The sequence below is a fragment of the Schistocerca piceifrons genome, chromosome 1 (genome assembly GCF_021461385.2).
Source record: "Schistocerca piceifrons isolate TAMUIC-IGC-003096 chromosome 1, iqSchPice1.1, whole genome shotgun sequence".
Taxonomy (NCBI): domain Eukaryota; kingdom Metazoa; phylum Arthropoda; class Insecta; order Orthoptera; family Acrididae; genus Schistocerca; species Schistocerca piceifrons.
Genome location: NC_060138.1, coordinates 499,320,039 through 499,392,127, shown reverse-complemented (window position 1 = coordinate 499,392,127; position 72,089 = coordinate 499,320,039).

Below are 72,089 nucleotides of genomic sequence, written 5' to 3'. Positions count from 1 at the left end.
GGAAACAGTGGACATATCGATGTCGAGGAGTGTGGAAATCTCGCGTACAGACGTGTGACAAGTGACACCCAATCAGCTGACCACGTTCGAAGTCCGTGAGTTCAGCGGGGCGCCCCATTCTGCTCTCTCACGAGGTCGCTGATATGGAGTAGCTGGCAGTAGAATGCACCTAATATGAAATCGTATGTTTTGGGGGTGTCCGTATACTTTTGATCACATAGTGTAGGTCTACAGTAACGTGACGATGAAGGCGCAGGTGTTTTCCTTATCACTACTTCTTTCTTGTAAGAGACTGTCTTTGGATACTAGTTGCAATGAAACCAATGAAGCCACAAAAACATTAACATCCGATTCACCTGCACCATTAAACTTTTGTTTGTACTCGCTATGCCCCGAAGAAACCCCATTTTAGTATCAACCTTGCATTTTTTAAATAGTTTCTTTAGAGAATATTTCCATAGTGTTCTATTCAACATGTAAAATTCTTTCTGATGTATGATTTAAGAGCGCTTCTACATTGATTTCCACACGAATCTCTGTTATATGCATATATGACAGGTAACAAGTAAATTTGGCTTTATAATTTTTTCGCAGGCGGGATAGATAAGAGAAGCGTCTCAGGTATCTGAGATATCCCACTTACCTTTCAGAGTAACATGCACCAAAGACTCCTCTAGAAGATTCTGCAGTAGTCTACTTATTCGGTGACTATCACTTTTTCAGATTTTTGGCCACTTTTTTTTAAAATCTAGACAACTGTGTGACGGTACAGTAGTATTTGCATTAGTGCTAAGTTACTTATGCTGGTCTTTGCTATTTCAGAGGATGCTATAACCCTACCTGATGCTTTATTAATAAAAATAATTGATTTTTTATGATCTACAAATCAGACTAAATAATTGTTAGGTTGATAATAGGCGCAGCATGTAAATAATGTTTTCCAACCACAGGATTAAAGTTCAATGTTAAATGTCTAGCCAACACTTTCATGCACGCATGCATCGTTCTTCTTAACTGCTGTTGTTACAAGTTACATGCAAAGATATACAGAGACTACAATTTTAATTAGGGACTGATGACCTCAGCAGTTTGGTCCCATAAGATCTTACTACAAATTTCCAAATTACAATTTTAATATTTCCCACATAAAAACGAATGTTATTGCTTTTGAAGGAAAACACAACCTACGGTCCAAAAAAGTGCTAATTCCGAACGGTATGCATTCGAGAGGACGAAGGTTCAATCCCGCGTTCGGCCATCCTGATTTAAGTTTTCCGAGATTTCCCTAAATCGCTCCAGGCAAATGCCGTGATGGTTCCTTTGAAGGGACACGGCCGACTTCCTTCCCCGTCCTTCCCTAATCCGATGAGACCGATGACCTCGCTTTGTGACCTTCTCCCGCAAACAACCCAACCCAAGCCCTCCAAACGGTACGAGCTAGTATTTCAGACGCAAATAAGCGTATCACGTCCATATGGAGAAACGCTGTAATAGGGACACCTGATGCTATAAATCATTTGGAAAAACGTCTACAGTTATTCGTAGAACAAGAAGACAAAACAGAAATGAATAATGGCAGAATCACTTCTGGGGAAGGTACAATTTACAGTAAACAAGAACTTGATACAATGTGGAAAGCAGCAGACGATAATAAAAAGAAATTAGAAAATAGTAAACCTGACAGCAGTAACTAAAGATGTAATAGAGGATTTATATTTAGGAAATGGGTTTAACTAAGCAAATCAATTTCCAAAGTATTAACCAGACGGTGATGTACACCCAATTTATTTTTTAAGAGTGTTTGCCAGATCTTTACCTAAAAAGTGGGGTGACTTAAAGAAAATAGGTTTCACATTAGGATATTTAATGGGAGGCGCTGCGGAATGGGGAAATGCTGATGCAGAAGAATTTGTGTCTTGGAAAGATTTTGAGGAAAGCTTTAAGAGGAAGTACTGGTCATCAACTACTCAGGAAAAATTAATCTTGAAGTTATTAGACCCTACTCCATACAATAATTCATGGGGAACATATAAAAAGTACATAGAATAGCATCTGAAAAAAATCGAAGAACTTAGATGATCCAATAAATGAAACGCACTTAGTAAAAGTACTCATTAGACGTTTAACATACCACGCTCGACAAGCAATACTGTATAGAGGGTGGAAAACAATGAACGAGTTATTAACGTTTATTGAAAGTTTAGACACACTGAGTACTGAAAGAAATGAAAATTATTCAGTGAATAACCGAAATACGGGGAATAGGAATAACAAATTCTTTCCTAATTCCTTACCACGGACGAAGGTTCAAAAAATGGTTCAAATGGCTCTGAGCACTATGGGACTTAACATCTGTGGTCATCAGTCCCCTAGAACTTAGAACTACTTAAACCTAACTAACCTAAGGACATCACACACATCCATGCCCGAGGCAGGATTCGAGCCTGCGACCGTAGCAGTCGCGCGGTTCGGGACTGCGCGCCTAGAACCGCTAGACCACCGCGGCCGGCCACGGACGTAGGAATCCAGTTATTGTAGGGTAAGCAGTAATGAAACTGTTCACAGCAGGGATAACGGTCTAAATCACAATAAACGTAGAGGGGGAAGAAATCAGACTGATAACATAATCTCGCAGGTGTTTACGCCACAAAACCAACAAATAAATATGCAACGAAATAATGAAGCAGAAGCAAATCAGCGGAATATTGAAGGTTCCAAGCGGTATCCGGTCATAGTGACGAAAAACGAGCTCGGCTCATAAATAACTAAAATGCTCGCTTATAGTAAAATATCACCTATTAACGATTGGTTATTAGCGGAAGAGGAAAATTTATAAAAGGGGCAACGCAAACCAATTGTAATCGGAAGAATAGGAAATAAAGGAGTGGAAATTTAGATTGATTCAGGAAGCGAAGTATCAATAATTTCGGAGAAATGGCTATTAAGTGGAAGAATAAAGGAATTTCCTAAGTTACCTGTTACGGGAGTACATATTGTAGATATTACAGGTACTAAGAGTAATGTAGTGAAACGGGAGACAAGGGTTACTTTTGGCATAGATCAATTGCAGCAATCTGCGGAAGGGTTGCACTTCTGTCACGTTGCGAGACTGTTCAGTCTTCGTTGGTCCCGTACTTGCAGGATCTTTTACCGGCCACAGCGATGTCGGAGGTATAACGTTTTAGCGGATTCCTGACATTCACGGTACACTTGTGAAATGGTCGTACGGGAAAATCCCCGCTTCATCGCTACCTCGGAGATGCTGTGTCCCATGGCTCCAGCACCGAATACAGCACCACTTTCGAACTCAAATCTCGATGACTTGCCATTGTAGCAGCACTAACCGATCTAACAAGTGCGCCGAACACTTGTCTTATATGGGCGTTGCCGACCGCAGCGCCGTATTCTGCCTGTTTACATAACTGTGATCTCTGGGGGAAAAAAAGGTGCAAATAGCTCTAAGCACTATGGGACTTAACATCTGAAGTCATCAGTTCCCTAGACTTATAAGTACACTCATGCTCGTAAATTAAGGATAATGCTGGTACATAGTGAAACAACGCTCTGGTGGGCGGTTTGCGGGTTTAAATCGTCTCGGGGAATGACCATGCGGTGCATTTGACATGCGGTCGTCGCAGGGTGGCGCTGGCAGCAGTACATATACGCAGAGGTATGTTGGTACATGTCAGAGTACGGTGCAGCGAGTAAGTGTGCAGACGTTTTCAGACGTGCTAATGGTGGCTGTGTGTTGAAAATGGCTCAAAGAACACATATTGATGATGTAATGAGGGGTAGAATACTAGGGCGACTGGAAGCTGGTCAAACACAGCAGGTCGTAGCACGGGCCCTCCATCTGCCACAAAGTGTGATCTCAAGATTATGGCAACGATTCCAGCAGACAGGGAACGTGTCCAGGCGCTACAGTACGGGACGGCCACAGTCTACAACACCACAAGAAGACCGATATCTGACCATCAGTGGCCGCAGACGACCACGGAGTAGCGCAGGTAGCCTTGCTCGGGACCTTACCGCAGCCACTGGAGCAGTTGTCTCCAGACACACAGTCTACAGACGACTGAACAGACACGGTTTATTCGCCCGGAGACCTGCAAGGTGCATTCCACTGACCCCTGGTCACAGGAGAGCCCGTAAAGCCTGGTGTCAAGAACACAGTACATGGTCATTGGAACAGTGGTCCCACGTTATGTTCACGGACGATTCCAGGTATAGTCTGAACAGTGATTCTCGCCTGGTTTTCATCTGGCGTGAACCAGGAACCAGATATCAACCCCTTAATGTCCTTGAAAGGGACCTGTATGGAGGTCGTGGTTTGATGCTGAGGGGTGGGATTATGATTGGTGTAGGTACACCCCTGCATGTCTTTGGCAGAGGAACTGTAACAGGTCAGGTGTACCGCGACGTCATTTTGCACCAGCATGTCCGCCTTTTCAGGGGTGCAGTGGGTCCCACCTTCCTCCTGATGGATGATAACGCACGACCCCACCGAGATGCCATCGTGGAGGAGTACCTTGAAGCAGAAGATATCAGGCGAATAGAGTGGTCTGCCTGTTCTCCAGACCTAAACCCCATCGAGCACGTCTGGGATGCTTTCGGTCGACGTATCGCTGCACGTCTTCAAGCCCCTAGAATACTTCAGAAGCTCCGACAGGCACTAGTGCAAGAATTGGAGGCTATATCCCAGCAGCTGCTCGACCACCTAACCCAGAGTATGCCAACCCGTTGTGCGGCCTGTGAACGTGTGCATGGTGATCATATCCCATATTCATATCGGGGTACATGCTTTCTCAACCTATCACTAATACCATGGACTTACCAATCTGTGTCGTATGTGTTCCCTATGTGCGTATGCTATTAGCGCCAGTTTTGTGTAGTGCCACGTTGTGTGGCGCCACATTCTGCAGTTATCCTTAATTTATCAGTATGAGTGTACTTAAACCTAACTAACCTAAGGACACCACATACATCCATGCCCGAGGCAGGGTTCGAACCTGCGACCGTATCAGCAGTGCGGTTCCGGACTGAAGCGCCTAGAAGCACTCGGGCACAGCGGCCGGCGTACATACATATCTCTGTATTTGAATACGCATACCGATAACAGTTTCTTCGACGCTTCAGTATATATATTTGTGTGTGTGTGTGTGTGTGTGTGTGTGTGTGTGCACCAAGGTCGAACTCTTACGGAAATCTGCGAGATACAGTGATTAATGTGGCTACTGAGCACAGGCACGACTTCAGTACTGTGTGGCATAAGGCGAGAATGTGGGTCTGACGGGGGGTGTGCTGGGGTAGTCCATGCTGTTGTGGTGACTTCTGCGTACGAATGGCGTAGTGGTCAGCGCATCTCCCAGTAAGCAGGATTCGTATCCCGTTCCGGCACAAAGTTTCAACTTGTTTCATTGATAAAAATCAATGCCAACTGGCAGTTACTGTGTTTAATTTCTTTGTGCACTGTTTCAGTGGGAAGACACCACATATATATCATATGAAATACTTTGAATGTACATCTTACCTGGCTAGAGGAAGGTCTTCCAACTCAACTCTGCAGAAAATGTTTATCCTGACCACAATGCATAGTCGGCCGGGGTGGACGAGCGGTTCTAGTCGCTACAGTCTGGAACCGCGCGACCGCTACGGTCGCAGTTTCGAATCCTGCCTCGGGCGTAGATGTGTGTGACGTCCTTAGGTTAGTTAGGTTTAAGTAGTTCTAAGTTCTAGGGGACTGATGACCTCTGAAGTTAAATCCCATAGTGCTCAGAGCCATTTGAACCATTCTGAACCACAATGCATAAATAGCTGCGGAGAACGAAACGTTGACAGCACCGGCAACAAACTCATAATGGCGTATCAGAATGACCTTCGCTACTAGTTGTAGCGAACTAGGAAGTATTGCACCAAGCAATGGAGATCTCGCCAACCACACGAAATATGGCCACTTCACTCTACTAGTCGGCGAGGCGTGGTTGTAACCTACAGTGAGACATTCAAACAGTGTTCACCTCTAAACTCAGCACAGTTATTGCGTGCAGAGTCAAAACAGAGGGTGCAAAGATGAGGCTGCCGAGCGCCATCTCATCACCGACGACAGTGACAAATGAGTCCCTAGCGCTACAACCCCCCAGCATGGACGTGTTTACACTCTGCTGCCACTGGACAGTCCTTGAGGGTGTTGCATTTTTTTCAAGCTACCCATTCAGCAGTGATATAAGCAATGCTGTGGATTGATGAATTGGTCCCACATCGACCACCGACCGATTTCTGCGCGTGGTCTCGTCCCTCTGTCTGTTATTTCTTACAATGAAGTCCCATTAAGGACAAAGTTTGCACCCCAGGCCAGCTTGTCAGCCTTTATGACGTATGGAGCTCTCATCGAAAGCATCTAAGGCCATTAATGTTGTAATCGCCGTGTGTTACGTACGACGTATTTCCAGGCGCGACTGGGTACTGCACTTCTTGTAGGTGTGATGAAGGCAGCGCGACTGACACATTCACGGTATTCGATCCTATTGTTCTCGCTGGCACGAGCGGAATGCGCTGTGTATCGTTCAACGGCCTCGCCAGGCTTAAATGAGGTGCAGTAAATTCGACGGCAAGTGTGTTTCCGCGTAGCTGCGGCGTCACGGTACGCGAGGAGCGGCGGCGAACAAGTGGGCCGCGGCTGACGTCACTTAAATCAGTGGAGCAGCGATGGACGCTCCCTTGTCCGCTCACACTGGACGCGTGCGCCACGGCGAGCACGTGGGGACAGGCTGGCCACGTTGCTTGCCCTACCTACAGCTAGTCTCTGCTGCACATAAGCAGACCAAGCTTCTTTATGTGAAGGAGTAGGCGCTCGCCTTTTCCTATCTCTTCTGTACTCATCCGGAATCTCGTTCACTTTGTGTTTTGTAGTTCAATAATTGTTTTATTATTACCTCTGTCATCCTATCGATATGTTCTAACTATTGTTGCACTACACCCCGAAACTACGGTTCATGAGTTTTGGTACAGTACAGTACAGTAAGGTGAAAAACATAAATAAATGTGTGTGAAAGAAATTTGGAGACAAGGACTTCTCTTTGTTTTTTGTCTGTTAGTTTTGCACGTAATTAGAACTTCACATCATTCAGTGTTAGTTCATAGTATATTTTGCATCGTTACAAAATCAGTTTGCATTTTATAAGTAATAAAAATTAGTTGTTCGCTTAACTTTAGCTCTTTCATGTAACCATAGCAGTTATTTTTGATACAAGTACAGTTTTCATGCGCAAAACACAAAAATCTATATAACTATCATTGTTATTTTGTACTCAATAAAACGTTCTTCATCATGATCAAGAACAAGAGTTTCCTGTTATTACTGATAAATGGGAAAGCTGTTTACGTGTAACAGGAACCTATTTTATACAAGCTCGGTGAAGTACTGAGGCGATGTTCGATACATTTGTTTTGCGGATTTTTTTTTTTTATTTCAACTTTTTGTTAATGAAATTTGGTTTTCCAGCTCTGTATGACGAATCTGATTTTTTTTTATTTCTACAGCAAATTCCCGCTGTTAAACGTTACAATACCAAAATTTTCGAATAAAATCTGAATAATTATTGACAGTTTCAATTTTGCTATAAATACCGTTTACTTTTAAGTAATGGACAGGAAGGTTATGTAGAACAAAAACCTTCCGTAGGTTATGCTGCCCTTTATACAGGGCGATTTTTTTCACCTTGTACCAACTCCCGGGATTGATCGATGAGAGGATACGGAACAAAAAATGTTTAATGAACTTATGTCCCGAAATGCATTGTTTCCATGCTGATGATGAGGTCCCATACTCCGATGAGCGTAGGGGACGATTCGGGAGACCCGCACTGCTGTACTAGGCAAGCTCCTTGTGGAGGTGGTTTGCCATTGCCTTCCTCCGACCGTAATGAGGATGATGATGATGAAGACGACACAACAACACCCAGTCATCACGAGGCAGGAAAAATCCCTGACCCGGCCGGGAATCGAACCCGGGACCCAGTGCGCGGGAAGCGAGAACGCTACCACAAGACCATGAGGTGCGGACGTTTCCATGCTAGAGACCATTCATTGAATCATACATTGTTACAGAGACTGCAGTGTAATACGCGCTGTACCATGCAGCTACAGCTATAGTATATGCTGAAACTGGTTTCGATGTACCTCAACGCATACTTGTACGCGCCGTAACATGTTCTGTTTCACACGTTCATATCGGCTAGGCAGCATCCGAACAGTGTCAAAGGCAGCATGAATACGCTGCTCCAGTGTCTCCACGCTGGAATGGGCGCAGCGTACATGATACTTTTGAGATGGTCCCATAATCAGTAAACGCACGGGTTGACATCCGGCGAACGAGTAAGCCATGCAACTGGACCCTTCGTCCGATCCATCTCCAGGGAAGACACTATTGAGATGCGTCCGAGTGTTAACTGCAAAGTGAGCTGGAACACCATCATGTAGCATCCACATTACCCTTCGGATCATCAATGGCACTTCTTCCAGTAGGGGAGGGAAAGTCACATTCTCCGGAAGTAAAAATTACACTTTTAATTCTTTGTCCTGCTATTACAGAATGAGAAAATAATAGGAAGATAACAGAGTGCTTTCCCCTACATACTGCTGCAGAGCAGCTTCAGCCATTTGAACGGGTTCTCGTTCTGGGCTTGCGCGGAACCTTGATGGACGTATTGACATACTGCTCCACATGGTGGGCACAATGTATCGGTGGTGTGTCGCTGCTGTCGACAGTAGTCTGTGTAACACTGCCACACCTGTAGATCACGTTGTGCGAGTCCGCGCGGTATAGGTTCACTTCAAGACCAATACAATATGCTAGCATTGGTGGCCGACCGAACATCAAATTCGAATGGTTCAAATGGTTCTAAGCACTATGGGACTTAACATCTGAGGTCATCAGTCCCCTACACTTAGAACTACTTAAACCTAACAAACGTAAGGACATCACGCACATCCATGCGCGAGGCAGGATTCGAACCTGCGACCGTAGCAGCCGCGTGGTTCCGGACTGAAGCGCCTAGAACCGCTCGACCACAGCGGCCGGCGACCGAACATCATCCAGGGACGGAATACGGGCACAAGCTGCACCTGCTGTGTGATCAGGCACTACTGGGATCCGTGTGCTTCCAGCAGGAGTTAAGGTCACGTGTGACTCCGGCCAGGCTACCGCTGACACCACCACACCGCCAAGCATCGCTACTCTGGTGTCGTGAAAGAGGTGATTGGAGAGTGGAATGGTGCTCTGTTGTCTCCAGTGATGAGAGTATGTTCTTCTGCATGCGAGTGATCGGCGTTCACGTGTATGGTGGAATAGACCTGGTTAGATAACTATTCCAGAGTGCTCTCGCCCACAACACACAGGTCCCATCCCAGGCTTCATGGTGGGGAGGGGGAAGGCGTCATCAGTTATAATTGGCGGTGACATTTGATGCGCAGGTTGTTATCCCCGTGCTACTGTCTTTTCTTCTACAGAAATGTGACGTGTTTTTTTCAGCAGGACAAGTCACATTCACATACGGCTGCTGAGATGCAGCGTGCTCTTTGTGATTTGCAACTGCGCTGGTCACCAAGATCACCTTATCTCTCGCCAACTGAAACATGAGGCACATGATGACGCGGGAACTCACTAATTCCTTAAGGTTTTTTTTTTATTTTGTTTCCCCCGCCGTTAACTGCCTACTCAAACATATACCTGGCTGCATAAAAAGTTCTCAGTTTACTTGACGCGTCAAATTTGGATAAAATCCCAAGCTTTCGATGACTTCCTCCGTCATCTTCGTCAGGGGTGAAACTGACTGTCGTGGACCTGTGAGGCTCCCCCTTTTATAAGCAGTGGACGGCTTCTCATTGGTTGGATGACGTCACGGTGTAAACGGCGCATACGGAGGTGGCGGCCTCTATGTCCATAGATTTTGTTTGCGCGCTTTATCCAGCGATCCTTGCAGCGCCATCCATCGCAACAGGCGGAGAACTGCGAGGAATGTAAGAATTCTCCCTCTGAGCTTTCTTTATCAATATACCTGGCTATTCTGTAGTCACGTTGGATTGACAGCGCAATCTGTTGTCAGGTACACTGACTGACGGGTGCTGTGAAGCTTGCCAAAGTTGCGGAAACCCAAGTTGGCCCGCTTTAACCTCAGTGTACTTACCTTTTAGGATCACTTTGTTGCCTGTCTGTCTGTCTGACTGAAAAAAAACACATTTTTCTTAGGAACAGGTAGACGTGTCAAGTTGAAATTCATATTACATATTAATCGTGACCTATAGTGAGAAGTCTGACAAGTGTCAAGGGCTCATGGTACGTGTAAGGGAAAAAAACCGAAAATTGTTCATTTATAATTACAAAACACGAAAAATAGTTTTTTGGTCATTTGTTACACAATTGTCTGTCTGTCCGACTGTTACGAGCCCTTTTTGTTCATGACATTGACATTTGTGTCACATACTAAGGTCTACGGTCCCCTGGCGGTGTAAAAGTTTTAAGCTTCCCAGTCAGTGCAACCAAAAAATGCGGTCATTCAGTTAACACATTTGATACTCGCAAACTCATCCTTCGAAACATACAGAGTACTTCCCATTGGCCTAGAATAACGACATTCGGCAAGAACAAAGATTTCACAGTGCAAGTAAAGGAAAAAAATCCAAAAATTGGTGATTTCTAATTGTGTCACTTTTTTTGCTATCCGACTGTCTGTCGATGCTTCTGTTAAGACCCCTTTTTCTCAGGTACGGGTAGACGTGCATTTCTGTGCTGAAATAGATAAGCAAAAAATTTGGAGATTCACGTTTCTATCTGCGGTCGTAATGAAGTTTGTGCGGAACCCACGGTACCCAAATCCTAGTCGCACATTTCCGGATTTTTTCCCATCTGTATCGTTTTCATTTGACTCCCACTTATATAGTGCTATTACTTGGGACCAAACGTTTGCCGGCCGCCGGTGGCCGTGCGGTTCTAGGCGCTTCAGTCTAGAACCGCTCGACCGCTACGGTCGCAGGTTCGAATCCTGCCTCGGGCATGGATGTGTGTGATGTCCTTAGGTTAGTTAGGTTTAAGTAGTTCTAAGTTCTAGGGGACTGATGACCTGAGTCCCATAGTGCTCAGAGACATTTTGAACCAAACGTTTCTAGCTGTAGCGGCTTTTTCCACAAATATTTTCTTTATACTTTAGTTTCCCATCGACAGAAGACGAGGTGATTTACCCTTGGGCTGAGTTGGAAGGTTTCGGCCTTGGCATTGTTTAGGATACGATCTTGGCGTCCGCCCAATCTAGCGATATAAGGATCCCACGGAGAGAGCCAAAATTGAGAATTTGAATGCACTCCATCCCGAATAGGAGTCTAGCGTATTGCAATTGGACCGCCTTGCTTTTAGCATCAGTTGGCGCCTCGTGCATACAAAACGTGTTGGATTTTTACTGCTCTCTTAAAGAGTGCGTATCTTATATGTTAATAATATTAATAGTAGACCGCGAGAGATCCTGAGTGTTTGATACGAAATTACAGCTTCTTCTTGCAGCAGGCATGAGAACGCAGAATTTGCGTAAAACGATAAGATCGGTATCCTCACAAGCGGCTTCTAATCAAATTGTACATCTAGGGAGTATCGCCGCAGTTGTGCGATTTCCTGTCGGAAAGTCACATGCATAGTAATCGACGCAAAGTCGTCGAGGGAAACAGAAGTGATATATGGTGTCCCGCAGTGTAGTGTCATAGGACCTCTGTAGTGTCAGTCTACTCGTTTATAAACGATTTAGGAGACAATCTGAAAAGCCCTCTTAGACTGTTGATGATGTTGTCGTGTGCCGTCTAGTAAAGTCATCAAAAGATCAGGACCAACCGAAAAGTGATTTGGACAAGATATCTGCATGATGCGAATGTTGTCCGTTGGTAAAAAATAAAATGTGAGAGTTCGTCCATATGAGTAAAGTAGTAAAAATATTTCGTTAAATTTTGGATTACGCGATATATCACACACATTTAAAGGTTGTCGATTGAACTAAAAACCTAGAGATCACAATAGCCAAAAACTCAAATTGAAACGATCACACAGATAATGTTGTGTAAAGGCGAACCAAAGACTGTTTCATTGGAAGAACATTTAGAAGTTGCAACAGATGTACTAGAGAGACTGGCTACTCTACGTTTGTCTGTCTTCTCCTGGAGTATTGCTGCACAGTATGGTGTCCGTACCAGATGGGATTGACGAAGAACATTGGAAAAATTCAAAGAAGAAGACTTCGTGAATGGGGGTGCCAGTCATTAATACGAAGTCGTTTTTTGTTGCGGCGAGAACTTTTCACGAAATTTCAGTTACCATCTTTTCTTCCGAAAGTGAAAACATTTTGTTGTTTCCTTTGTACATAGGGAGAAATGACCATCATAATAAAATAGAAATTAGAGTCGAGCGGAATGATTTCGATGTTAGTTTTTCCCATGTACTAATCGAGAGTGAAACGACAGAGAAAGCACTTAAATGTGCATTGCAGAGTAGTAGTGTAGATATGTAGACCAGACGTAGATCGCTGATGCCTTTTAGAGGATAATCAGCATCGGATTTTAGTCCTCCTCCTTCCGTCCGTTATTATTAACTACGCACGCTCAAGAGAGTCTAAATAGTTATGCCTAAAGACACACAATTTAGATCTCAGGGAGAAGTGACAATGACAGTGACGAAAATAGAAAGAAGCAAGTGTAATTCAGTTGCTGAATAACCTTCGTTGAACTCCGGGTAATGACTGGCTCTTCATTCCACACTATCGATTCATGTCAAAGGTAATAGACTACGGAATATCTTTCGAAATATGTGACCGACCGGTGGAATATTTGGCTAACACAACCCACTGCGTTATCTTGAATGCCCTCGTAGAGTTTTAAATCCATAGCTTTCCTACCATACGTGAGAAGACTTTCGTCAAAAATAGGACGGATCCTCAGGAAAGATAAAGTGAAAGTGTTTTTTCGCCCTCCACCAAAGACTGCAGCACTCCTGGGTTCCGTTAAAGACGATTTGGTGCTTCGAAAGCCTGGGGTTTATAAGATCCGCTGAGAGTGAGGCCGTTCATACATCGGAAAGACGACACGAACAGTCCACGAGAGATGCACAGAGCACCGCAGGTACACCCGGCTCTTACAACCTAATAAATCTGTGGTGGCAGAGCACTGTATTGACACTGGGCACTGTATGGTCCACTATAATGTCGAAATTTTATCCTCGACTTCATCTTTCTGGAACTCAGTAGTGAGAGAAGCAACTGAAGTTCGATTGGTGACGATTTTAATTAATAGAGGTAGTGGCTTCAGCTTGGACCAGTCATAGAATCCGGAAATTTCTGTAATTAAATCACAAAGACGTGGCGACGGTACAGCTCTCCGTGACACATCGATATCACCGAGTCGATCGACTGCGCAGCCATAGATTTAATTTCCATGCGTATGTTACACTTCTTTGCCGCCTTTCAACGTCTCTGGCGCCTTGTGTATCTTTGGCCGCATCCGCAGTGGTTCGGTCCTCGATTTTAAAAGGACGGAGCAAGTGCTGGAGCGTTAGTCACCTCGGCTCATTCTGAGGATGGCTGGACGGTATTCAGCCAAAATATTAGAAGAAGAAGAAGCTGAATTTATGCGGCTGCACGCCCGAAATTTTGTGGAACACGTACATCTGGATTGCAGGACGGGGAAAAGCTGAACCTGTATGTCAGAGTGGGGAACTAAGCCCTGCTACCCCCTGTTGTGACAGTGCTTTAACGCAGTGACTGCTGAGTGCGCCATAACAGCGCCTGTCGCGCTGAGCCATCGTCGCAGGCTCTTCTGTAATTTTCTCACCAACAAGTACTTAAAATGAATTGTACTTCGTAAGTTCTTTATTGCTAAAGTTCCTAAAACTAGATATATTACAGAGAAGCACATTTTAGGAATTTTTTTCTGTGATATACACTGTGCAACAGAATTAGAGGATCGCTTTTCGAAACCTCCGTAATTCCAGCCCGTTGCAACGCTAGAGCTTGCAATTTGGTTCAAAGGCACGTACAGCCTTCCTCTGTAACTGTTCAAAAGCGTGGCACCCTGCAAAGTTACCTTTGTGTTCGACATCCTCTCAAACAGCAAGCTGTCGACACATGCGAAAAAAAGGCCACAGCTCAGAAGTTTGGCACCAAATTTCACCACAACTCTGCCCAACGGGATCGTGGACGTGCCATAAGGTCGGAAGGTCGTCACGTCCCCCCTCTTGCCCACATTTCACCCCTTCTTTTGTCGCCTCTGCGATGGAAGTTAGTTTTGTTAAGAGTGGCCGAAGAAAACATTTCAGATACACTGTCGCTCAGAATCGGCACGAAAAGGCAGAGGGGGAGGGGGGGATCGGTAGAGAAAGGCCGTCAATGAAACCATCTCTTTCCCTGGGGCGTTGATTCCCACACATTTCGCGGTCGAAAACGACAGTTCGTAATGCGATGAGCAACAGGAAGACATTCTTGACAATCTTTAACACCGTTGACACCGTCGGGCGTTTCAACCCTTCTCTAAGGACCGTGTGGGGTTGCATTCCCGTCAAACGTAATCGAACCCGTTTGGAGCGCAACACGACTGCAATTTTTGCTCCCGTGTGCAGGTTGGAGCTACTAGGGACTGCCCAAAGTCATTCGAAGAAACTTGAATGTGATTAGAAACAGCTAAGGATGCATATGCTTTTCCAGTGCTCCTACTTTTTGTCCTCCTGTGGCATGATGACGATGGAATGCGACACTGACACATGCGCGAATAAAACTGCAAATGGTCACTAAGACACCCTCTCCCAATCCAGCTAAACCCTCAGTGGCTCCCACCCATCTATGTTGAGAATTTTAAAAATGTACCTGTATAGGCAGAACCCGTGACCAAGGCCTAAGCGCTTTCAGGCTGGCGACCCCTTCAACATTCTTTGATTCCTGATGGCCTACTATCAGATGCAAGAGCAGCACTGTAGCGGCAAAAGAGCATCAGCGTAATGGGTTTTATCTGTACAGGTACGTTTTTAAGGTGCTCAAAAAAGGCGGGTGGTTGGCGCCGAGAGTTTTGTCGAACTGAGGGCGGCGGGGGGGGGGGGGGGGGGGGGGGGGAGGGACTTAAATCAACTCTTTGCCCTTTACTCATGCGCACCGAGAGTTTCTCGAACTGGGGGCTGGCTTAAATGGACTCCTTGCCCTTTCCTCACGTATGTGCACGTAGGGAGCGAGAGAACTTGAAAATTTGCACATGGTATTTGAAGGCATAGGTTGCATAAAATCCTTAGGTAGGGGCAGCTGAATCACCTTGAATACGTCGCTAGCAGTTAAGGGTTGATGACTGAGCCATCTCGCTCAGTCTGCCAGTTAGAACTGTTGTCAGACACATTTCCAATTCTCAGTTGCTAATATATTTTCCTCCCAATAACGTTTGGAGATGCAGACCAGTTCGCAGATTTTATCTGTCAAGCTGATTCAGAGTGACATAAAATAGTAGCCTGGAGACGATAGGTCAGTTCAAATCAATTGGCTCTGAGCACTATGGGACCTAACATCTGAGGTCCCCCTAGAACTTAAAACTACTTAAACCTAACTAACCTAAGGACATCACACACATCCATGTCCGAGGCAGGATTCGAACCTGCGACCGTAGCAGTCGCGCGGTTCCGGACTGAAGCGCCTAGAACCGCTCGGCCACATGGGCCAGTCTTTCCATAATCTGTCTTAATTATTTGTGGTGGGAGTCTACTAAGTTGCCTTAAAGGGGCAGCGACTTCTCTATGAAGGGAAATGATTTTCCAGTACTTGCAAAAAGTCCTCACAGGAGTGCTATTAGTGACGGCAGGAAACGGCCGCTGGAACTGCCTGCGTTCTACTCCTGGGGCTGCTTGGCTGCAAGATCTGTTGTTAAAAACATTTACGTAAAGCATCCGTGAGCTACCGGCGTAAAATTTTTACTCTGCACTAAGAATAGATTATTATGATACAACATCGCAGATTGAAAGTTCATGCTGGATCGGGACTCGAATACCGACGTTTATCAGTTTTGAACTTAGGACTGGGTTCGGATGGCACTGTCGCTGTGAGTGCTGCCCACGACACGCTTATTTCAGGCCAGTCTCCACGCCCTTGTCAGACAAACAACAAATTAGCTGTCGAGAAACTTCCTTACAGCGCATCCTTCACTGCGTTGTGAGATGGTCCTTGTGCAGTAGATGGATCACAACTGTCACTGAACTTCAGTCACAATTTTGCTTGTGCCCGTAACTAAGGACAGCAAGCCCGTACTTTCTCACTTACTACGAAATCCGACTATACCTTGGATACGCTTTCGTATTCACAGACCAAGAACGTGCACAGAGAAAGACACTTGGCTCGCATTCAACAGCAACGGGTTTCAAATCTCCGTCCCGCATCCAAATCTAGGTTGTCTGTGGTTCTGCTAAAAAAGACATAACCGATTTCATTCTCCGTCATTGTCCTATCCAAACGTGTGCTTTGTCTCGAACTTCCTCTTCTTTCCTTGACTGTATTCGTATTGAATTTAATGTTATTTCTGTTATCGAGATATTCTTATTCTTACAGTCATAGCGATAGTGTATATGATTATGGTAACAGCCTCATGTCCTGCATATTGTATGGAGAATGCATACTTTGGTGCCGACTTCAGCCAAATGATGCTACGTCACCCCTTTTGCCGTTGTGTTAACCTAACTCCTCCATCATTACTTCTTGCATCAGAAATGTACTATGAAATAAATGCTCAAAGAGGTACGTGCTTGCAAATTACCGAGCTTTTCCCCGGCCTGTTGCCATGAATGTAAAGCCTTTTGACATCCTTATGTGCCTTTTCACACAACGCAATCCAAACGATTACGCAAAGTAATCACTCACCGCCTATCCTTCTCACGCTGGCACATTCTGTAACGTATGCGGACATTTATCACAATTGGACGATTACCGTTTATGGCAGCCAGCCATATTTCACGCCATCTGCCGTAATTGCTATCCGCTATGCTGACGTAGCTTGTTGAGAGTCGCGATTCGTCGGGAAGGCCATCCACGTAAGTACGGTACGCAGATGCCGCCTCGTAGCTGACGCAACCCTCGGGAACAAATACTTCGCTATTTCGCCTCCTCGGTCAAAAGGTCACCGCAAACCTTCCCCGTCTCTAGCCGCAGGTTGCCCATCCTGCAATGATGTCACTGCGCATTGGCCAAAGTACCATTATTCAGACAGTAAAGCACAAGAAACGGTTGGGCTCCTCCGGGAAAGACCACTCGATGTTAAGAGGAAACACAAACGACTATTGAAGTGAATAACTGATTTCCCTCCTCAACATTCCTGGCGCCAAGAGCCGTGAAATTATCTTTCCTCATTGTTTTGCATAAGGGCTTACTAGGAATTAAAAGAAAAAGAATACTACTTTTTCACTGTGGTTATATAACGGGTTCTAGCAAAGTTTTGCAATACAGCTTTATGTATTTAATTTCTTCGGAGTAATTTGCGCCACACTGAATACACCTCTCCATTCTCGGAGACCACTGCCTAAACCAGCTCTCCCAAGTTTGTGTAGTGAGTAAGGTACACTCGTTGTCCCAAGCCCTCAGGAGCTCCTCGTCACTTTAAAACTTCACTCCTTTCAGCTTCATTTTCACATGGGGGAACAGTGCACACTCACAAGGAGCAAGGTCTGGACTGTACGAAGGGCGCTCAGGGAGCTTCAGTCCTGTACTCCGCAAACCCGCAAATATTCGGTGTATACTTCGACGCGTTGAGCTTGAGCGTTGTCGTGATGGAGGAACTAAGTGCCCATTCTTGACTTCGGTCGCAGGCTCTTCAAAGATTTCAAAAATGGTTCAAATGGCTCTGAGCGCTGTGGGACTTAACTGCTGAGGTCATCAGTCCCCTAGAACTTAGAACTACTTAAACCTAACTATCCGAAGGACATCAAACACATCCATGCCCAAGGCAGGATTCGAACCTGCAACCGTAGTGGTCGCGCGGTTTCAAACTGTAGCGCCTAGAGCCGCTCGGCCACTCCAGCCGGCTTCAAAGATTTGAAGAGTTGGGCAAGCACTGCTCAGTGTACCACTTAGCTGTGACTGTATTCTATGTGTCTAAAACTGCACGTTCTACAATTCCATTCGATTTGGAAAAAAACAGCTATTATTTTCTTCTTTACTGATCGGGATTTTCTGACAGCTACGAATGTTTCATGATCTGTAAAAACCCAGACTTTGTTTTGAGTCGTAGTCGGCACGTCATAACAGTACAGCCAAGTCCCAAGTCTCGTCACACGAAGTTATTCACATACTGAGGTTGTCACTTAGAAAACTTCTTTAACATCTCCCGGCACCAAGTCACACGTCGTTTCATCTGCTCTTCCATCAGTCTATGCGGCACTCAGAGACAATAAAGTTTCTTTACTTGAAAATGATCATGCAGAATTGGACGAATTGCTGGTCCATTTAGCACTAAGGTATCCTATTTGTTTATAGGTCACTCGCCTGTCTTCTTCTAGCATTTTCCTCTCAGTGTCAATGTTCTCCTCCGTAACTGATGATCGTGGCCTTCACGTCTTCTCATCGTCCTCTAGAGTGAAATTTTGCTCTTTAGAATTCTCTGTACCACCTGAATATAGTTGTATGACGTGGACACACATCATCGAGTGCAAGAGTCCTTTTTCAAAGTACTGTGTCTGTGTTTAAACCATGCGCGAAGTCGTACCGCAAAACTGCCCAAATCTCGCTTCGTGCCCGCGATGCCATAGCAAGCACTTCAAACTATCCGCCATCCGCAGCTCGTGGTCTAGTGGTTAGCGTTGCTGTCTCTGGGTCCCTTGGTCCCGGCTCCAAATCGTCACAGGACCGAAGAGAAAACAGCCAGAGAGATGTCCACATGGATACAGACTACAGCACCGACTGATAAACTAAATGAGCAGGCAGGCAAATACAATCCATAAAGTTGTCACAGTTAACATAAATAAAGTGAGCACACCTTTAAAAATTCGATCCCTCGCGGACTTCCTATGCCTGAGAAGAATGGACGTTGCACTATTGCAAGAAGTGGCTACGACTAAAATAAACCAGATACCAGGATATGCGGCAATCACAAATACAGACCCAGAATCCCAATGCGGTACGGCAATAATGGTACGGAACGGGATCGACTTTGGCGGGACTAAAATGTTGTCAAGCGGCCGAGGGACAGCGCTAAGCATAGAAGAGACGCTCTTTGTCAACATATACGCACCGTCTGGCACAGACAACAAGCGAGCAAGAAGCACCTTCTATAATGAAGAAGTAGCCGAACTGCTGATACAGAACAATAACAACATCATCATTGGAGAAGATTTTAACTGTGTCACCGCAGCTGAAGACCAAATACCCGTACCAAACATATGCCCAGAACTGCAACAACTCATCTGACGCACACACGGCAAAATGACCACTTTAGGCGGCCAAAATTCAAATATTTTAAATAGTATGTGCATTAATACTTAGAAAGGCTTCTGACCTTAGGGTTGATGTGTATTCAGACTTGACAAGATTCGTAAAGTACCTACCAACCTAAAAGGTGATTTATAGGTAGATAAAAATGAAAAAGTTGAATGAAAATCAAATTAGTATATTTTACTTAAAGTTTGCAGACAGTAATACAGTTAGTATCTCTCATCATAATCACCCATTGTTCCGTCGTCCTCGTCGTCGTCGTCGTCGTCATCATCATCATCATCATCATCATCACAATCATCATCATCATCATCATCATCACTGTTTATTCGTCACCATTATCTTCAAGCATTTTCACAATAGGTTCTTCTAACATTAACAGTACCTCCTTAGGAAAGGGTTTTCTTTTTTTAATGTACCTCCTCCTCTTGGACGCAATGACAGGATTTGAAGCTCTCAGCATCCAGTGGACAATATCCGTATTGGTATGTATCCTTGAAGTTTTCCTTGCCTGGAAAAGTCTTAAACCTTTACATTCTTTCTGACTAGATTCCAAGACATCTTCTGAAAAAAGCCCCACAGGCAAAGGTAGTTCCTTTATTATGTCTGCACCATGCATTAGCAGTTTGTGCACAGATGCACTTATTTTGTACCACTTGTACGTTTCTAAAAAAAATTTTTGCTGTTTCGAGGCAATAATTTTTTAAAATTACTGTAATTAACATTAAATCCGCAAGACAAAACGCTTAGGATGTTTGCAAATCTTTGTATATTTCGGTCTCTAGACCTGTTATAGTCGCAGATTTCGTGGGCTCTGCAAAACATTGTCTTGCAGTATTCCCGTCTTTGGAGTTACCTCCTACTTGCATGGGGCTGGTCTTCCACTAATCGCATTTCACGATAGAATTTAGTAGTTATTTCTTCTTTTTATATTTTCTTTGGCTTCTTTACCTCTTGCTTGCCACTGCTTCAGTTCCAGTTTATATGATATATGTAACAAGTACTCGTAACATCTAAGGTATGAGTGTAAAACAGATATCCCAAACTTAAATGAAGTAGTCATAGAATATTGTTTTTGCAAAAGTAAGTCAAGGTTGTTGAGTTCTTTGGGTGTTGCCTTACACACATTACACGCTTGTGTTGACGAAATGTCTGTGAGCACATTACACATTTTTCCGCCCATCATTATACATACAGTACGATGCTTAAATGTGTAAGATTTATCCCCAACGGTCACCTCAGTAGGCTGCAAACTTGATATTTGTTTGTGGTTGTAGTGCTTAGAGATAGCAAGACCATTCTGAATTGGATTTGGTAAATCTTTCAATATTCCAATTGAATGTTTTCCACTTTTGTAGCAATTTTGAGACAAACACTTTTAAAAATGCCTTAATTTTACATACACTGTCTTTTGACTGTTTATATTCACTAAATGTATCCAATATGTGAGTCGTTAATCGTTCTATACACTTAGACTGTGATTGTTTGTAAAAGTTCTCCTTTTTTAACACTAAAACTAGATCAATTTTCCTCATATTTAATTCCGAGTGGCTTGGTCCACTCCGACTACCTGTAAAGAAAGGAGTCTCGTGTCACAATGTGTTGGTTTGAGTTCCTAGGATTTACAATACCAATAGTCAACAAATGCACAAGTGTAAATATTTAGGACGGGAAGCAGTACTAAGCGGAACTTTTTTGAAAGTCTAAGGAAAAATATTTTTTATAAAATCGTCATTTACTATTAACAAGGGTAAAAAAATGAATTGTAACGTTGTCTATTTAATGAGCACACCTGTGGCTTCCCCCTCCATAATAAATATTGAGATTTTCGCATGAGATGATCAAAAAATTCACGTTATAATATTTACGAGTTTCGAATGCAACTTGCCTGTCAGACCCTCACACGCCTTTATTATCAACATAACTAAGATAATTTTACGGCAGTGAGATGGACCAGTTACCTGAGGTGAAGAACAGAAGGACGTTTAGACCTAATCTATAAGTGTGAAAATCGATTTTTGGCCGCCTAAAGTGGTCATTTTCCCGTGTGTGCGACCACTGAAAATAGAAGATTCGTGGCGCCTTCTCCATCCAACACACAATGAATTTACATACCACCACAAAAATGGTAAAAGCAGACTGGACCGTATATATGTCAACAGAGCAGCAACTAAAAATGTAGCGCACGTCGAAGTCTATCCTGTCATCTTTTCGGACCACTGCAGCTACGAATGCAGCCTTCATCCCCAAAAAGGAGAGAACGTGGTCACAAGAAGCACGTGGAAGCTAAATACGGAACACCTGCAGGACGCGGAACTGCGCAATCAAATAGCGGAAACGTGGCAAGAATGCCTGGCACAGCGCGCACGCTACAACAGCACGACCGAGTGGTGGTTGGCACGAGCGAAGCCGACAATGCGCAGCCTGTTGATAAGATAAAGTGCGGAAAAGTCATTCTGGAGGCGAACCACGGCCGAGTTCTACCAGCAGTGCCTGAAAGACGCATTCGACGCACCAGCAGACGACCAGCAATGCCTGCCGCGAGTAAGGAGAATCAAGGCAAAACTCCTTCAAATAAAGAAACTACAAATAAGAGGCGTCCTCACCAGAAGCAAAACATATGGCGAGGTGGATGAAGAGCCACTCACCATGCACCACCTAAATAGGGAAAGGGAGAGAGCCACAGGAAAGTGCGTAAGTGAGTTTCAGGACAAGCAGGGAAAGACAGTCACGACGAAAACGGAGTTAAACACATCGAGGACTATTTCCGAGACATGTTCCGTCGAGAAGCGACAGACGACGCGGCAACTGCTGAAATTCTCCAGACAGGGCGTTGCTGACAGAAAATGTCGAATTGGACGATATCAATGAAACGATGAAGACCAACGCCAGAGGAAGAGCACCCGGCGCCGACGGCATCCCGCTCGAGTTCTGCCTCGCATATTGGGGCGTGCTAGAAGTGCAGTTCACGGAGATGGTGAACGAGATAATCGATGGGGCGGAAATTCCACCTGGGCTGACCGAAGGGACCATAACCCTCATCCCTAAGAAGGGAGCCGCCCGCCGCATTGAAGAGTTTCGTCCGATTACGCTCCTCAACGCCGACTATAAAATAATAGCGAAATGCATCACAAACCACCTGAAATCGGCGATGAGGAAAGTCATCAGTCCGGGCAAACATGTGCGGTACCAGGTAAAAATATATTTGACGCCACATGCACCTACAGGGATATAATAGCCAGGCCGCCATCACCAGAAGCGCAGGTGCCATAATTTCGGTGGACTTCAACAAGGCCTTCGACAGGATCGATCACAAATATCTCATAGAGACACTAAAGACACTCGTGTTTGGGCAAAAATTCATCACAATCATCCAAAAGGTACTAAGTACTGCGAGATCGACAGTAATGATCAATATTGGAAAACAAAACAGATAAAACTGGACAGATCCGTGAGGCAAGGCTGTCGATTGTCAATGGCTCTATTCGCTATAGCACTGAACCCGCTGCTGCGGAAACTCACAAATGACATCAGAGGATTCTCCGTAGGAGACAAAGCAATAGAATGTATAGCTTACGCTGACGATCTAGGCATTTTTATTGAAGATCAGGAAGATATTGGGAGAGTAGAAACCATCATGAACACATTCCAAAAAGCGTCAGGCGCCCAAAACAACCCCAGAAAAACAGTGCTACTGCCGATAGGGAATCAACGACTCAAACCAGACAGGCATTGGTACAAAATAGCAGAAAGCCATAAAGTTCTCGGAATATTTATACAGTCTTGTCCACTTAGAATGGCCACATACAACTGGAGAGACGTGCTACACACCATAAGAGGACTCTCCAGACAGCACGTAAACCAGAAACTAACAATCCACCAGAAAATAGACCTGATAAACACGACGATCCTGTCGAAAGCATGGTACCTGGCGCAAATCCTAAGCATCCCGGCCGAAATTGCGCGAGCACTTACGAGCGCAGGTACTACCTGTTGTGGCGTCGAAATACAGTATATTCAAAGTGGCGCAAGCAATGTGCTCACTGCCAGCGAAAGAAGGGGGACTAGGTCTAGTTGATATAAAGACCAAATGCGCAGCCCTTCTACTAAAACGAACGCTCGTCATCCAGAACAATAACCCTGACAGCGTCACAGCCAAGATAATTGGAAGATACGAGCCCGCATCAGAAGAAGCACCGGTCAACACGAGGCACATTCCCTTCAGAATGCGACACGTCAGGCTGCACTACGCCAACAAAAGTTACGTTCTGGACACCGTGGCGAACCCCAGCCACAAAACAGCCAAGAGAATATACTGGGCCCTCAGGGGGAAGCCGGTAAAAAAACAAAATTGAACACATACTCCCGCAGTACAATTGGAAACAAATATGGGGAAACGTCTCGGAAAAAGTGTCGGCTAAACATGCGAAGGAGACATGGTACAAAATAGTCAACAGAACGGTACCAACCAACGAAAGACTGGCGGAGATAAAACTCGTCGCAATTGATAAGTGCGACGTATGTGCTATGACCGACACCCTCGAGCACCGATTCACCTGCGGGAATGCCACCAACATGGAAGCGTGCCAGCAGATGGTGGCCAACATCAACAGAACGGCGCCGGGAAGCATCACAGTGGAAGCAATCACCGCCTCAGATTGCAACCCATTTCCACGACCCAAGCGATTGGCGACTCTCTGGATCCTCGTCATGACGGCACACGCCATCGTAGCGCCGAGGCAGACCGACCAGCTGGCCTTCCTGATGGACCTCTGGGAGGAGAACAAGACGGCCCAGCAGCACAGACGCTACCGCGAAAACTTCAAAAACTTCCTGCAGATTCCACTGCAGACAGCGATCGCCAGAGTCCTCCCTAGCCTTGTGCCGTGATAGTGAATAAGTGCAACAGAAAAGATAAAGTGCTTTCTCTTCTCCCCTCAAATAGTGAAGTATAGTAGTATGAAGTGTTTCTTCTTAGTGAAATCAGTGATACAAAGTGCTTCTCACCAAACATCTGTCATGCTCGCAGCCAAAACAGTGTCAAAAGTATGCCCAGTAGTACTAACAGTGATTTTTTTCTTTCTTCCTCATTTTTGTACTATATTGTCTAGGATACAAGCATTACTGAGTGGAAAGTGCCAACTACTCATATTTTTTTTAATGATTTCCTATACTATGTGCCCTAAAAATGTATATTGTTTACTCACACTTTCCTCTCTGCTTCTCTTATATCATATGACATAATTTTTTTCCTTCTTCTTCAATTTGTGTACAATCTGTAGCACATGTAAAAAAAATTTTCTTCCACTTCTGCTCCATCTATTATGCTGATGTTTTTTCTCATACTGTCCCACCAAACAGTGCAAACTAGAGGAAGAGATCAAACCAGAATACACAATGTGAACGTGGCATCACAAGTGCATGACACACAGAAATTTGAACTCAAAATCAATGTGTCGATGCTACGTACAAATTGTTATGCCCGTCCTGCAATGCTTTACCAAAACAAAAAAGACGACAAATGACCATGTAAAAGGGTTCAAGGGCAACAATAAGAGAAAAACGAAAACAATATACAAACGAAAACCTATAAAATGACAGTAATGTTAACCAACTCTAGAAATAGGATAATAGAATGAAATGTTTCTTTATTTAAATGTACCGTTTGTTAATATATTTAAATAAATATATATGGTTACAAAAAAAGGTTCGATTCCCGTCCGGGTCAGAGAGAAATCGGTTGGAAACCTTCCTCATGTCAACACGTTGTAGGTGTCGCCACCGGCGCCAACCTTGTGTGAGTGCTCTGAAAAGCTAATCATTTGCATATCACAGCATCTACTTCCTGCCGGTTGAATTTCGCGTCTGTAGCATGTCATCTTCGTGGTGTAGCAATTTTAATGGCCAGTATTGTAATAAGGAACGAAGAGATGCGCTTGAAGTTCTCTGAGGCTACAGATTCTGCGATAATGAATAGCTAAGTAGGCAGTTCAGTTGAAGAGGAATTGACATCTCTAAAAAGCGCAATCACAGACGCTTGAGAATAAAACGCTGGTACAAGCAAGGTAACTGCTAAAAAAAACATAGGTAACAGAAGAAATACCTCACATGATCGACGAAAGAAGCGAGTGCAAAAACGTTCAGGTAAATTTAGGAATATAGATGTACAAGTCACTTAGGAATGAAATAAATAGGAAGTGCAGGGAAGCTAAGGGAAATTGCTACATGAAAAATATGAAGAAATCGAAAAAGAAATGACTGTCGGCAGGAGTGAGTCAGCATATAGAAAAGTTAAAACAATCGTCGGTGAAATTAAAAGTAAGGACGGAATTAAGAGTACAATGGTAATTCCATTATTAAATGCAGAGGAGAGAGTGGATAGATGGAAAGTGTACAGTGAGGACGTCTATAAGGAGTAGGATTTACCAGACTATCTGATAGAAGAAGAAACAGAAGTCGATATAGAAGAGATAGGGGATGCAGCATCAGGATCAGTATCTAGAAGAGCTTTGGAATAGTGAAAATCAAATAAGGCAGAGGGGATAGATAATATTCCATTGGAATTTCTAAAATCATTGGGGATTGGGCATTGGGGATTGGGGATGTGGCAACAAAACGACTTTCATGTTGGTGTGTAGATATACCAACGGACTTTCGGAAAAACACACAAATTGAGGATCTGTTAGATGACGATCAGTTTGTCTTTAGAAAAGATAAATCAACAGAGAGACACTGTAAACTTTCCAGGCGTAGTAATTTGTAGTATTCATGTCGGGTATCCAGCAGGAACATATCGTCATCTGGACACAATATTTCGGCGATCCACCTGGACGCCATCTTCAAGTGAGTCGCCGGATCTGAGAGGCAGTTCTGACGTTGGAGCTGATAATGGAAGCAAGACTGCAGAAAAATCAAGACACATTCATAGCATGTGTCGATCTGTAAAAAGCGTTCGAAAATATAAAACGATGCAAGATGTTCAAAATCTTTTAAAAAAATAGGGGTAAGCTATAGCGAAAGACGGGTATTTATGTACAAGAACCAAGAAAGAACTATAAGGGTGGAACACCAAGAACGAAGTGCACGGATTAAACAAGGTGTGAGTGAGGGATGTAGTCTTTCGTCCCTGCTGTTCGTTCTGTACGTCGAAGAAGCAATGACGGAAATAAAAGAGAAGTTCAAGAGTGGAATTAAAATTCAAGGTGCAAGGATATCAATGATAAGATTCACTGATGACATTCCTATCCTGATTGAAAGTCAAGAAGTACTGCAGGATGTCCTGATTGGAATGAGCAGTGTAATGAGTACTCTACAAGGATTTAAAGTAAATCGAAGAAAGGCGAAAGTAATGAGAAGTAGCAGAAATGGCGAAAGTAATGAGAAGTAGCAGAAATGTCAACAGCCAGAAACTTAACATCAGGATTGGTATCACGAAGTATATTAAGTTAAAGACTTCTGCTACGTAGGCAGAAAAATAATCCATGACGGACGGAGCAAATACGACATAAAAACAGAAAGGGCGTTTCTGGCCAAGAGAAGTCTACTAGTATCAAACATAGGTTTTAATTTGAGGAAGAAATTTCTGAGATTGCACTTTTGGAGCACAGTATGTATGGCACTGAGGCATGGATTGTGGGGAAACTGTAACAGAAGAGGGTAGAAGCATTTGAGATGTGGTGCTACAGAGGACTGTTGAAAATTAGGTGGCCTGTTAAGGGATGAGGCAGTTCTCCACAGAATCGGCGAGGAAATAAGTGTATGGAAAACATTGAGAAGGACAAGAGGCAGGATGACAGAACATCTGTTAATATATCAGTGTATTGCTTCCTCGGTACTAGAGTAAGTTGTAGAGAGTAAAAACTGTAGAGGAAGACAAGCAATGGGATACATCTAGCAAATAATTGAGGAAGTAGGTTGCAAGTCCTACTGTGTGATGAGAAGGTTGGCACAGGGGAGGAATTTGTGGCTGGACGCATTAATCCAGTCAGAAGACTGATGACTCAAAAAAGAATCGCAATTTTGTTCCCCTGTTCTGACTCTTGAGTCACGTTCTTTGCATCCAAATACGACGCGAGATGGTAGTGGGGCAGAGGGAGTCCAAGCGGAAAAAGTTTGGGAGGGGATTTACACTTCCAGAATATGCCCTACAACTAAGAGAAGCCTCTTGACAACTTTCGTCGGAACTAGATGTTTCTGGGACAGTGCATCACAGGCATAAATATGAAAATCTAAATTACGTCAATGTGTTTATTAAAATTTGTACATCGTAAAGTTGATGGCATGGTCGACATGTGTACCCATGTAGCTGCTAATAACAGGCAATGTGAGCGACAGCAATGTGATGTCTTTAGTGACTGATTAATTAGTCGAACAAACAATAGTTCCCTGAGCATAGTCAGCATCTTTTTGTTACTGTTGTCTTTTTCTCATATAATCTATTATTTCATTTTTACTTACCGACGAAAACTAAAGTCTCCCAGAATTTTACTTATTTCAGTCACCATATAACTCCATACAGTGCCATATTGAGTACCTATAGATCACTAGCCTGCGCGTGAGGTGTGGGCCCTATCAGGAGGAATTCTGTGCGAACTAGCTTGCAGAAATACCATTTTAGAGCAATTTTCGAATTAAAAGCCTATAGCACAGCGTTTGAAATTTCTTATTTAATTGAATAAAATTTAAATACACAGTATTGTATGGTTTAATGAATTAATTAGATGAAGGAATGAAAAGAAAAGAAATCGTTAAGCTATTCAACGTAATTTATGAACATCGCCAAAAAAGAAGAACAAAAATTTGATATTCATGTCCATGCAAAAATTTCAGTTTTAAAAATAACTTACGGTAACTCGAAGCAGTTGGTGGTAATATGACTATCGCGACAAAAAATATGTTTTATAAAAATGTATTTGTATTATTTTAAAAACGAATTTATTTTACTTTTGAATTTCTCGAAAAACCGCTCACGTTGGTGCGCAACATTGCACGTGTCGTTAACTGTTACTGTCAGACGCTATGGATCTTAAGACATCTTGTACGTTTGCTGCAGTATCTCGTTAACAAATAATCTGCAGACGATTTTACCCAGCCTCAAGCGCTCAAGCATGCGCATCTGGTGACCGGAAGTAAAAATTTGTGTGGGTTCTGGCTTGGATGACACTAGCCGTGGAACAAATCGAACTGTCTTCAAGACGCCAAAATTCCGTTAAACATTCTTTTACAAGTCTCAGCGATTTTGCCAAGTAAAGTCTACCCTTTTCACCGGGAACAACTAGGAATTTGACGCGAGGATGGGCGCGATGTGAGAGATCGATTTTAAGAGGCTTTGTGACCCAGAGTTAAAATTACGGCTGTGGACTATAAATTACAAAAAGAAACCATCATGAAATCCCGTAAAGTGATGACGAGTCGTATGTTATTCTACAATAGCAAAAGCTAGGTTACCACAAAAATAAAATTCATACAGCAGAAATGAGGTTCCTTAGGAGGACGAAGGGTTGCCAAAAAGAAACCTTGTTAGAAACGAAGCTATTAGAAAAGAATTAAATATTTCCAACATGAATGAAAAAATTCGTAAGTATCGATAAAATTGGAGATAACATTTCAAGAGACTTGCTGGCAGATTAAAATTGTGTCTCGGACCGAGACTCGAATTCGGGATCTGTGCCTTTCGCGGGCAAGTGTTCTATCGACTGGGTTACCCAGTCACGACATACGACCGGTGTTCACAGCTTCATTTCCGCCAGCACCCCATCTCCTACCTTCCAAACTTCACAGAAGTTCTCCTTCGAAACTTATGGGACTAGCACTCCTGGAAGAAAGAATATTGCGGAGACATGGCTTAGTCACAGCCTAGAGAATATTGCCAGAAACACCTCATGAGAATTCCACGTTTCAGAATTCCGCAGAAGATCCTGAACTACGAGCCGAATGGGAAAAGAAATATTGGAAGACCTCGGGAAAGATGGAAATGATTTTGTTTGTGAGTTTGTAACAGGCAATATCCTAATCCTTGAAAAGAAGATGATCACCTTTTTTTAAATTTTTGTATGCTGCAGGCCTGCCTCACTAATAACATGTCCGCCCCACTGCTCTCTTTAGCACCAAGTTTACGAGCCCCGTCTAGTAAGATTTTTCCATAGACTTCTTATCCATCTGTTGGTTGAAACCGCTCTTCATTTGTTACTACATTACTCCACTGTAGCACGGTATTGTAAATACACTGATGGGAAACAAATCGCAGCACCAAAATATAATTAAAGTAGAGTAATGAAATTTTGAGAATTCATTTGTCTAGATAACATATTCAAGTGATTAACGTTGGAAGATCACAGCTCAATGTAAGCGCGAGATAAGCCACTGCAAATGTGAAATGCTGGTACATTAATAAGTGGTGTAACCACCAGAATGCTGAAAGCAAGGATGCAGACGTGCGTTGTACAGGTGCCGAATGTCAGTTTGTGAGATAAGAGTTCCACGCCTGCTGCACTTGGTCGGTCAATACAGAGACGGTTAATGCTGTTAGCGGATGATGCTGCTGTCGTCGTCCAATGATGCCCCACATACACTCTTTTGTAGACAGATCTGGTGATCGAGCAGGCCAAGGCAACATGTCGACACTCTATAGAGCATTTTGGATTACAACAGCGATATGTGGACTAGCGTTGTCCTGTTGAAAAGCAGCCCATTGAGTGCTGTTAATAAATGGTAGCACAACAGGTGTAATCACCAGACTGACGTTCATTTACAGCCAGAGTGCGTGGGATAACGACGAGAGCGCTTTTGCTGTCATACGAAATAACACCTCAGACCATAACTCCAGGTGCAGGTCCAGTGTGTCTAGCATGAAGACAGCTTGGCTACAGGCCCTCAACTGGCCTCCTTCCAACCAATACATGGCCATCACTGGCACCGAGGCAGAACCAGGTTTCCTAAGAAATCAGAACAGATCTCCACTCTGCCGTCCAATGAGCTCTCGCTTGACACCACTGATGTTGCCAAAGGGAGTGTTTGGGGTCAATGGAATGCACGCTACAGGGCGTCTGGAGCTATCCTTGAAGTTACCGATTTGTACCAGTTCATTGTGTCACTGTGGTGCCAATTAATGTTCAAACTGCTGTAGCAGATGCAGAACGATGTGCCAGAGCCATACGTCGAACACGATGGTCTTCCCTCTCGGTAGTGAAACGTGGCCCTCCGGAGCCCGGTCTTCTTGCAACCGTACATTCCCGTGACCACCCATGGCGTACATCCGTGCCAAGTCTTTTTGCATTATCACAGAAGGAAAATCCAGCTTCTCTGTTACAAGACGTCGCTCAAACTTAATGAGGTGTTGATAAGGGTGTCTTTGTCACCTTGAAGGCATTCTTGACTCACATCAACTCACCACGCCCAATCTTCGTTCGTACAACCGTCCCTCCAATCTCTTATTCGAGTGGCGCGAAACTGGAATAGACGTCATGTTTCAAATGTAGAAAGACGCCTATCAACTTTTGTTGATGTCGCGCAACTCCTTCTTGGTGCTGCGATTTTTTTTTTTTTCCATCAGTGTATTCCACCTGTGTGCTGAGAGTCCGACGTCGATGTATGAAATTTTCACACGTTTCGTCCCTATCTGCGAGATCTATATCTCTGAAGCTATCCTCAGCAGATGGGTATTAAACCTAAGGCAGTTGCACACAATGACGACTGCCTCTCAGTAGTTTTATACATTGAGGACCATCTCTCAATCCAGGAATTTTAACTGAAGTAAACTTTGGCAGTGAGAGCGCGTCACTGCTTTAGTCTGAATGCTTTCCCTTCGTACCGATCGAGGTGCCCAGTGGTTAAGATGTTGACTGCCACGAGGCTATCAGCGGACACGTTAGCAGAGCCTCAGGCATGGCACCATGTGCTCGCTCACTCTACACTGAGGTGACAAAAATCATGGGGTACCTCCTGATATCGTATTGTCCGACGTAGTGCAGTAACTCGAAGTGACATGGACTCAACAAACCGTTGGAAGTCCCCTGCAGAATATTGAGCCATGCTACCTCTATAGCCGTCCATAATTGCGAAGGTGTTGCCGGTGCAGTTTTCTGTGCACGAACTGACCTCTCGATTATGTCCCATAAATGTTCGATGAGATTCATGTCGGGTGATCTAGGTGGCCAAAACATTCGCTCGAATTGTCCAAAATGTTCTTCAAACCAATTGTAGTCTGGTAATATGGCTTATTGTCAGCCATAAAAATTCCATAGTTTTAGTTGAAAACAGTCTTGGTTGCAAGTTTAGTTATTTTATTTATCAACTACGCGTTTCACCTTATTCAGGCATCTTCAGGTTAATCTACATAGAAAACAGAGAACAAATACATCTATTTGAGGATCGCGATCGCGTTGTGCAGTCTTGGATAACCTAAAAGCAAGTAAAAACAGATCAAATACTGAAAGAGCAAATGCGTTAATTTGGTATTTCTTAAGACGATGCCTTAGACAGTGTAGCTAAAGGGCATCGTCGAGTACATCAGGCCAACATCGCCTTCGTTAACCTCAGTAAATACTACAAATCTAAAATAGTAAAAACGGATAAGAGAATTGACCAATGATCGGACACTCAGAAATGCAATCATATTGCCGAAGCCTTATGATAAGACCTTACCTTTCTAGATGGACGTGAGTGACTCCAAGACCTGCATAACGCGTACACGTTCACAGGAGCAGATAATAGAATAAGATGGGGCTTAAGTAGTTAGCATAATGCACCACAGCGTCGTGTGCTAGTACTGACGCCTAATACAGAATCACCTCGTTAGATGGCGCTGCTGGTAAGAATGAGAGATCGTAAACCGGATATATATTGCCACTAAAACTTTATAAATATAATGCACATAAAACATTAATAAGATAGACTTACTAGAAGCAACACCTGTGCATTAATTTATCCAAAAATTATAACGGAGTAAAAATACAAAAGAAGGCGGTAAATTTAAAATATAATACCAGGGTGTATAATACAACACACAGATGCGGTGCCTAAACAGGTATTACGTATCATATATCACTAGAACGGGAACTTTACTAACACAGGACCATAATTTCGGATGAAAGAGTCTGCTTTAGGCGGTGGCGCGGCACGGACCTGCTGTCCCGGCCGCGGGCGCGCGTGGACGAGGAAGTGTTTACACCGCCGGTACTCGCGGGTGTTGTTGTCTGACTCGATCGCCATGGCACACAATTTTCGAAAGACTACGCTCCAATTTACGTTCGACAACAAATTTGCCAGACCCAAAGCTTTAGAAATAGAGCGTTTTTTGAGGGAAGAAGTTCGTTTACCTGCTGCAGACATAATTGGAATACCGCTGTCCATTGTAAGCAGTACAATGTATGTAAAGATGACCGATGAAGCTGCGTGTGAAAGAACTCTCTCCGGTGCTCAAAGAGGATTTAAATTTCGACACTCTGATTGCCATATCAGCGATGTAACAGTAGCTCCTTCAGGATTGGGTGTGAGGGTCATTCGGATCTTTGAATTGCCGTTTGAGGTGCCAGAATCGATGGTTACTGAATCGCTGCGACCATATGGAACGGTACTTAATCATACGCCTGAACGCTGGGCAAGTTTTAGTACCTATCCTGTGCTAAACGGCGTGTGACAGGTGCTGATCGTCCTTACTCAACATACCCCATCTTATTTATACATTGGCGGATGTCGAGCTATTGTGATCTACGATGGCCAGCCACGCACCTGTTCTGGCTGTGGTGGAGAAGGACATATCCGCTCGGAGTGCATACAACGCCGCGTCGTGCAACTGCCACATGGAGAAGAGTCACAGCGAGAAGTTCCCACGCAACTGCCGATGACGTACGTGTCAGTGGCCCGCCGGGAGGTGTTGCCAAGTTCGGAGCGTGACAAGGACGTGTTTATGCAAGAGCAGACCGAGTTACGGGAGCATGGAGGTGACTCGGAGAATGTCCCTACACCCACGTCACGTCAGTTGAGGGAGGAACCTTCCGAAAACTCACATGTAGCACGCGGCGTGGAAGTAGAGGTTGAGACAGTGGCGCCGGCAACGGACCAACGAGTGATCGACGAACACAGTGAGGCAGCAGAGGGCAGTGCACGCAAACAGCGATCGCCGAAGCGTCGCAAAAAGCGTCGCCATAGTTCGGGTGACACGTCCCCCCCCCCCTAGCCTAGGGGACACGGCAGGTACCCTAGTCGAAGAACTGTCTGACACAGAACACCTGCCTTTAGAGGACGCTGACAGGATTCCGTCAAATGGTGACCGGATGTCCTGCCTTTCAGATGGTACCTCTTCTTTGACACCGACTGACCCAGCGCTGCCGACGAAGGAGTCAGGGACACCAATGTCCCGGCAGCCACGTCGAAATACATCAGAAGACGTTTCTCGGATGGATGACTACTGCGACGGGGCGGAACCAGTCGAATACATACAGGAATTGCCACCCCCAAATGATGACCACTCACGTACAGGATGCACACCACGGAACGACAACAAAGGAGAGCAGCCCTTGGAGTTCTCAATGACATGACACGAGCATGACAACGACAACGAACCAAGAATATAAGGTGGGCACAGTGAACATTAACACCGCACGTTCGCTTGCAAAGATGCAACTTCTCCGGGACATGATTTATGCCACGGACATTGATATTATGCTGATGCAGGAAACCTGCAATACTGCTTTTCCCGACGTGTATGGTTACAACACTTACCTAGCGCCGACTCCAGTTGTAGGACGTGGCACAGCGATAATAGTCCGGGAAGGGATTCCGATGTGTGACCTCGATTACCTTCCTTCCGCTCAGGGTTTGGCTATGACCGTGAACGGCATTCGTATCGTCAACATCTATGCACCCTCCGGATCTGACAATCGACAGGCGCGTGCACGATTCTACTCGGAGGAGATTGCCCCCCTATTCCATGGGAGGTATGACCACATCTTGGTAGGGGGGGATTTAACTGTGTACTCACACCGAAGGATCAAGCTCCTAATTTCAGCTCCTGCCACGCATTGAACACGATCTGCCGGGACATGGCCCTTATGGACACGAGGGAAAAGATCCATGGGCAGCGAGAGGGCTACACGTATTTTACTAGCCACTCGGCGAGCAGGTTGGACCGGATTTATGTTTCTGACGGATTAAGAGATCACGTGTTGGATGCTGAACGTTGGCCCACAGCTTTTACGGATCACCTTGCATATTTAAGCACGTTAACCCTCCCACGGCAGCGGATCTGGCGGAGTCGTAGTTCCTGGAAACTTAATTCATCCTTATTGGTGGATCTCGAATGTCGCCAGCGGATCGAAGAAACATGGCAGACTTGCACTCGCCGTCTGCCGCTGCACCGTACGGTTCTTTCGTGGTGGCTGCAATGTGCAAAACCGGCTATACGAAGAGCTCTCATAACGTATGGCAAGGAAAAAGCGAAATGGCTCCGAGATACACTTGATTATTACTACATGGTGCTCTGCGACCTGTCCTCCAGGGCCCCATCGCCCGAGCGTCAAGCGGAAGTCCATCGCATTCAGGCCTGCATTTTATCGATCACGAGACGTCGACTGCAGGTACTTTCGATCCGTGCTCGGTGCTTGGACAACGTCGATGGAGAACGCATTGGCATGCATCATGTGTCCAAGGGACATGCGCGTAATCGCCGATCCCTAATCACAGTCCTCCATAATGACGATGGTCGGCCCTTGACGTCACAACAGGACATTGCTGCTGAGTTTCTGGAGCATTACCCCCTCCTTTTCACTGGGACGCCGACGGACAATCGGACAGGAGAAGAAATTTTGCGACAGATGCAAACGGAGGTGGATGGTCCGGATGCAGAGGCGCTATTGGAACCCCTAACGGAAAATGACATCCGGGGCGCACTCACGAAGGGTCCGGTGCATAAATCCCCTGGGCCAGATGGGTTGACTCTCGAATTTTACCGCGCATTTGCGGATTTAATGATGTCCCAGTTGGTATTGATGTATAATGAGTTATTGAGCCCTGACACGGACGTTCCGTCGCAGTTCATGGCGGGACTGCTTATACCAATACCGAAATCGACAGCGAGTGTCAGCGCCCATCAATTTCGCCCGCTCACGATGCTCAATACTGACTATAAGGTCTTTGCGCGAATGTTGGCGGCAAGGCTCAAGACTGTAATATCCAAGACAATACCACCAGACCAGGCTTGTCTAGGGGTTCGGAGCAACATACATTCTATCCTCGGCGAATACCGTGGCGTAATTTCCCTGACGGAAGCTTGTCGCATGCGTGCGGCGTTCGTATCGGTGGATTTTGATCGTGCCTTTGACAGGATCAACCATGGTTTCCTTGACTCGACCATGCGACGCATGGCGATACCACAGGATTTTATTACCGTCCTCATGCGCCTCCTTCGCGGCTCTTCTTCGACGGTGAGAGTCAATGGCAGGGAGGTAGGAACGATTCCTGTTTGCAGCTCAGTTAGGCAAGGATGTCCCTTGTCGATGATACTGTTTACAATAGCGCTCGGACCATTGATGCAGACTCTTAGACGGACTCTAACAGGCGTCCGACTCCGTGCGAGCTCCTTCACGTGTCGTGCATATGCCGGCGACTTGATGATACTCATCCGGTCGGAGAACGAAGTAGGTCAGGTAGTTACCCTTCTTACTACGTACGGAGTAGCTGCAGGAAGCAGGGTCAACATGAATAAAACCAAGATCATGCACATCGTTCGAGAGCTGGACGCTCTGCACAGTCCGTTTACGACGGTGGACACCTTGCGATGCTTAGGTGTATTATTCACCCGATCGCTACGGCAAGCAGCGGCGGCGAGCTGTCGACGTGTCCTCCAGAACGTCCGACTGCACATACGCAACAATTCACTCCGAACGCACGACCTGCTCCAAAGGGTGGACTACACTAATGTTCACCTGGCTTCGCGACTGCCGCACCTGGCACAGGTACTGCCAATGCCACGTGGTATTGCTGACAGATTAATGGCGGCCTTTGGATACTATGTCAGCCAAGGAACGTTGTTTAAGATCAAATACGAGACTTTAACTCTCCCACACCATTCTGGAGGACTTAACCTCACGGATGTGCTGAACAAGGCTCTAGCTCCATACCTGCGAGCGACGCTACGCACTTGGAACCAACGGCAACACGCCATCACGTCGGCCATCCTGGATGTGCTTCTTCCCACGTCCTTTGAACCACCGGTGGCGGTAGGCACAGTCTCGCCCTCTTTTTCTCACGTCGCGCGATTTTTTGTTGATTTTAGTTTTGTTCAGTTACTGATACCTTCTACAAGAATCCCCACTACCAGTGAGATATATCGATACTTGCGGCGTCATCATGGCAGCAATGTTGTCGAACTTAAATACCCAACACGAAACTGGCGACAGATGTGGCGAGCTGTCCATACACCTCTCCTCACCACAGCAGCGCGATCGTCATGGTATACACTAATCAACCGCAAGACAGTCAACCGCCAACGATTGTACGACATTCGCATGGTAGATTCCCCGCTCTTCCTTATATGTGGCATGCAGGACACCGACGAACATTCTGTGCAGTGCGGTGAGGCAAAGGATGTTTGGCGGCTGACGCAACGCATCATGGGCCTCCTTTGACGCACCGACGAATCAACGATCACGACGGACGCTTTATTTTTCCCTGACGCTGTATTTTTCCCCTCACAAAAAACTTCGGCAATCCGATGGATTGGAGGACACGCATCGCACTACGTGCTCTCGCAGACCTTGATATCGGGCATGGACTATTGGCATTATCTACTAGAACAACACGAAATCATCCGACGCCACTCTAAATACAAAACGCATTTTGCGAACTTTCTAGGCAGCATGTTTCATAACACCCCGAAGCGGTGGGGAGTCACAGGTTTACGTTGTTTCGAGGGATAGGATTTACTCCCAGTGAGGTGACGAGGATGTCACTTCAGCCCTACATTTCTTTCCCTTCTTTTTTATATATGACTTTTATTTTGGGACATTAAAATTAAATGAATAAATAAAATATTATTGTTACTAACAAAAAAAATTACAATGTACGATGTTTCCTTCCTGTTGCCTCTCCCTTATGTATCCTATCAGGAGACGGGGACACCGTGGCCAGGCAAGCGGTTCTAAAAAAAGAAGAAATAATAAATAAAAAAAGAACACAAAAAAAGATGAAGAGGCCCACCTATAACACGCAATCCTGCGTCATACTGAGCAAGAACTTCTAACAAGAAAATTCTTTTATAAAAATACCAATACAAAATTATTACGCTTCAAAGATACACACCAGCGTAGGAGGAAGACGTAATGCGAGTGAACTTTTTTCCCATTTCATTTTATACTTTCATTAAAATGTGTAAGATACGTTGACATTTGAAGCGACAAACTCGCAATATCTTTTCAACTAATACTATTAAACACTGGTTTGCTGATTCATGCCACAGATGGATTGGAAGAATTCCATAGTTGTTTGGGAACATGACGTCCATAAATGGCTGTAAATGGTCACCAAGTAGTCGAACATCCAGAAGACCCCGTCCATTCTACGCAAACGCAGTCCACACCACAAGCTAGCACAACGTATTGTTGGCAACATGGGTCCATGACTTCGTGGGGTCTGGGCCACACTCGAACTCTTCCATCAGCTCTTACCAACTGAAACTGAGACTCATCAGACCAGGCCACGGTTTTCCAGTAGATTCCAACCGATGTCGTCACGAACCCAAGAGAGGCGCTTCAGGCGATGTCATGCTCTTAGTACAGGCACTAGCGTCGGACGTCTGCTGCCACAGTCAGTCAGTCCATTAACGCCACATTTCGCCGCACTCTCCTAACAGATACGTTCGTCGTTTGTCCGCCTTTGGTTTATGTGGTTATTTCGCGCATTGTTGCTTGTCTGTTAGCACTAGCAACTCTATGGAAACGCCGCCGTTCTCGATCGTTAAGTGAAGGCCGCCGGCCAATGCATTTTCCGTGGTGAGAGGTAATGCCTGAAATGTTGCATTTTCGGCACACTATTGACACTGGATCTTGGAATATTGAGTGCCTTAACGATATCCGAAATGGAATGTCCCAAGCATCTAACTCCAACTACCATTCCGCAATCACCCGTCGTGCAACCATATTCACGTCGGAAACTTTTTCACACCTGAGGAAAATGACAGTTCCGGCAATGCATTGCCCTTTTACACCTTGTGTACGCGATACTACAGCCATCTATACAGGGTGTTACAAAAAGGTACGGCCAAATTTTCAGGAAACATTCCTCACACACAAATAAAGAAAAGATGTTATGTGGACATGTGTCCGGAAACGCTTAATTTCCATGTTAGAGCTCATTTTAGTTTCGTTCTTCCACCTACGCTCAATGGAGCACGTTATCATGATTTCATACGGGAAACTCTACCTGTGCTGCTAGAACATGTGCCTTTACAAGTACGACACAACATGTGGTTCATGCACGATGGAGCTCCTGCACATTTCAGTCGAAGTGTTCGTACGCTTCTCAACAACAGATTCGGTGACCGATGGATTGGTAGAGGCGGACCAATTCCATGGCCTCCACGCTCTCCTGACCTCAACCCTCTTGACTTTCATTTATGGGGGCATTTGAAAGCTCTTGTCTACGCAACCCTGGTACCAAATGTAGAGACTCTTCGTGCTCGTATTGTGGACGGCTGTGATACAATACGCCATTCTCCAGGGCTGCATCAGCGCATCAGGGATTCCATGCGACGGAGGGTGGATGCATGTATCCTCGCTAACGGAGGACATTTTGAACATTTCCTGTAACAAAGTGTTTGAAGTCACGCTGGTACGTTCTGTTGCTGTGTGTTTCCATTCCATGATTAATGTGATTTGAAGAGAAGTAATAAAATGAGCTCTAACATGGAAAGTAAGCGTTACCGGACACATGTCCACATAACATATTTTCTTTCTTTGTGTCTGAGGAATGTTTCCTGAAACTTTGGCCGTACCTTTTTGTAACACCCTGTATATGTGCATACCGTTATCCCATGACTTTGTCATCTCAGTATATTTAATGCAGTATGTCTTTGGATGTTGTATTTGTAATGCAATCATAGGCACATGCAATGTGTTGAAGAAACGTATATTACAGATGAACGTGGCCTGTAAATGCGATCTTGGGTTGGAGAGGTATTGTGAAATTAGCCTTGTAGCAGTTGTGGTTTTTTGTAGTTCTACTTGCTGTAGATTTCTTGAAGTATTGTACATTAATTTATATTTCTTGATTGAATTGACGACGCTGTACAAAAAATCGGGTACAATATTTTGTTCGGTATTCTCTGAAGATCGACAGGAAGTGCAAAATGGCTAAGCAGGGATGGCTAGAGGACAAATGTAAGGATGTAGAGGCTTATCTCACTAGGGGTAAGATAGATACCGCCTACAGGAAAATTAAAGAGACCTTTGGAGATAAGAGAAGGACTTGTATGAATATCAAGAGCTCAGATGGAAACCCAGTTCTAAGCAAAGAAGGGAAAGCAGAAAGGTGGAAGGAGTATATAGAGGGTCTATACAAGGGCGATGTACTTGAGGACAATATTATGGAAATGGAAGAGGATGTAGATGAAGATGAAATGGGAGATACGATACTGCGTGAAGAGTTTGACAGAGCACTGAAAGACCTGAGTCGAAACAAGGCCCCCGGAGTAGACAATATTCCATTGGAACTACTGACGGCCGTGGGAGAGCCAGTCATGACAAAACTCTACCATCTGGTGAGCAAGATGTATGAAACAGGCGAAATACCCTCAGACTTCAAGAAGAATATAATAATTCCAATCCCAAAGAAAGCAGGTGTTGACAGATGCGAAAATTACCGAACTATCAGCTTAATAAGTCACAGCTGCAAAATACTAACACGAATTCTTTACAGACGAATGGAAAAACTAGTAGAAGCCAACCTCGGGGAAGATCAGTTTGGATTCCGTAGAAACACTGGAACACGTGAGGCAATACTGACCTTACGACTTATCTTAGAAGAAAGATTAAGGAAAGGCAAACCTACGTTTCTAGCATTTGTAGACTTAGAGAAAGCTTTTGACAATGTTGACTGGAATACTCTCTTTCAAATTCTAAAGGTGGCAGGGGTAAAATACAGGGAGCGAAAGGCTATTTACAATTTGTACAGAAACCAGATGGCAGTTATAAGAGTCGAGGGACATGAAAGGGAAGCAGTGGTTGGGAAGGGAGTGAGACAGAGTTGTAGCCTCTCCCCGATGTTATTCAATCTGTATATTGAGCAAGCAGTAAAGGAAACAAAAGAAAAATTTGGTGTAGGTATTAAAATCCATGGAGAAGAAATAAAAACTTTGAGGTTCGCCGATGACATTGTAATTCTGTCAGAGACAGCAAAGGACTTGGAAGAGCAGTTGAATGGAATGGACAGTGTCTTGAAAGGAGGATATAAGATGAACATCAACAAGAGCAAAACAAGGATAATGGAATGTAGTCTAATTAAGTCGGGTGATGCTGAGGGAATTAGATTAGGAAATGAGGCACTTAAAGTAGTAAAGGAGTTTCGCTATTTGGGGAGCAAAATAACTGATGATGGTCGAAGTAGAGAGGATATAAAATGTAGGCTGGCAATGGCAAGGAAAGCGTTTATGAAGAAGAGAAATTTGTTAAGATCCAGTATTGATTTAAGTGTCAGGAAGTCATTTCTGAAAGTATTCGTATGGAGTGTAGCCATGTATGGAAGTGAAACGTGGACGATAAATAGTTTGGACAAGAAGAGAATAGAAGCTTTCGAAATGTGGTGCTACAGAAGAATGCTGAAGATTAGATGGGTAGATCACATAACTAATGAGGAGGTATTGAATAGGATTGGGGAGGAGAGAAGTTTGTGGCACAACTTGACCAGAAGAAGGGATCGGTTGGTAGGACATGTTCTGAGGCATCAAGGGATCACCAATTTAGTATTGGAGGGCAGCGTGGAGGGTAAAAATCGTAGAGGGAGACCAAGAGATGAATACACTAAGCAGATTCAGAAGGATGTAGGTTGCAGTAGGTACTGGGAGATGAAAAAGCTTGCACAGGATAGAGTAGCATGGAGAGCTGCATCAAACCAGTCTCAGGACTGAAGACCACAACAACAACAACAATTCTATGAAAGCCAACAAAGATTATGCCACAATCTCATTATCCTATATCAGAAAATACAAAAGGACATTTCCCGACAGTCACACAAGAAAAATATAGCAAAAATATCAAATTGCGAAAAAGACCACAAGAATGTTACTTGAAGGTTTCTAAATTTCATAGATAGTCTGAAGCTTTGAACCGAAAAGGTCGTCACATTTTGTGAAACCTGCAACAAATAGCTCTGCCCGCCGTGTTGCTCACAGACGCAAGCCTACTCGCTAAACAAACGTGGTGTTTCCTAACTTTTCGTTTACAGTTTTTCTGCTGTTCAACTAGTTTTTGTCTCCAGCTCAGCTTGTGAGACAATCAGCCAGCCGGCGGACACATTGCGTCATGAGGGAACCTCTGGGGCTTCCTCGTGGCAGTCAACGTGTTAGGCTGTTGACTCTCATTCGGAAGACGCGGGCTTCGACCATCTAGATACCGGTTTCCTGTCGTGTGCCTAAATAGATTAGGGCGTATACCAGGACGGTTCCTACGGATATGTTGAAAACATTGGCTGAATTCCTGTCTCATCCTTATGCAACCAAAATTTGTTCACCCTCTCTTTTGACCTCGTCGTCTTCGTTCGCCTTCCCTTACAGTTTTTTCTACTACGGTTTTTCCGCTATCTACGCCCTAACTCCGTACAATATTCTTCATTAGACGTCTTTCTCAATTCCATTTTAACATTTGTTGTTGGTAAAGTTCTTTTTTTGAGTAATGCTATCTTCTCTGAGTCTATTTGCGATATCTTCATATTACGACCATCGTGCAAAACCCTGCGTCCAACATAGCAATAAGTTTCTTCTTCCACTGTTATCCGTTGTCCAATTATGCTATTATGTAATCGCCATTTGCCTTTCTACTACACTTCATTACTGAGGCCTTAGTTTTCTTTGTATTTAACACACATCCGTCAAACCCACATTTTATAGACCTTGTAAGTAGGTTGTTTATGTTTTCTTATTGGCAACGTTACGTAGCGCTCTGTATGAAAATCACTGGCTGTGCTGTGTGCAGTCTGTGGCTGGTTTACATTGTTGTCTGCCATTGTAGTGTTGGGCAGCGGCAGCTAGATGCGAACAGCGCGTAGCGTTTCGCAGTTGGAGGTGAGCCGCCAGCAGTGGTGGATGTGGGGAGAGAGAAGAGAGATGGCGGAGTTTTGAAATTTGTAAGACTGGATGTCATGAACTGCTATATACATTATGACTTTTGAACACTATTGAGGTAAATACATTGTTTGTTCTCTATCAAAATCTTTCATTTGCTAACTATGCCTATTAGTAGTTAGTGCCTTCAGTAGTTTGAATCTTTTATTTAGCTGGCAGTAGTGGCGCTCGCTGTATTGCAGTAGTTCGAGTAACGAAGATTTTTGGTGAGGTAAGTGATTTGTGAAAGGTATAGGTTAATGTTAGTCAGGGCCATTCTTTTGTAGGGATTTTTGAAAGTCAGATTGCGTTGCGCTAAAAAATATTGTGTCAGTTTAAGCACAGTCATGTATAATTTTTCTAAGGGGACGTTTCAACCCGACTTTCAGGTCCCTGTCTGCTCATCCAGAATTACGTTTTCTGATGTTTCCCTAGTTCTGCTATGGCGAATGCCTCCGAGCTTCCCTTGAAAGATCATGAGCGACGTATCTCCTCAGTATTGCCCTACTCTTGCGCTTCGACGCTAATGGCCTTGTCGTTAATTGGGCGCTAAACGCTAATTTTCATTCCTCTATTTAACCCACATTCCTTACAAAGTATGTTGCCCGTTCCATTCAACAGATACAAGTCTTCCCTCTTTCTTTTAAGAGCATAGAAGTAGGTAGCTTTACCCCTTCTACTTGTATTCTCTTCTTAAATTTTACTTACTCTATTGTTTCTGAAACAGTGATTATGCTTAAAACGTTTTCTTTTATTTTCCGTCACAATCACAGTTACTTTAACAGACAACAGGTTTCGACTGTCTCAAATGTCTAACTTCAGATCTAAAAATAAAAATTAAAACCGAGCGAGGTGGTGCAGTGGTTAGCACACTGGACTCGAATTCGGGAGGACGACGGTTCAATCCCGCGTTCGGCCATCCTGATTTGGGTTTTCCGTGATTTCCCTAAATCGCTCCAGACAAATGCTGGGATGGTTCCTTCGAAACGGCACGGCCGATTTCCTTCCCCATCCTTCCCTAATCCGATGAGACCGATAACCTCGCTGTTTGGTCTCTTCTCCCAAATAATCCAATCCAATCCCAAAAATTAAAACTTCCGTATACACTGAAAAGTCACATTGAAAATACATTTGGTATTACAAAGTAATGAAATTCTCATACACAGCTGGTGAACAGGAATGCCATACGTTGTCACTAACGTAAAAGTATTTGCTTATTGTTTTCTTTTCTTCACTGCAATTTCAGTTCGCCACGAAAGAGCGGGCTGGCAGCTCATAAAAACCACTGGAAGATATTACACATTTTTATAGATTTTTTGAAATACATAAAAAACATGCGGAAATAAATGATTTTTGAATACATTCGGTGGACTTTTTATGAGTTTTCAAACTAGCGTAACAACATTTTGCTAAATTTTAGACAGTAAAATCTAAAAATAAAAAGAAAATAACACTGTCGATATGTGGTGCTGGTTAAAAAAAACGATAAAAATACATTATGCGTGTTAAACTGTGTCTTTAAAATGAGGTTCATTAACATTCGATCTTAGATTTTATGGTTCAAATGGCTCTGAGCACTATGGGACTTAACAGCTATGGTCATCAGTACCCTAGAACTTAGAACTACTTAAACCTAACTAACCTAAGAACATCACACAACACCCAGTCATGACGAGACAGAGAAAATCCCTGACCCCGCCGGGAATCGAACCCGGGCGCGGGAAGCGAGAACGCTACCGCACGACCACGAGCTGCGGACTCTTAGATTTTATTATTTTGTTATTACACAGATTATTCTTACTTCTCTTTACAATACAACTGTTACAAAACTCTGTAAAATATTGACGCAGAGTTGGCCAATGTCCAGTAGAGGGCGCGTCCTCACGTATGTACTTTGTAATGCGTTATAAAGTGGTACTGAATTACTGAGGCGGTCGAAACCGACCATATGTAAAAGTAATTGTGATTGTGTCGTAAAATAAAAATTAAAAAAACATTTTAACTATCTTAGCATCCACGATCGTCTCCGGACGATATATAGAAACATAGATAATGTCATCCTTTATAAAGTGAAATGCGTTATAGGTTTCCCTTGTACTCATCCAAACATGCATGAGATTTCTTTATATGCTACGCACGTAATGTTTCGTAGCGTTTTTGTTTCTCATGATGGCATTCCGGTTGCTATGGCTTTATTTAGCGATTGCATATTTTACTTGCAGTTCACTTTTGCTATTTGAGTTTACATTTTGTCATTTTGAGGTAGTGAGCGGAGCTATGAACGATATAAAATGGAGAGCCAAATAAAAAAACGGAACATATGCGACATATTCTTGTGTTGGAGTTCAATAGAGGAGCGATAGTAACGAAGGCAGCGGCAAACATTTCCGCCGTGTGTGGGGATAAGGCCATTGGACAGAGCACGACAAGAAAATGGTTTTCTCGTTCTAGGGAAGATCGTTTGGACATTAATGGCTCTCCACGTTCAGGAAGACCTTCGGAGCTTGATGAAGATCATTTAAACGCTTTAATCCACAACTATCCACGTCAGTGTACTCGAGAACATGATGAACTGGGGTCATTCCACCATCATGGAGAACGTTCGAAAATCAGGTGTATAGGTATCCCGTGCTCTAAGCCAAAATCACAAAAATCAGCGAGCGACCATGTGTTCATCTCTGCATACTCGTCTCCACACCGGCCATTCATATCCAGTACCGTTACTTGTGACGAGAAATGGTTTCTTTATGCTAACGTAAGGGAAAGTAAGGGAACGGTTGAGCCCAAACAAAGCACCTAGTCCCCATACAAAGAACTGCGCCCATCCACATAAGGTAACTAATGCGTCTAGTGGAACAACGATGGTGTGGTATATTACGGATTGCTTCACTGCTGACATTTGTTGTCAACTGGGACGTCCTGCAGGTGGAACCCAGAACCATGGCCAGCAAGGCTGAATGAAGTGATTCTACTCAACGATGAAGCCCGTGCGGATTCTACTAGACTGACCATAAACAAGTAAGGTTGTGAAGTCATTCTGCACCCATCTTACTAACCTTCTCTTGCGCCCTGATATTTTCTCCTTCTCCTCTCTCTATCTAGCAACCTTCAAGGAACTTCCTTTCCGAGTGAAAATGCGCCCCAAACATGGGTTATTCGCCTCAAAACCACGTGATTTCTGAAATCGCAGCATCGGAATGTTATCCCGTTGTTGACAGAATGCTGTAAATAGTGAAGGAGAATATATTATTGATAACTGAAGTCTCTGTTATGTGTACCTGTTGTGTTTATTAAACTTATGGAAAAACGATACGAACTTATGCACTAACCCAATAAAAAGCTGATACTCACCGTGGTTGGGCTGGATGGGATTCTAACGTGGAACGCACCATTATCCGTTCGGATAACTGAAGAGGAGGCGTTGAATTTCCCACACGCTTTTCTGGACTGCTTATTAGTAACTGAAGCCTCATAGATAGCCATTTGGGTTCACAAGCGCGATTTATTTCGGATAACCACTCACCTTGTTGCTCGCGTAATGTGCGTCCTGCGAATTGGACAGAGTAGCAACTGAAGAGCCAAAGAAACTGGGACTCCTGCCTAATATAGTGTACGGCCGCCCCGAGCACACAGAACTGTTGCAACACGACATGACATGGACTCGATTAATGTCTGAGATAGTGCTGGAGGCAAGTGACACCATGAATGCTGCAGGGCGGTCCATAAATCCATAAGAGTACCAGGGGGTGGAGATCTCTTCTGAACAGCATGTTGCAAGGCATCTCAGATATGCTCGAACGGAAGTGTTTAAACCCAGAAGAGTGTTCCAGGAGCCACTCTGTAGCAATTCTCGATGTTTGGGGTGTCGCATTGTCCTGCTGAAATTGCCCAAGTCCGTCGGAATGCGCAATGGACATGAATGGATGCAGGTGATCAGATAGGATGCTTACATATGTGTCACCTATCAGAGTCGTATCTAGACGTATCAAGTGTCCTATATCACTCCAACTGCACATGCCCCACACCATTACAGAGCCTCCACTAGCTTAAACAGCCCCTGCTGACATGCAGAGTCCATGGATTCTTGAGGTTGTCACCATACCCCTACACGTCCATTTTCTCGATGCAATTTGATTGGAGACTCGTCCGACCCGACAGCATGTTTCCAGTCATCAACAGTCCAATGTCGGTGTTGACGGTCCCAGGCGAAACGTAAAGCTTTGTGTCGTGTAATAACTTTAATAACCTGCCATTGTACCAGCAGTAACCGATCTAAGAACTGCACCCGGCACTTGTTATCTTCTATGGGCGTTGCCGACCGCAGCACCGTACTCTTCCTGTTTACATATCTCTTTACCTGAATACGCATGCCTATACAGTTTCTTTGGCGCTTCAGTGTAGTTAACACGCTAAACTGTAGTTCTGAACTATTCCACTTTTCATTCGCTTGAAGGACAGATTGAGGAACTAACCTAATCACTCAGCTCATTGACATAGACAGCGGACTCGTACAATCTAGATGGATCCAAATGCGGATCCAGCAACCATAACCAGGAGTACAAACCGTCAAACACCCACGCAAACCAGCAGGCGTTGTTTGCTTCGTGCCTAGCGTCATATTTAGTCAATGAAAGAACTGCCTGATACTAACCCGTATGCTGTTGACTGGAATGAGAATACAAATTTTGTGTAGTAATCTTTTGTACCGCACACTTAAGATATTTGCATTCGGTTTTATCTATCTTTTCATTAGTACCCTTGTTTGATATCTGCAATACTACTATATAAAGACAACACGTTGTTTAATGTTGTTACCAAAAGTCGTGAAAATTTCTTGACCGATTTTTAAGTTAATATGTACCACTATGTAAAGACAAGATCTTGTTTAACGTTTTCACCAAGAATCTCGAAAATTTCTTGAGCAGTTTGCTTCAAATTTACGTTGAACTTTTAAACGACGCTATTAAACTTTTATACAACGCTGTAATAATCATTCGGACAGACATGAGCTTTTAATGTAGACTATTTTTTTGTGGTAGTCTGGGGTACAGCGTGACCTGTGGATGGCGGTCTTACTGTCTCGCTGTTAGGGTAAAATTTTTCTATCGTACAATGACATCATTGGAGTGCATGTTGAAGGCGTAGCGGCGGGACTTGAAGTCCCGTACCACCTTCCAATGGTGGAAGTTCAAGGTAGTGTGCAAGAGAGAACACAACTACATAGGTAGTTGATAGTGATGATATTTGGTTTGTGGGGCGCTCAACTGCACGGTCATCGGCGCCCGTACAATGTCCCAATTTTTGCACAGCCTAATTTTTGTACACAGACCGATCTAATCACTGTCACGATTGATGATGATGATGAACTGATGAGAACAACACACACCCAGTCCCCGGCCGGGAATCGAACTCGGGACCCCGTGATCGAGAGGCAGCAACACTAGCCACTAGACCACGAGCTGCGGACTACATAGGTAGTGGTACTTCTGGTCGTACCAAGCACGTCACATACTGAGTGGTCGTATCGAGGCTGACACTTTATTAGTGGCCGTAACAGGGCTATCGTTAGCCATGGTCCGAATCTGATTCCTGGAGGATGGTAGAGGAACAGGGTGGGGGTGCCAGTTCAAAAATGGTTCAAAAGGCTCTGAGCACTATGGGACTTAACATCTGTGGTCATCAGTCCCCTAGGACTTAGAACTACTTAAACCTAACTAACCTAAGGACATCACACACATCCATGCCCGAGGCAGGATTCGAACCTGCGACCGTAGCAGTTGCGCGGTTCCGGACTGCGCGCCTAGAACCGCTAGACCACCGCGGCCGGCTGGGGTGCCAGTGCCGGGGAGTCATGGTACCAATGTTTTGTAAGCCAGTGAACATGTGAAGGGCATCCTTGCTTTCTCTCGAATGGACGTCTTTATAGTTACCATGCTTGTCTCCACGTGGAGGGTAACAACCCACGTGAATGAAGGTGCATGCAGCCTCCACCGAAGCACTTTATTCTGCAGGAGCTGAAGCGTCTGCGTCTGTGAGGCACTAATCGTGGCCCTTGCGTAGGAGCCATAGGTGTGGGAAGGGCGGACAACCGGCCAGTACAATCGGTGTTTAGTTTCTAAGTTCAGTTCGCTACTGCTGAAGAGCGTATACAGCACTTTTATCAGCTTCTGTCCTTTTTGGGTCACGTATTCTGCATTTGGATAGAAGAGCAGATTTTCATCCATTCGGACATCTAGATATTTGGTGTCCGGGCACAATGGGACCTGGACGCATACAATAGACATGTGACGTAAGCTCAAGTATCTTCCTGCTGAGTAACCGAGAAGGTTCTATCGCGGGGGACATCTAACAGGATCTTGATATAGATGTTTGGGATTTTTACATGTGATATAGATGTCTGGGATTTTTTACATGAGATTGTCCTGCCAAATTTTGTCGTATGCATTTTGCAGGTCCGAGAAAACTGCTGGCGTCGACATGCCGGAGTTAAAGCCCTTGCTGACATGTTCTGTGATCCGGAGTTAAAGCCCTTGCTGACATGTTCTGTGATCCTAAGAACTTGTAGTTCGGCCGACAGGTGGGAAGCAAATCCGAACTGTTCCAGACGGGTTGTCCCAGCCGCCGCCAGAGGCTGGGAAATACTGTGGAGGATCAAAGATTCTAGGACCTTTGCCCTGGTAATTAGAAGGCTAATGGGCCTGTTGTTAGTAGGAACGGTAGGATCCTTCGAGGGCTTGAGGATGGCGATCAGTCTGGCCTGCTTCCACTGTGGGGGTAAAAGGCTAGTTGTGAGTCAGCAGTTCAGGATGATAATAAATAAAACCAGTGGCTAATGCAGGACCTGATGGAGGTGTTTGTTCAAGATACTATCCAAACCAGGAGCTGACTGCCCATGCTTCTGCTGGAGCATCCACTGGACTTCTGCTGGGGACATAAGGTGAGTGGCAGTAAGAGGTGATCTTTGTCTGAAAGTGGTAATGGCCGCCAGAATATTGCGTTCATCATGGAGTTCATCAGGCGTAAAGTCCTCGACGAAAAATTGGTCCTGGACTTCAAATGCATCCACCAGAGTTTCTAACATCATAAGGTAAGCTATCCATTATGTGGATGGGGTGGTTGGTCCTCATTGTGGACTAAGCCAGAGTTTCTAACACTCAGAAGGCATCATAAGTTAAGCCATTCACTGTGCGGATGGTATGGATGGTCCTCAATGTGGAGTGCCATAGCGCTCTGACAACAGCCCATTCTAATTTATGTTGGAGGAGAAAACCAGACATCTTGTCCTCCCATTGTTCCATTTTCCAAGTCACAAGGCTGTAGCAGAATTCACGTAGGAGACACTTCTTGCGATTCTTTTCCTGGGGGTCACGAAAGTGCCCCTGCGTAGCCATTCTTCTGGATTTTTAGTATGCGCAACAGGAGATGCAAGCTATCCAGTGGAGTTAAAGCTCTTGGGACAGTGAAAGTAGAAGCCTTCATTGCCTTCTGGATTTTCATGGTTAGGTAATCAACCACCCTAACCAGATGGGCAGGCGTTGTCATATCGAGGTTTTGCCAGGTGGAGTTGTTGAGGACCCTGGAAAATTTGTCCCAGTCGCGATCGTCAAGGCCGAATGGACGTCTAAAGACAGAGCGACATCAGTAAGGTGCAGAGCACTGGGTCGTGGTCAGAGGCCAGTGCGTGCAGTGTTTCCAATGAAAACTACACCACAATATTCTTGAAAATAGCCACATCCAGAATGTTTGATTGGCAGTAAGAGCGAGCTGGTGTATAGGCGGCAGTGTGAGTTCCATAGACCGACAGTGCCAGAGGATCTTTCAGGAGTGTGGGTTCCATAGACCGACAGTGCCACAGGATCTTCCAGTTTAAGGGGCTCCGGAACGCCCTATACTTGCAATGTTAAAATAACGCTTATAAATTACATCTTTCCTCACAAAGTATTTGAGGTAGGAAGTTGAACTTTTTACAGATTATTTATTGGAATACGGGCTACAACTTAACACAGGGATTTTACAAAATTTTAGTTCAGTTATTAAAGATGATTTTTTTTCAATTGTAATGAAAATTCACAACATTTTTTTGCAATTTTTTATTTATATATTCAAAAATATACAGTTTTTTGGAAAAAGGCTGTGTTAAATTATGCAGAAGGTACTGTGTAACATTTACTGAAAGTTTGAAACAAATGTGTTTGGAAGATCCTTAGAAAACATGTAATTAGTATGAGAAAATAAAAGTTTTGGGAATCGAGCGACAAAGATTGGATTAACTTTTTAGTGCATTCCAGGTCCATAGGATGGATTATCTTCATCCTCTGCAAACTCCTCCTCCAGCTTCCTCTTGTTCCTCCTCCTGTTTACTCTTGCTTGTATTTCTAGACTCTTTACAGCCCTGTCTGCAGCCCGAAGGCGTTCCTTGTCTAAAGCAAGCATCGCTCATTGTTGTGTTCGTAGATTTTGCTACCATTTTCTTCAGTTGCAGTTACTGCAACACTGTTCCAAAAGGTGGTCATGTATGAACACTTATCACATTTCAGTTGTATTTCACTAGCAAGTCCTACGTGCTTTATTATGGAGAGTTCCAGACCAACTTCACTACAATGAATACATCTTACACAGTTTGAAAAAATTCCTTTGAGAACCGACATTATCAAATATTTCATTCACATCCGATTCACCCATAAAACATTCATAGTTTTCACTCATTGAACCAAGCTTCTTCTGTGAAGTATTTTCTTTCCCACTTTGACTGCTATGGGCAGGTGTACTTGAGAGGTTAGGTTCACTCACTTGGTTATCGTCTTTATTGTTTACAATAATAACACATACCTTTGGCTTTCCAACATTTCTCCTTTTTTTAAAAGCCTTGAGAGGATTTCTAATAACTTTACTTTTACTCATTATTATACTTCAACAAAACACAGACTCAAGAAACAGAATTAATTACGAATATTTTCGAGATAACGACAGAGTAAATAAACATGAAACAATCGACAATCACACCAGCGATATATATTGAACCATCACAGGTTAGCCACAACACATACTTTATCTCACATCACTAAAATGTACCTGATGAACACGGACGTTAATAATAACACCATTTGACAGCAGTTTAACAGCACCACAGTGGGTCACGTCCATGTAGAACACATTTCAAAAAAAATTTAAAAATAGTTGTAGTCTTCGGAATTGAATAAATTATATATCTATTAAAAGGTAATAGTCTGCAGATTCAGAAAACGCAAAAAAGTAAAAATTGAACTTTTCATGATTTTGAGCCTTTCTGGAACCCCTTAAGGAGGAGTCTGCCCTTAGGATTAGCAATGCGAGAATGCCAAGCTGGATGCTTGGCGTTGGGATCTGCCCCCAACGATTGAGTTTTACAAATGATGTCCATGTACGGAGGTCACCTTCAGGAAGTAATGGCTTAGGGCTCAAATACGCCGCAGCAAAGGTAATAGCACAGAGGATCTTCCAGCCTAAGGGGGATTCTGCCCTTGGGATTAGAAAGTCAGATGCTTGGCACTGGGATTTGCTCCAACACTGAGTTTGTCAAGTGATGTCAATGTACAGAGATCCGCTTCTCAAAGTGATACGATAGTGCTTAAAAACGCCGCAGTAACAGTAATCGCACCGAGGCGGATAGAAACAGTGACTGCCATGGCCTCTGGAATACTTTTTTAAGCAATAGTGTACATGTTTTATGTTAAAACCGAATATAAGAAATAAAATGCCGTAATGCACCGTGCTGTGTTGTAAAATGTGCTGTTTCTCTTTCTTTCTCGCAGCCAGTATTAACCACGATAACAGAGCATTTAAACCGCTAGACAACTTGTTTCTCCCACATTTATTCTGTTTCATTGTATGCACTACAATGTGTTGTTTGATTTCTTTCTCGCAGTCAGTTTTTACAGTTTACAGAAAAGTTGTTTTATGGCTTATCGCCTTATATTTACAATATTACTATGAAATTTGAATCGTCCGAAACTTTGTAATCCTATGTGTTCGCATTTTAAAACTGTGTGAAGTACTGATATAGAGGCTACTATCCTTACAGATCCAGCAGCTGGCGAGGTCTCTCTCATACATCTACATCTACATCTACATCCATACTCCGCAAGCCACCTGACGGTGTGTGGCGGAGGGTACCTTGAGTACCTCTATCGGTTCTCCCTTCTATTCCAGTCTCGTATTGTTCATGGAAAGAAGGATTGTCGGTATGCCTCTGTGTGGGCTCTAATCTCCCTGATTTTATCCTCATAGTCTCTTCGCGAGATATACGTAGGAGGGAGCAATATACTGCTTGACTCCTCGGTGGAGGTATGTTCTCGAAACTTCAACAAAAGCCGGTACCGAGCTACTGAGCGTCGCTCCTGCAGTCTTCCACTGGAGTTTATCTATCATCTCCGTAACGCTTTCGCGATTACTAAATGATCCTGTAACGAAGCGCGCTGCTCTCCGTTGGATCTTCTCTATCTCTTCTATCAACCCTATCTGGTACGGATCCCACACTGCTGAGCAGTATTCAAGCAGTGTGCGAACAAGCGTACTGTAACCTACTTCCTTTGTTTTCGGATTGCATTTCCTTAGGATTCTCCCAATGAATCTCAGTCTGGCATCTGCTTTACCGACGATCAACTTTATATGATCATTTCATTTTAAATCACTCCTAATGCGTACTCCCAGATAATTTATGGAATTAACTGCTTCTAGTTGCTGACCTGCTATATGGTAGCTAAATGATAAAGGATCTTTCTTTCTATGTATTCGCAGCACATTACACTTGTCTACATTGAGATTCAGTTGCCATTCCCTGCACCATGCGTCAATTCGTTGCAGATCCTCCTGCATTTCCGTACAATTTTCCATTGTTACAACCTCTCGATATACCCAGCATCATCCGCAAAAAGCCTCAGTGAACTTCCGATGTCATCCACAAGGTCATTTATGTATATTGTGAATAGCAACGGTCCTACGACACTCCCCTGCGGCACACCTGAAATCACTCTTACTTCGGAAGACTTCTCTCCATTGAGAAAGACGTGCTGCGTTCTGCTATCTAGGAACTCTTCAATCCAATCACACAATTGGTCTGATGGTCCATATGCTCTTACTTTGTTCATTAAACGACTGTAGGGAACTGTATCGAACGCCTTGCAGAAGTCAAGAAACACGGCACCTACCTGGGAACCCATGTCTATGGCCCTCTGAGTATCGTGGACGAATAGCGCGAGCTGGGTTTCACACGATCGTCTTTTTCGAAACCCATGCTGATTCCTACAGAGTAGATTTCTAGTCTCCAGAAAAGTCATTATACTCGAACATAATACGTGTTCCAAAATTCTACAACTGATAGACGTTAGAGATATAGGTCTATAGTTCTGCACATCTGTTCGACGTCCCTTCTTGAAAACGGGGATGACCTGTGTCCTTTTCCAATCCTTTGGAACACTACGCTCTTCTAGAGACCTACGGTACACCGCTGCAAGAAGGGGGGCAAGTTCCTTCGCGTACTCTGTGTAAAATCGAACTGGTATCCCATTAGGTCCAGCGTCCTTTCCTCTTTGAGCGATTTTAATTGTTTCTCTATCCCTTTCGTCTATTTAGATATCTATCATTTTGTCATCTGTGCGACAATCTAGATAAGGAACTACAGTGGCGTCTTCCTCTGTGAAACAGTTTTGGAAAAAGACATTTAGTATTTCGGCCTTTAGTTTGTCATCCTCTGTTTCAGTACCATTTTGGTCACAGAGTGTCTGGACATTTTGTTTTGATCCACCTACCGCTTTGGCATAAGACCAAAGTTTGTTAGGATTTTCTGCCAAGTCAGTGCATAGAACTTTACTTTCGAATTCGTTGAACGCCTCTCGCATAGCCCTCCTCACACTACATTTCGCTTCGCGTAATTTTTTTTTTTTTTTTTCTGCAAGGCTTTGGCTATGTTTATGTTTGCTGTGAAGTTCCCTTTGCTTCCGCAGCAGTTTTCTAACTCGGTTGTTGTACCACGGTGGCTTTTTTCCATCTCTTACGATCTTGCTTGGCACATACTCATCTAATACATATTGTACGATGGTTCTGAACTTTGTCCAATGATCCTCAACACTATCTGTACTTGAGACAAAACTTTTGTGTTGAGCCATCAGGTACTCTGAAATCTGCTGTTTCTCACTTTTGCTAAACAGAAAAATCTTCCTACCTTTTTTAATATTTCTATTTACGGCTGAAATCATCGATGCAGTAACCGCTTTATGATCGCTGATTCCCTGTTCTGCGTTAACTGTTTCAAATAGTTCGGGTCTGTTTGTCATCAGAAGGTCTAATATGTTATCGCCACGAGTCGGTTCTCTGTTTAACTGCTCAAGGTAGTTTTCAGATACAGCACTTAAAAAAAATGTCACTGGATTCTTTGTTCCTGCCACCCGTTATGAACGTTTGAGTCTCCCAGTCTATATCCGGCAAATTAAAATCTCCACCCAGAACTATAGCATGGTGGGGAAATCTACTCGAAATATTTTCCAAATTATCCTTCAGGTGCTCAGCCACAACAGCTGCTGAGCCAGGGGGCCTATAGAGACATCCAATTACCATGTCTGAGCCTCCTTTAACCGTGACCTTCACCCAATTCATTTCACATTTCGGATCTCCGTCAATTTCCTTCGATACTATTGCACTTCTTATCGCTATAAACACGCCTCCCCCTTCACTGTCCAGCCTGTCTCTGCGGTATACATTCCAATCTGAGTTTAGAATTTCATTACTGTTTACATCTGGTTTCAGCCAACTTTCTGTCCCTAGTATTATGTGGGCATTGTGACCGTTTATTAATGAGAGCAGTTCTGGGACCTTTCTATAGACGCTCCTGCAGTTTACTATTAGCAGATTAATATTGTTATTCCCTGTTGCATTTTGCCTACTCCTACCTTGCCGCGTCTCAGGAGGCGTCTTGTCGGGCCTAGGGAGGGAATTCTCTAACCTAAAAAACCCACATGTGCACTCCACACGTACTCCGCTACCCTTGTAGCCGCTTCCTGCGTGTAGTGCACGCCTGACCTATTCAGGGAGACCCTACATTTTTCCATCCGATAGCGGAGGTCGAGAAATTTGCTCCCCAGCTCTCTGCAGAATCGTCTGAGCCTCTGGTTTAAGCCTTCCACTCGGCTCCAAACCAGAGGACCGCAATCGGTTCTGGGAACGATACTACAAATAGTTAGCTCTGATTCCACCCCGCGAGCGAGGCTTTCCGCCTTGACCAATTCAGCCAACCGCCTGTACGAACTGAGGATGACATCTGAACCCAGACGGCAGGAGTCAGTGGTGCCGACATGAGCAACAATTTGCAGTCGGGTGCACCCAGTGCTCTCTATCGCCGCCGACAGAGCATCCTCCTCATCTCGGATGCCAACGAACCGAACCGATTTAGCTTCAAAATATTCAAATGGCTCTAAGCACTATGGGACTTAAGATCTGAGGTCATTAGTCCCCTAGGCTTAGAACTAGTTAAACCTAACTAACCTAAGGACATCACACACATCCATGCCCGCGGCAGCACTCGAACCTGCGACCGTAGCAGCAGCTCGGTTCCGGTCTAAAACACCTGGAACCGCTCGGCCACAGCGGCCGGCACCGATTTAGCCATTCATTTTAAGCGACTTCAGTTCGCAATCCGGGTTTCGAGTACAATAACAATAAACATGGCGGGGGGAGGGGGTGATGATATTGACAAAGAGTGGGGTGAGGAAATGGACATAGGGAGGGGGAGGAGGAGATGGAGTGAGATAGAGGGAGGAGATGATGGACAGAGGGAGGGGGAGGAAGGGAAGATTAGAATGTGTATCTAGTTCGAAGGCGTATTTAGCAACTGCGAAGTATTGCCGGGTTTGCTAGCTTATAAAAATACCATGTGTTTGTCCATACCTAAATACATAAATCCAGATCCAGCTTACTTGCTGAGAATTTTGTTAGAATGCTAGATGTGTAGAACTTTATGACCGTCAGAGAGAGTGAGAAATGCATGGATTGCAAATAAAGACAACAAATGTGACGTAACAGGTACTGAAGTAGGTGGCGTGGCAGCGAAGACTCAAATTAGGCATTCCGAAGGGCAGATCTCAAACCTCTGTCTGGCCGACTTGCTGTAGGTTTAACGTGGTTTTCTTTGATCATTTCAGAGGAATACCGAAGTGGTTTTTTAAGAAAGCCATGGTCGATGCCTTCCTTATCCATTTCGAATAATGCCTTGACTCAGCGATCTCCATGTCGACGCATGTCTGCTCTCTCCCATCTATAAAACATTCCGTTGTTTTCTCTGGTTAATTTATGACACATGGTGTTACTTTTCGTGCGGTTGCGTCTGGCCTAAGATTTCCTGTACGCATAACATTCAAAACCGTGTTGCTTGTCCAGCTAACTGACCTATTTAATGTGCATTTTATGGACCTAGCATGTAGCGGAACATCTCGACGTTCAGTGTGGGCTGGAATAACGGCTCGAGCCTGAGAAAAAAACTATCAAACAGTAATTTCCTTACGAGAGTTCAGCTGGGGGTCGTAAATTTTAATATTAATAGCACATCGGAACACGACGATAGCCGAACGGAGCGTCGGTAATAACAAGTTTTACGTAGGCCTAAAAGCTGTTATTTGCTTTCGGGCATGGAGCCAGCCGCCCGGGTCGCCTGACAGGTTAGACTTATTTATGATGGATGTACACCGGCGTCGTCGATGATTCATGGCGAACTTCGCAGTAAGTGCCGACTTCGAACCTTCGATCTCGACGTGCCTACAATTTCGTCCAGAGTGTGAAATTGCGGGTATTGCAACAGTGTTTCAGTTCCACGAAATATTGATTTGTAATATGCAGTGCGGTTAACATGTAGATTCATCTTCTCTCCTTTAAATATACGCATTTGATCTTCTTAAACGTTAGCAGAGTATTCATATTTGAAGCAACTGTTTCTTCTGTGAAGTTTCTTCATTGATTCTTCGAGGCATACATCACAATGTCTATTTGGTAGTGAAATTGAATCGTCCCAAGTGCGACCACTTGAATGAATTCTATTTCTTAATGCCCTAAGTTAGCTTACGACATTCACGATGCGCATTTTAATGTGATATGTATCAACAGAACAAAAGTTGCACACATTAAAAATGTATGTTTAAGGCTACATGCTGAGAATTCAGAGGTTTTCAGCTCACTACCTCTGTTAAAGAAGAGATTTGCTAAGGAGAAAAAAACTAAATCTGTGTTTGAAAACAATGTTTTTCTATGTGGTATTTTACATCTGTAGATTGTCAAATAGCTTTAAAGCTGTGCATTTTGGTCCTACCTATACCAGACTGCAATTCACCAGAAATTAGTAGAGACAATGTTTTCTTCTTGGTATTATATTTGCATGTATTCGAATCGAGAGCTTAATAGATGGATCACGAACTACAGAAGTGTGGAGGAAAATTAGAGGTATGAAGGAAACACCACTAAACAAAGCAGTAGACAACTTCGATCGTTTAACGAAATGGAAAAAGCACTATACAGAACTTCTAATTACAGACAGACCCAATATGCAAAAGATACAGAACTTAAAATCGAAGAAACTATTCGAAATATGACCACTGGCGACCCTGCCAGGATTGTGTTTGGTATTGACACTTCTGAAGGTATAATTTATGTGTGGCGTTAATCGTTCGAAATTCGGTAGCTGTATTGTGCGAATGTGTGCAGATTCCGTGACTTACGGAATCCAGCGCACTGAGATCTGCTTTGATTATACATTCTTACATCTGTGCCCTGTTGTACAATGGGTACACACAATACTCTGTGTACAGCATGTGCAACAACATCAGTAGGAACTAATAAAACCCCAAGGTCGTCACTGGGTCCCGAAATAAAAAGAATTAAGATAAGACTGGACTTCATTACAATAGTCGTGTCCCATTTACAACACAATGTTGATTTGGCTTTAGGAAGCAGACGTTAAATCTTACGCTAATTATTTACGCTGAAACGGCTACGCCGCGATACCTCCCTGGATAGGGAAAATCAGAGCCAATGAAGGAACATCTCACCACTGTTGTCTATCACTATACTTAAAGCTGTCCATCAGGTCACGCGTGTCGATGGCGAAGTCCGCCACTAGGGATATCCCTGGAACAAATGAAGTTTTCCAGCAGTTCCTCCCAGACTGGTTTGCATCACCAGTGTCTGTGCCATCAAATCACGGACCCATACCTCCCACAAGCTACATCAGTTTTAATACCATTTTATATGAACTGCAGATTGGAAAAATAATTAATCTCTATAGATGATTTCGTGGAAGCCAGACACTCTTTGTCCACATCTCACGAATACTTTTAATTATTCTTTATAGTAAAAAGAACATACAGAATTTAAATGCCTGTCTGTGATTCATTGTTTCCAATTTCGACTCCAGTATTCTGGGTGCACAAGGTAGAAGGACTGTTGCCCATGGCAGTATGAGAGCTGTAGAGCCATCCTGTCGACGGAAATTGGCCGTGCCGCATACCTTCCACCTTTTCACAAAGGGCTGTTGTGTTTCTCCAAGTCTCTCTTTAATTAAGGCGAGCCTCTTCTCACACCGGCTTACAACGTACCCACAACACTGAAACACTGACATTAAAGTGGCTGTCTCCTCGTTTACACTACCAGGAAAAGATTAGTAAACCTGGAAAGACGACGTCGATTTTGATCCAATGACGGCATGCCGACTGGGGTACAGTAAATGCACTGCTAATGGTTTCAACGTCGTCCTACAACAGATAGCGTAATGGCATAGCTACCAGCTTGTCATCTGTGTCTACCCCTTAAGAAGAAATGTTCACAGCCAGATGGCTCAGTGTGGTGCAAACGTGTGAAGCAAGCAGGCAACTGTGCCACAGAGACGCACTCGTGCTTCCTAAAGCCATCTGTGCGGGTTTGAGGGGGTCAAATTGTGCCCTTCCGAGTGGCGGGATAGTCCTTTTGGAGAACTGCCACACAAGTCGGACAAGCTGCATCAGTTGTGGAACGATGCTGGTATCAGTGGTCACGTGAACATTCTCACACCCACATAAGTGATTCTGGACGTCTGTTCAGTACAGGATCGTCGTATTGTAAGGGCATCAGTCACAGATAGTACAGCTATCACAGCACACATAACAAGGCATGTGAGCCCAGACGTTTCACCACGAACTATTGCGAACCGGCTATTAGCAATGGGAGTACGGGCACACACACCTCTATCCCGTCTTCCACTCACGCCACAGCATCGACGTGCACGGCTCGACTGGTGGCATCAGAGGATCACTTGGAAGATGGAATGGTGTGCCGTCGTCTTCAGCGATGAAATTAAATTCTGCCTGCACGGAGGTGATGGTCGTTTGCGCGATCTGGTGAGCGTTCTCCCGTCGAGTGCATTCGTAGAAGACAAATGTTCACCTCAGGTCTTATGGCCTGGGGTGCTTCTGGAGGGGACGCTCGGTAGATGCAAAATGTTGTTAGACCCGTTGTTTTACCGTTCTTGCAACAGGAAGGTGATGCCTTATTCCAGCAGGATAATGCTTACCCAAAGACTGCCCATGAAACTCAACGGCCTCTGCAAGACGTGCAGCAACTTTGCTGGCCAGCACAGTCTCTGCACTTCTCTCCATTCAAGCAGATGTGGGACATGGTGGGACAAGAAGTGACCCGTGTGACTCGTCAGCCAACGAATCTTACACAACTACATGAGCAGGTCAAACAAGCATGACGTAACGCAACTCGGGAGTGTATTCGCCATCTGTAAAATCAACTGGATGACAGAGTCAGTGCCTGCATTACCGCCCGTGGTGGCTATACCACGTACTAATATGTATGATTCAGCACGGGTCGACACCCGGTACCTCAGAACCAACTCTGCTATTGATCTGGAAATGAAATGATTTCACGTACTCCATATGCACCGTTGCAAGAATAAATCTCGCGTGAATTGAAAACCTCTGAGAAGATGTCCTAATTTTTTTCCGGCAGCGTATTTGATCCACCCATTACAATACACATAGTTTCCATTGCCTTCTTCTTCCTCCTACTGTTGGTCATTACTAATTCTCCTACCTTTTAGGGGCAATTTCCTATCTACATCTACATCTAAATAGATACTCTGCAACCCGCCGTACAGTTCTGGCGGAGGGTACACTGTATCACTACTAGTCATGTTCTACTCGCAAATAGAGCGAGAGAAAAACGGCTATCTACATGCCTCCGTATGAGCCCTAATTTCTCGTGTCTAATCTTCGTGGTCCCTACGCGCAATGTACGTTGGTGGCAGTAGGATCGTTTGGTAGTCAGCTCCAAATGTCGGTTCTCTAAATTTTCCCAATTGTGTCCCTCGAAAATAACTTCGCCTTCCTTTCAAGGATTCCCATTTCAGTTCCCGAAACATCTCCATAACACTTACGTGTTGTTCTAACCTGCCGATAACAAAACTACTTCGATGTCTTTCTTCGAACCGACCTTGTACGGATCCCAAGCACTCGAGCAGACTCCGGAATAGGTAGCACCAGCGTCCTATACCAGGTCTTCTTTACACATGAACCACTCTTTGCTAAAATTCTCCCAATAAACCGAAGTCGATCATTCTCCTTCCCCACCAAAGTTCTCACACGATCGTTCCATTTCATTTCGCTTTACAACGCTACGCCCAAACATTTAAACGACCTGACTGTGTCGAGCAGGACACTAGTAATACTGTATCCGGACATTATACATTTGTTCTTCCTATTCATCCGCATTAACTTACATTTTTACACATTTAGAGGTAGTTGTCATTCATCACACCAACTGGAAATTTTGTCTAAGTTGTCTAGTATCCTTCTACAGTCACTCGACTTCGACACCTTATCGCACACCACAGCACCATCAGTGAACAACCGCAGATTGTTGCCCACCCCTCTGCCAAATCATTTTCGTATGTGGAGAACATCAGCGGTCCTATCACACTTCCAAGTAGCACTGCTGACGATACCCTTGTCTCTGATGAACACTCGCCGTCGAGGACAATATACTGGGTTCTATTACTTAAGAATTCTTCGAGCCACTCACATATCTGTGAACTAATTCCATATGCTCGTACTTCGTTAAAAACCTGCAATGGGGTGCCGGCTGGTGTGGCCGAGCGGTTCTAGGCGGTACAGTCTGGAACCGCTAACAGCTACGGTCGCAGGTTCGAAACCTGCCTCGGGCATGGATGTGTGTGTGTCCTTAGGTTTGCTAGGTTTAAGTATTTCTAAGTTCTAGGGGACTGATGACCTCACATGTTAAGTCCCATAGTGCTCAGAACCATTTGAACCATTTTTGTAATGGGGCACCATGTCAAATGCTTTCCGGATTTCTAGAGGTACGGAATCTGCTTGCTGGCTTTCATCAGTAATTCGCAGTATATCATGTGGCAAAAAGGCAATCTGAGTATCGCATGAGCGATGCTTTCTAAACCATGCTAATTCGTGGACATAAGCTTCTCAGTCTCAAGAAAGTTTATTCAAATGGCTCTGAGCACTAAGGGACTTAACATCTGAGGTCATCAGTCCGCTAGAACTTAGAACTACTTAAACCTAACTAACCTAAGGACATCACACACATCCATGCCCGCAGCAGGATTCGAACCTACGACCGCAGCGGTCGCGCGGTTCCAGACTGAAGCGCCTGCACTAAAAGCATTAGTCAACATGGTGGCGTTGCTGTTAGGGTTCCTCCAACCCGTAATCAGCAGAAAGCGTCATCCACTCCAGTAGTAGCCCTTGGTCGTCCTGAGCGAGGCTTGTAATCGGCAGTTCCTGTCTCTCTCTCTATCTGCTCCATGTCGGAACAACATCGCATTGGTTCACTCCGAGACGCCTGGACACTTCCCTTGTTGAGAGCCCTTCCTGGCACAAAGTAACAATGCGGACGCGATCGAATCGCGGTACTGACCTTCTAGGCATGGTTGAACTACGGACAACACGAGCTGTGTACCTCCTTCCTGGTGGACTGACTGGAACTGATCGGCTGTTGGACCCCCTCTGTCTAATAGGCACTGCTCATGAATTGTTATTTACATCTTTTGGCGGGTGTAGTGACATCTCTGAACAGTCAACGGGACTGTGTCTGTGATACAATATCCACAGCCTACGTCTGTCTTCAGGAGTTCTGGGAACCGGGGTGATACAAAACTTTTTTGATATGTCTATATAGGACAAAAAATTTGTCTGATGGTTTAAGTGCCTTGATGTCGTAGATAAAAATTGACTACACGAAATATTGTCACAGCATTTATTTCTCCCAAACAGTTTTACCAGAAAACTCTGTTGTTATAAAGAAGGTTTAGCCTATGTCCGTCTTGTGCAAAAATCTGAAGTAAATTGGTCAAGAATGTTTCTAGATTTTTGCAGACAACGTTTCCCCCTTCACGCTATACGATATTCGTTCTTTGTAGTTTTTTCGTTTGATGCTTATTTCGTGAGATATTTGGCCCGGTCACTATCAATGGACCACCCTATATATATATATATATATATATATATATATATATATATATATATATATTACACCATGCTCTCTCTCTCTCTCTCTATATATATATATATATATATATAGAGAGAGAGAGAGAGAGAGAGAGAGACAGAGAGAGAGAGTGTGTATGGTGTAAGCGTTTGAAGTAAATCTGTCAATAACTTAACAAGATTTTTGGTAACAATATTAAACTATGACTTTATATAGTAGTGCAGATTTTACTCACCGTAACAATCTGTACCTGAAGAATTAGCAATAAATTCGAAACAGTGTGGCGGAACCGGTTTATAGTATTTCGTGACTTTAATTACTTATGAATGATATTTCAGGTAGATCAAAAAAATATAAAACCAGTTACCTATTGTCAGCGAAACAATTCGTTTGATCTCAAAAATGATTATCCCGGTTACTATTTGTCACTCTGCTAAAGAAATCTCCACTTTACGTTGCGTAGAAATATTGTCTGTAAAGTCGTGTGAGTAGCACTAAGTTGCATATCATTTTTCAGATTTTACACAACTGTTACTTAAGATGGAAGCACTTTTCTCTAGCAAAAGCAACATTTAGTCACAAGATACTACCCGCACACAACACTGGCGTATTTCTCCTATTAAAATATTTCATGTAAATCGTCAGAAATAATTAGGCTTCATACATCAGCAAATAAGAAATTAATAGTACGTAACGTGCTGTGAACACTATTTTTAAAGATTCAATCTGAGTTGAATTCTGTCTTTTAAAGTAGATTCGGGATCACCGGTGCACATTTATTTCCTTCATTTGTATCTAACAACATTTAATGTTTGTTAAAATTCTCGATTCAAAACTGCCGCGGAGATATTTTTGCTAAGATGGCGGCAGACAGACGATAGTCAATTTGATAAAACTCTTTAAGCCTTTTATCTCTATTCTTTAGAATTTAAAATCATTTTCAATGATAAATACCAGCATATTTTTTATACCAGCTACTAGTTAATTCCGCTGTAAGTTACTAGCGCTAATGGCTGCGCTCCTAATTGCGGAGCTGAAAATTAACACTTAAAGACATTAATTAGATTGGATTACAATTGAAATAAATACAGATCCACGCCTAGACAATAGCGACTCTATTTTTCAAATAATAATTAACAATATATATAGTTACAGGTTTTGTCTTCACAGACGTCACACGTCCCACATCCAAACAGTTCATCCGTTAGCACAGCGAAAACAACTGAACCACAGTCACCACAGATAACAAAAAAAGATTATAATCGTCGTTGTCTGTGGATGAAGTTATCTGATAATAGTTTTAATTCACACAGAAATTAAATTATTACAGATATGATGAAATAATTATCGTCATTTTTACACGATACAGTTCTTTTATACGTAGTATCGATAATATTTGTTGAAGTTTGTACACTTAATTCATTTTAACATCTTGTGGCTAGAACATAGTGTCGTGGATATTACAACAGATATGAAACAGTATACAGCACTTAAATTCTCAGAGCGCAAAGTATTGCAAATTGTGCGCAAAACCAACGTCATGTTTAACAATAACAAAAACTTTAGAAAATTGAGGAAATTGGTTATGGCGGTCTCTAGTTCACATTCCTTATTGTGATTCTAAAATGAGTCACTAGACTGAAGTACTGACCAGAAAACATTGCGTGTTTCTAGCTCCACTATCCTCAAGACACAACACTGTCCCCTACTGTAAGTGGGTACTGTATGTAAATAGACAAATATTTTCGTCAGTCAGTCTGAAAATACGGATTGATGACAGAAAGTTAAAATTTTTCTCCTCAATATGTTTTTTATTCGTAGCTGTTAGCTCGAAATTCCGATAAGTAGATCCGTGGTACATCAATATAGAATAAATATTAACGTCACACTTTGCCATATATCAGTAATATAATGATAATTGTTAAGAGAGCACAGTAATTTTATCAATTATTCTCGTTCTTCTCGTCTTCAGCATATTGCAGTTAGTGTTTTTCACCGGAAGCGCTTCGTTTTTATTTACAAAGCATCTCTAGTGGTCGTTCTGGAAATATGCCATACATAGTATGATTCTACATGTTACTACTTGTAGATTAAAAACAGTTTTTCTTTATAAGTTTGCGTACAATTTACTCACGATGTTCTTCCCTCTAGTAAGGTACATGTACCAAATAAGGCTCGGTTCCTAATAAGGCCCACTCTCATTTCCCAGTGTGTGTGTGTGCGTGTGTGTGTGTGTGTGTGTGTGTGTGTAAAAGTACAATCTAACTGCGGCACCATTTCAGTGCAGTAATGTGTTCATTGTAAGTAAGTATTGTAGAACTTCTATTACATGTTTATTACTTCATAAATAAAAGAAATCTTTTTTTATTTTAAATTCAGTGCATTAGTGTTTGTAAAATGATTCTTTCATATAGTGTTCATTAAAAACATGACTATCATTCCACTTGGGACCTGTGGAAGGTACATTAGCTTATCTGTTTCAGTTGTAAACAGTTGTAAATATTTGTCAAGTGTTATTGTTTTTCTTACATGTTCCACATCCTGGAGGACCTCCTCACTATGGATCAATTGGAATGATAGTAAATCTAATCTAATCTAGTCCAGCATAGAAAGTTTGAAAACCGCGCTAAATATCTTCGGTAGTGATAGTTTGTGACATCTAGTGGTCAAGGCAACAACTATTTCCGCACCCGCTCTCGTCCCGGATATTTTACTTTCAGTTGTGCTACGGCGTTCAGCGAAGGAGGGCTGCTTCTTATTTTCACGGTATGTTACATTTAATGCAACCGTTTCGGTTATGAAGCATTTTTACTAGTAAATATGTATTTATGAACTGAAAATTGTGCTGTATTAAGATAGTGGCATTATCTTCCCAATAATGTTTCTTTTTAAACAATAAACGCACACGCGTTTTAAATTGGTTGATCCCAGTAAGGCCCATCCGTGACGCTCTAAACAAGGCCTGGCCGGGCCTTATTAGGCACCCTGTCGTATAGAGCTGTGCATAACGACAATGCATATTCAATTTTAGTGTCTCCTGAGAAACCTCATGTAACACGTATTTACTATCTCTAAATAAAATCTAAATTATTTTATACATTTTTCTGAGCTAAGGTATAAATTGGTCGTTGCAAGAAATGTCAAATGAAAACATTTTAAATTCCTTCTTGGTAATCTTTGTGACAGGGCATTCTACATTTAGATCAATAATTTTCAGTAGCTATAATTAAAGTACAGTACTTTAAAATAACATATAATCACAGTTTTACAGACCTAATTCAGGAATGTCAGGCTTACTGGAAATGTTTGTTTTTAGATGGAGCCACAGAAAAAATGAACACAATGGGATGCAAATAATTTAAAACGAGCTATGGAAGCTGTTACTGAAGGGATGCCTGTCAGAGCCGCTTCGAAAACATACAGGATTCATCGACGTACGTAATGCAATCACGTAATTTATCGGCTAACAACCACTAGTTTGGGACGAAAAACTTGTTTGGACAAAGGTCAGGAAAGAGAACTTTGTCAAAGAATTTTTCGACTCGCTGAAGTTGGGTATCCAATTTGAACAAAAGTGCTCAGAAAATGTGTATATGTGCATTGTGAAAAGAATAGTGTGCAGAATCCTTTTCATGAAACAAAGAGATTGGCTGGACGCAAGTTGCTCAAGCTCTTCCTACAAAGACACCCAGACATTGCAAGAAGGAAGGCGCAACATTTTAATACAGGAAGAGCTGCAAAGCTAAACAAGATTATTGTAAATGATCATTTTCAAAACTGAAAACGGTCTTGTCCGAATTGGAGTTATTTGACAAACCCCACCTTATCTATTATATGGAGGAACAGAGATGTCGACTCTCACTCTACAAGTCTCCTGAAGTTTCAGCGAAGAAAGGTGAGAAACGCTTGCATTTTGTTGCCCCAGAACATGGTGAAAATGTTACCATTGTCTCATGTGGGAATGCAATTGGACAGGTTATTCCTCCTATGATACGTTTCAAACGAAAGCGAAGCAAGCTAGAATGAAAAAGACTTTTTGCCAACTGGGACAGCAGTAGAAATGACAGGTAAGGGCTCAATGAATACTGCGACATTCATCAAATGGCTCCATCATTTTGCCAAATACAAACCTGCAAAAGGTGTTATTTTGATATTTGATGGAGGATCGTCACATTTGGACCCTGAAATTTGCGACGTTGCTGTAGAGCACAATATCAGACTGCTTGCCCAGCGACACAACACATATGCTGCAGCCTATGGATAAATCGGTTTTCAAGCCGTTTGACTCTTAGTGGGATGACGAAATTCAGCGGTACTGGTCAACACATGAAAAAGAATAAAATTGAGCAATTAATAGACTTCCCGGAAAAAGAGACGCCAGTCCATTGATTCCAGTTCATCAAAAAGCGAGGCATATTCAGTAAAGGATAGTTCAAGTGACTTCAGTCTTGAAGATAATGACGAAGCTGAAGATCTCGATTGTTCTTTCAAGGAAATTTTGCAAGCCCCAAAGCTGAAGAAAAAAAAAACCACCGCAGAAGAAAGCATTAAATTACAAGGCGCAAGTCATATGTAAGGCACTGTTCACGCAGAATCGCAAGAAAAATGGCACCAACGAAAGCACTGGGTCTAAGGAAGATACGCGCTGCAAAAAATTTCACTGTCAGTAAAGAATATTCAGAAGAAAAAATGCAAAAATAAAGACTCCACTGAAGCAAGCGGCAGCGCTGCCTCCAAGAAAGTGTTGCAAGAGGTTGGCTGTTATTGTCACGTGTGCTGTGAAAACAGGACATTCGAGATGAGCCTTTGCAAAAAATGTATGAAATATGTGCATGACGATTGTGTAGGGTTGACACCAAAAGACAAGCTGCGAAATTTCCTGTGCCTCACCTGTAAAAAAATGATTCAAATGAGCCAATTGAAAATGTAATGATTAGAAGTATTGCTACTATTACGATAAGGAAACTTACTGCTGTCAGAACAATTCTGATAACTGATTAAATTTAATAGTCTGAATAGTTAATAAGCAGTAGGTACCAATAGTTCTGTATGAAGCATTTGTAAAAACAAGTAATTATAAAAACCTATGTATCATCTCACTCCACTTATTTCTAAAATAAAATTACATTACAACTCTCGCACTGTATTCAAACAGTTTTCCTGCCATTTACAGGCCTCAGAATGTTAATATGAACAAGATGTGGTTACGGGCCATATAAGGGACAAGGTCTCATAACAAGGCCCACTTTCAAAAGTTAAACATTTTCTTTAAAGTGATGATACAAATTAAATAAACTTTCTACGTTCATTTATTTTTGAACTGAATATAGTTGTAGGATGATGCACGTATAATCTCGGAATCTTATTACTTACACATACTGAATACGAAATTCCTAAACGTTAGGTGGGCCTTATTTGGTACACATACCTAATACATGTTATGAAGTCCATTGCTTTTACCCTCGATGTTAGCGGAAATTGAAGTCAGAAGAAACCTGGTTAAGATTCATTTTTCGCGCTTTTCAGATTTTATGAAACCCTCTCTCTCTCACCCTCTCTCTCTCTCTCTCTCTCTCTCTCTGTCACACACACACACAAACACACACACACACACTAATTGTGTTTCCAAGGTTGCCAACACTCACAGCCTATACGAAACCCTCTCTCTCTCACCCTCTCTCTCTCTCTCTCTCTCTCTCTCTCTGTCACACACACACAAACACACACACACACACACTAATTGTGTTTCCAAGGTTGCCAACACTCACAGCCTATACGAAAAACAAATGAACGCACAAAAACACTGTTCTGAGTGCAGAACATGTGAAACTATATTACTATTCATACGGTAATTTTTGTGGAGTTCACAAAAGCGAAGTGTAGAAAAACACAGATGCACCAAAAGAAAAAATGTATTCGTAGAAGCCTAAAAACTGTAAGAGGAGAACGTGCAAGCAGGTTTTTCTCCACTTCAATCTCCGCTAACATCAAGGGAAAAATCAGTGGACTTCGCTACTTGTAAACAGGAGGAAGAAATGGCGTAAGGGAAAATTCACGCCAAATTTATAAAGAAAAATGTTTTTAATCTACAAATAGTAACATGTAGAATCACATTATGTATGGCATATTTCCAGAACGACTATTGGAGATGTTTTGCAGATAACAGCAAAACGCATCTGGTGAAAAACACTTAAATTTCACTAACCTTAAGACGAGAAAGAGCGATAATAACTGATATATAAATGTTACCGAGGTAAACGGCCATGCAAATAAATAATAATTTTATTTTATATTTTTTAAACTCTTTAGTTTCCCTTGAAATAAACAGCAGTTATTTGAAATTAAATGTCAAACGTATGCGCATCTAACACAAAAAGAATGGGTTGGCTGCTCATATGTTAGTGCACCAACAGCCAGTGGCGCGTTACCTCACCATGTACTTGGAACGACATTATCAAAATTCCGAATTTTTTTTTTTGGGTTACACACCCTGGTTACAACGCACTGTCTGCAGTGGACTGTGTGTGGTTCGAAATTTGAGGCGACTAGCACATCCATTCCAGACGAGTCATGAGGTTGCGTATTAGAAGTGGTATTAAGTCTGGAACATTCGGCTACATAGTACCTTGACAGCCGTTGGCGTGAAGAATTATTGTAAGGTGTGCTGTGTAACAGGTATTCATAAAGACAGTTCATCTTGGAGACATTTCCATTAAGAAAATGAACGGGAAACAAAATAGTATTCAGTGTTTGAAGAAGTACACCAAAGAATGAAAAATGCATAGCATTTGTCACTGCGACTGCAGCCACCCAGCAACGTGCCACACCTGGACTTACTATTAACAGAGTACCTTAGGTTCCTCTCACTTTATTCCATAATTCGTCAGAAGCTGCAGAATATTTTTGTTTACAAGGCGAAACTTTGCTCGCGGACCTTTTCAACCAGCCTCTAAGGAGTTCGAACCAGTGAAGGTACTCATGAACTCGTAAGTCTGGAAACAAAAAGTAATTATGCGTGAAGCTCAGGACATTTGGAAAGAAAACCAAACGAAGTTGATCGTAGTATATGTTGCTTGACAGTTACTAGACAGCAATCGTACAATACAAACTGGTACAGAGACATCATCATACAACCGTCAAGACCGGACCATACGAACTTTACTTACATGAAAATTCATAATCATGGTCGAAAGCTATCCTTTAAGCAGTACATTGTCATAATAAGAATCGTTAATACCGCAAGCGTGTAAAAAGTGCTGTGTTTTAGAAGTATTAGTAATACTGGCTAGCATGTTTTACTTTCCCTGTGGTTTCGTAAAACATTTGGACAATTTCCGCAGTAGTTCCTTCAACGATTTCAGGGCCAGTTTCCCTTCTCATCCTGTTTAAATCCTTATATTCGATTTACTTGTTCCAATAAAGCCTTTTGCCTAGTGCCCAAACTGGATTATGTTACAGCTATACAATTCTACTATGATTACAGCGTAGACAATGCAAGTTACATTGCATTACTTTTTCCATTGTTGGATGTTCTTTATGTTACATATTTACTTCAACCCCTTAGCCTCACTAGTCCCAGCAAGTTACTGTCACCACAGCAAAGAAGCAGGCCTCTGCTATCAGCTACTACCACCGGTCATTGTTGTGTGATTACACGATTGCACAGCAATCACTGAACACGGTAAATGTCCAGGAGTAGGGCAGATGCCAGGCTCAGATTCATTGGAAGAACCCTCAGTAAATGAAGCCCATCGACGTAGGAGGTAGTTTACAAAACACTCATCCGACCACTACTTGAATATTGCTCGTGGGTCTGCGATCAGTACCACATAGGGTTGATTGAAGACAGAGTAGATCCAAAGAGGAGCAGCACATTTTGTATTATAGATTCAAATGAATCTATAAACCACCGGACAGACGCTACCAGAATGCTGTTGTGCATCATGCTGTGGTCTATTGTTAAAGTTCCAAGCGTATATGTTCCTGTAAGAGTCAATCAATATGCACTCTAAGACAATTAAAAAAAGAAAAAAAACGACACACTACGAAGGAATTATCCGAATGGGATGTAAATCGGTACATATGATGTACGTGTACAGATAAACTGGGTAATTGATTTAACAGAAAGAGGTTCACAATTTGAGCAAGTCAATAAGGCGTTGGTCCACCTCTGGCTCTTATGCAAACAGTTATTCAACTTGGCATTGTTGGATAGCCTCCTGATGGATGTCAAGCAAAACTCTGTCCAATTGGCACGTTAGATATTCAAAATCCTGTGATGGACGTAGAGCCTTGCTCATAATGGTTCAAATGGCTCTAAGCACTATGGGACTTAACATCTGAGGTCATCAGTCCCCTAGACTTAGAACTACTTAAACCTAACTAACCTAAGGACATCCCACACATCCATGTCTGAGGCAGGATTCGAACCTGCGACCGTAGCAGCAGCGCGGTTCCGCACTGAAGCGCCTAGAACCGCTCGGCCACAGCGGCCGGCTGCTCATAATGCTCCAAACCTTCTCAACTGGGGAGAGATCCGGCGATCTCGCTGGACAAGGTAGTGTTTGGCAAGCAGGAAGCTAGCCAGAAACTCGCACTGTGTGCGGGCGGACATTATCTTGCTAAAATGTCAGCCCAGGATCTCTTGCCATGAAGGGCAACAAAATGGGGCGTAGAATATCTTCGAAATCAGTGTGGTGTAAGGGCGCCGCAGATGACAATCAAAGGGGTCCTGCTATAAAAAGAAATTGCATTCCATACCATCACTCTGATTGTAGGATCATATGGCGGGCGACAGACAG